The sequence below is a fragment of the Hemiscyllium ocellatum genome, chromosome 20 (genome assembly GCF_020745735.1).
Source record: "Hemiscyllium ocellatum isolate sHemOce1 chromosome 20, sHemOce1.pat.X.cur, whole genome shotgun sequence".
NCBI lineage: Eukaryota > Metazoa > Chordata > Chondrichthyes > Orectolobiformes > Hemiscylliidae > Hemiscyllium > Hemiscyllium ocellatum.
The window spans coordinates 43,132,988-43,205,076 of NC_083420.1; positions in this window are offsets into that span (position 1 = coordinate 43,132,988).

Genomic DNA, 72,089 nt, shown 5'->3' on the forward strand with positions numbered 1-72,089 from the left:
GCTCTGCTCTTCAGTGGCAGTTACTCTGACCAATTTTCAAAATGCCCTGGTTTTCTAGCCTCCGACATTGTACCCTTCCATTGGTCTGATGTCATCAATACAAGAAGTTCAAACTCAATTGGGTTTTAGTGGCTTGGGCATCATTTAAATTTGAATAGTTGTCAAAACAGCAACCAAAGCTCAGGTATCCATTTAATGGCTGTTTGCTACCTGTATCAATTTTGGAACAGCCAGTCTCTTAGCTGTTGTGTTCTGCAGCTGTGGCTGTATTTTAAGTTTATTTTAAAAATTCAGAAAACACTTTCTATCTTAAAGTGAGCATACATTCTTTTGACTTTGTTAGCACAAACTATTCAGTTCAAGGGTAATTTGGGACCTCATTAATGGATAACAAGTGCTGGCTTTGCCATCCCACCAAAGAACAAAGAAAAAGAAATTGCCATATTAAATTAGCTGAACTTAAAGCAAGTTCCTGTAAAGGAAGCTTCTGTAGTTCCTGAAACACCTGGCAGGCAATGAAATGTTTTGAAGAGTTGAAACTGTGGGAATGTCAAAAATGAGGCAACTAATTTGCACATGGTAAGCTCTCTCAGACCACAGTGCAATATTTGTTAGATCTTAGTGATGTTGACTCAGGGATAATTATTGACCAGATTTTAATTTTAGGAGGTTTGTGATCACAGTTACCTAATATAGGCAGTTGACAATTTGGTAGCAATTTCCTGATAGATAATTGAGAATCTGCAATTAAATATCGTGCGTTAATTAATGAGACAAAGAAAGGAAATGTATGATCCATGATTAAAGAGACCTCATTGATGCTGAATCTGTTCTGTAAAACGGAGTCGAGGCAGCCCTCATGGTTCCAGGTATCTTGAAGACTTTCATGATAGTTTTGGGTGGAAGTTGTCTTTGTTCTTCACGTGGGCTGGTGTAAGGGAACTCCTGGTCCTTTTTCAAGAAGACAGTGAATCCTCTCTCCCCATATATCTCTACTGATGTGTGTTATTTTAGAGGCTGGCCATCTCTTACCCAATGGCCATGGGTAGTTACTTTTGATGACTGGATGATAACTGTCTCTTTTCCTATCTTGATTTGAAGGTTAGATTTCATTCCTTCTAAGAACAAAACATTCTTATTTCAGAAAACATCGTACTCATGATAGGGCACTGTGCCATGCCAGAATCTTTTGTTTACATGGGGCTGGTTTCTAATGTGACACAGTTAAGTGCAGTTGCATGCTACAAAGGAAATGCCAGATATGAAATGTTGAGTGAACAGAGGTTTAAGGAGGATCCCAATTTCCAACTCCAAGTAGAGAACTCCTCCGCTTTTCTCTGAAATTGTAAAATCATGGAATCCCTCGTGTACAGAAAGAGGCCAGTTAGTTCATCAACTGCATGGACCCTCAGGAGAGCATCCCAACCAGACCCAGCCCCCTACCCTATTCCCATAACTGTTCATTTACAATGGCTAGCCTGCACAGCCCTAGGGACTATGAAGAATTTAACATGGCCAATCCACCTAAGCTGCACATCTTTGCACTGTGGGAGGAAACTGGAAGCCCTCGCAGACATGGGGAGAACATGCATACTCCACATAGACCGCCACCCAAGGCCGGAATCGATCCCAGGTAACTAGCACTGTGAACCACCGTGCGAACTTACTGTGCCTAAGAGTGTTTTATATGCTCCAGGGAGAGTGCATGGTTTAAAGTCTCATCTGAAAGGCGATACCTTCAATGGTAAATCACTCCATCAGGACCGTACTGGCAGGATCAGTCTAGACTGTGTACCTTTGCTTTTGGAGCAGGAGTTGAAGATGTTACAGGGTGATTCAGTACTCCACTGAGTCATGGCTGACACCATTAGCTGATATCGAATGACTATAAAAAGCATGAGAAATGGGAAGATTTTATGATTGGATTATGTAATTCCCTCTCGAGGGGACAGTGTTTTCCCACTGGACCATCTTGACCTGGACCATGAGCAGTGATGTCTGGTTTGTGGAGATGAATTCTATTCGATAAATGAAGATGGCTGGCCGATTTGTAGGAAAGAGTCATCTCTCATGATCACAATATTTATGCATCCTTTCAACTGTCGATCAATGAAGCTTTGGGTGTTTGGGGGAATAGATGAAGATAAATGAAGGTGTAGCATGTGGAATTCAGATTAAGCTGTGAAAGGTTTGGAACATCTCTGTCATATTTATTGTTTGAGCTGTAAAACAGTAATCAATCTTCAGACACATGGCCTTCTTAATGTCTATAGCTGTGCTGGAGGAGATAATAATACCACAGAGACTGCATTTTTTAAAAAACCCTTAAATGCAGTTTATCTTTACAACACTGTAGTCACAAGTTAATAAAATAACCGTTGCTTAAAATAAGGACTTGGAGTTTGTTCAGGAATCTAAAACTCAGTTCCAAATGAAATATTTTACGAGTATGCTAGATTGCTCAGTGGAACTAGCTCTGTTCTGAAAAAAACTACAATTGGAAAATGGATCACAGTTTCTGAAAATGGTGGATCCAGATCTCTAGATTTTCTTCCATCTCCCTGCCATCCTCTCTGAGCACAACTTGTCCAAATTGATTTGAATTGATTTGAATTTATTGTCACGTGTACCAAGGTACAGTGAAAAGCTTTGTCTTGCGAGCAATCCAGGCAGATCACATCGTTGAGTAGCCTAGATAAGTGAATAATAGGTAAACAGCGGCATAAGCAAAAACACAGGTACAGGTGAATGTTAAGCATTTGTGAGTCCATTCGGTATTATAACAACAGTAGGGGAGAAACTGTTACGAAACCGGCTGGTGCGTGTGTTCAGGCTTTGTACCTTCTCCGAGGTGGTAGACATTGTAGAAAGACTTTGCCAGGGTGGGATGGATCTTTGAGAATGCTGGCGGCCTTTCCTTGACAGAGGACCTGGTAGATGGATTCTATAGATGGGAGGTTGGCCTTTGTGATTGTCTGGGCCGAGTTCATCACTCTCTGTAACCGTCTCCTGCCCAAGCTTTGGAACTGTCTTCTTCTGCCACTTTACCTGTCCACTTCCCACTCATCATTAAAGATGCCCCATAAAACATGGTTATTCCATTCAGCTTTTAGCGACTCTTCCTAATGTCTTTGGTGTCAGTTTATACCTCATTACATTTCTGCAGGATGTTTAACCTCTGCTGAAATTGCTGTCAATGCTGTGAGATAGAGGAAGTATGGAGAGAAGAATTTATTCACATACAGAAATACTTCATGCAGGCCTTTGGGAAATGCCCATGCTCCCAGTGGGATAAATCTGGGAAGGTGCAGGAATGCTGCTGTGAGGTCTGTGCTGCCCTGTGAGAATGTAAGTAAAGGTTAGATCATGACAGAGTTGCTAGCTGAATGAACAGCAGGATGCTGGTCAATGGCTCTGTGCTGAATAGCTTCAGAAATCTCTTTTCATATCCACCATACGCTCTCCTTCTTTAGGACATTCATTAAAAATCTACGTCTAGAGCCATCTGACTTAATATCGCTTCATGTGATTCACTGGATATTGTGTGCAAATCTGGTCTCCCTGCTATAGGTAGGGTGTTGTGAAACTTGAAAGGGTTCAGAAAATAGTTACAAGGATGTTGTCAGGATTGGAGGGTTTGAGTTATAGGGAGTGGCTGAATAGGCTAGGGCTGTTTTCTCTGGAGTGTTAGAAGCTGAGGGGTGACCTTATATGGATAGGATAAATAGACAAGATATTTTCCTTGGGGAAGAGGAAGTCCAGAACTAGAGGGCATAGGTTTAGGGTGAGAGAGGAAGAATTTAAAAGGGACCCAATGGGCAACTTTTTCACGCAGAGTGTGGTGCGTATATGGAATGAGCTGCCAGAGGACGTGATGGAGGCTAGTACAATAACAACATTTATAAGGTATCTGGATGGGTATATGAATAGGAAGGGTTTAGAGGGATTTGGGCCAGGTGTTGGCAAATGGGACTAGATCAGGTTGGGATATCTGGTCGGCATGGGCGAGTTGAACCGAAGGGTCTGTGATGGTGCTGTACATCTCTATGACTCCATGACTTCTGCTAACCACCTAGTGACACTCACTGAAATTAGAGGCTCTCTATGAATGCAAGCTATTGTTGATGTAAATTTTATGTAACGGAGAGTTTTTAAGCTGGAATTAATTGAAATGTGAGTGTGGCTCAATGGGTAACAATCTTGTCTCTGTGCTACATGATCCAGGATTTAAATCCCAATACAGAGTTTAATTGTTTATAAACTAAGGCCAGCATTTCAATGCAGTACTCAGGGAACACTGCACGTTTGGAGGTGCTTTTTTTTTTGGAGAGAAGAAACCATCTTCCTGTTCAAGAGGATGTAAATGAACCCACGACAGTATCTAGAAGAAGAGCAGAGGAATTTATCTCTGGCAGCCAGGCCAATTTCTATTCATCAATCAGCTTCACAAATGACCACTTTGCTAACAAATACATAATTTTAAGAAACTGTTGGCAGAGATTTTAGTCTGGGTCTGAAACAGATGGATTCTGCTGCTTCCATTTCCCATAATATTCTGCATTTAAAGTAAGTTATTTAACCAACAGAATTCAATTTAGTTCAAAGACCAAACATTAAAAATCAAACAGATATTTTCAAAAAAATGCCAAGTACTTTGGCCGCCATGGACTCTGCTTCAGATTTTACAACCCTTGCAGGATTATTCTGTCGTAGAGAGGGACATGCTGTTTAAAATGAATCACTATTTCTTTCTCATTATAAATTGGCTGCCCACAGCTACTGTGAAATTAAATGAATATACCTGGTTCCAAGCTGATATCATGTGACCTTCAAAGAAAAAGCTAGCTTGCAAACAGTGCTCACATCATTGTCAAGATTAGTTTCTGCTAATTCAGGCCCAGGCTTCCTGGTAATCAATGAACCATTTCAATAATCCGTGAGGGCTTCTTCCCTCTTCATTTCATTCATTATTTTCTTCTTATTTCCCTTGTGAACTTACCAAAATTGTGTTAAGGATGGCTTGTGAAGGGATGAAGTACTCTGAAGCACTGATTTCCAAATACATAAGCACATGGATATATTTATATATTGTGTACAGTATTTATATATGTATTTTTAATGTAGTTTTCAGTTAGATGTATTATTTATCAAAGATTTTCTGATAGAGGGACGGTGTGACAGCTCTAGGCAGATTTAGTGGCCTCTTGGTGTGCTCCCTTGCATAGATAATGTTTTATTGATACTCTCAGTCATAAGCTCTGTGCAGTTTGAAATATAAATATTGGCACCTCAAACAGACATAGTCTGTCTTTAGAAAGGGTTCTCCATTGTTTGTTGAGAATGGTACACTGTTACATTTATCTAATTGGGAGATTGCCACATAGCTTTTCTCCCGGGATGAAAGACAAAAGCTGGAATTAACCAGGTGTGGGCACTGGAGATGGTGCAGAACTGATTTACACTGACGATGCCAGACTGAGGGGCTGCAACTATCAGAGTAAGCTGGGGCTGGTGGGCTAACCCAACTGACCATTTGATGTGGTAAGTGGTTCAGTAAGGTCTCTCTCCACAGATGATGCCAGGCATGGCGAGTTTCTTCAGCATTCACTGTGTTCATTTTAATTGGCTTATAGTGGAAAAGACGTTTCCATCTGTGTGGGGAGGCCAAAACTAGAGGCCATAAAATACATAACAGTCTTGAATAAATCAATACGCAACTTCACGAGAAATGTTTTACACAGGAGTGGTTACAATGTGAAACTCACTACCAAAGGGATAGTTGAGTTGAATGACAAAAATTTATTAAAAGAAAATCTCAATAAAAGCATCAAGAAGAACTTAATAGGTGGATTAGATGTGGTAATGTGAAGCAGGAATGTAGAATAGACCAGTTGGGCTAAATGGCCTTGTTTCTTCTCAATTATCTCTTTTCAGTTGATTCAATAAATTTTAGAGAAGCCTGCCTATAAAATATAAATGGGCAGCAAAAATTAGAAAGTCAAAATAAATCCTTTATTCTCCAGTTAATTCTGGAGATACCTAGTCATTAAGGTTTCCAATTAGTCCTCATTAACAGCAGAACTCAAACTATCATCTCAATCCCTTGCCTGGTTTTAAATCTTGACAAACATTTGCAACCCTAAGCTCATGTCCAGGGATGTGTCTGGGTGATGCTGAGCCTCGCACTGTTTGGTAACTGTTTCAGGGAGATCTTGAATCCAGTATACTGGGAAAGTCTGGACCATCCTGGCAGGTAGGGAGTATTCCACAATCTCAGAGCTCTGGAATTCACCTCCCTCTACCTCTCCGCCTCTGTCCCCTCTTTAGACCTTTCTTATAATGGCTGCGTGGACAAAGTTGTTAGTCATCGGTCCTAATAAGTCGTCCAGTAGCGTTTCAGTCCTTACTTAAATACTCTCTTGCAAAATGGTCATATATACATTGCATGTGCGACATGCTCTATGGATATTTCAGTTACAGACATCTACCACCATTCAGGTACAGTGAAGCACTCAAAAGCAATCGAAAGCTGCTTTTTGTCTGATCATTCACCAAGTAACACACTGACAGACTAAAGATAATAGGCAGATGTTGTTTGAATATGACTATTTAGATCACATGGTATTGATTCCTCAATTTAAATTTTCTAATTAGAAATCTAATTAACCAAATCTGGATTCCCAATTATCCACATTGGCTAAAACATCGTTTAGATTATGGACTCCTACTCACACAACTAATAACTTTCCATTTGATTAATTCACTTTCAGCCTTCATTCAGGAACAGTCACCATCATCTGCAGTTACTGGTTAATAAGCTGTTTTACATTTAAGATAGAGATGAGGAGGTTTTTTTTTCCCTCCCCTCAGACGGTGGTGAATCTATGGAATTCCTTACAGTAGAGGGCTGTCAAGGCTGGGTTGTTACAGTATTCAAGGCTGAGCTGGATAGCTTTTTAATCAATGAAGGAATCATGGCTTATAGGGAAAAGGCAGGAAAAAGGAGTTGAGGAGTTTCAGATGAACCATGATCTCATTGCACAGTGGAGCAGACTCAGTGGGCTGAATAGCCTACTCCTGTTCCCACATTTAATGGTCCGGTGGTCTTATTAGAAACAGCAGAATCATATTTCATAATTTTTAATGACCTGGCATATTCTTCACTCTACCATTACCATCAAGCTATTGGGCCACTCTAATTCAAGGAAGGATGTGGACTAACATGCCAGGAACAATGCCAGAAATAGCTAAATATATAGTGCTGACTTAGTGAAGCAACAAATTATAATTGTATGAATGCGGAACAGCAGAAGTAGCAGCAATAGATAGAGCTAAGTACTCCCGCAGCCAGCAGATCAGATCCCTCTGTGGTCCTGCCACATCAGTAGGTGGTGGTGGACTCTCAAACATCTAAAAGGAGGAGGAGGCAGTCCCATGTACATCCCCATCCTTAATAAAGGGGAACCTTCCTCATCACTGCTAACGACAAGCCTGAGGCATTGCAATTATCTGCAGCCAAAAGTGCTGAATGCATTATTCATCTCAGTCTCATGCTGAGCTCCTCAGCATTACAGAGATGGCATTTTCAGCGAATTAATGTCAATGTACTCAAGATGGAAAAAACAGCTGGACTCATTGGATGCAGTGATGTCGATACACCTCAACAACATTCAGGCTTTAGTTCTGAAGACCTCTGCTCCCAAACTAGCCACGTCCCTGGCCAATATGTTCCAGCACAGCTGGCTTCCACCATGGTCAAAACAAGTGGAAAACATCTGAATTCTGTAGATAAGGTGAAAATGACTGCTCTTGAGATGGAGGCACATTTGACAGAATGAGGTGACAAGGTACCCTAATAAAACTAAAGTCAATGGGAATCAATGTACCAACTCTCTACAAGCTGAGTTATACCCCATACAAAGGATAATGATCATGGTTGTTGGAGGCCAACCTTCTCCAGAAATTCCTCAGGGCAATGCCTCAACCTAACCGTTTCAGCCCCTTCAATCCTTTATCATAAGGTCAGAAGTGGAATTTTACCTGGTGGTTGCATAGCATCCCACTCATTTTACAATGCCCTCTGCAATGGAGCCACTGTTACCTGCATGCAGCAAGTGACAAGTAACATCTGTGGCACAGAATTATTAGACAATAACCGTCTCCTCTTGATATTCAACAGGCTGACCCTTTGCATCATTAATATCCTGAGGGGGTCACCATTGTCCAGAAACACAACCGCACATGCCAAAAATCATGGAGAAAGTGAGGACTGCAGATGCCGGAGATCAGAGTTGAGAGTGTGGTGCTGGAAAAGCACAGCAAGTCAGGCAGCATCCAAGGAACAGAAGAATCGACGTTTCAGGCATAATCCCTTCATCAGGTGGGCTTTTGCCTGAAATGTCAATTCTCCTGTTCCTTGGATGCTGCCTGACCTGCTGTGCTTTTCCAACTCCACACCCTCGATGCCTGAAAGCACTATGACTACAAGACTGAGTTGGAGGCTGATAATTCTGTGGCGATTACTTTACCTCCCTGATTGGTCAGAGTTTTCCTGTGATCTGTAAGGCACAAACAGAAAATAGATGGAATACTCACCACTTGCTTCAATGAGTGCAACTCCAACAACATTCAAGAAACTTAAGACTATCCTGGATGAAACAACCCATTTTATTGGCAACTCAGACACCACAGTAAGTATTCACTCCCACCAATACAGACACCATAGCATTGCAGCAACTCAGCAAGTCTCCTGTAGCAGCGCTTCCCAAATTAGTAGTCTCTATTATTGAGATAATCAAGGTCAGGAAACACATAAGAACACTCTTCACTATATATTCCTTTTCATCATTGTTAATACATTGTTTTATAGGTGTGCCATCAAAAGCATTTTATCTGGATGTATCACTACCTGGTATGGCAACTGTACCATTCAGGATTGGAGATGGTTACAGAGAGTGGTGAACTCGGCCCAGACAATCACAAAGGCCAATCTCCCATCTATAGAATCCACCTACCAGGCCCACTGTCAAGGAAAGGCCGCCAGCATTCTCAAAGAACCATCCCACCCAGGCAATGTTTTTCTACAATCTCTCCATCAGGGAGAAGGTACAGAAGCCTGAACACACACACCAGTCGGTTTTGAAACAGTTTCTACCCTACTGTTGTTACAATATTGAATGGACTCACAAACTCTTAACATTTGCCTGTACCTGCGTTTTTGTCTTTGTCCGTGTTTACCTATTATTCACTCATCTATGCTACTTAACTCTGTGTTCTGCCTGTAATGTTCACAAAACAAAGCTTTTCACTGTGCCTTGGTACATGTGACAATAAATTTAATTCAATTCAGCATTCTGTCATTGTGACTGGATGAACATCCTGGAACTTCTTTGCTTGTATTAAAGCTATACCACAGGCCCTGACTTAGATGCTTCATCACTATATCCTCAAGACCATTTACGAAGGGGAAGTGAGTGTTTGGCTTCTGATAATGTTCACAACCAATTAAGGAATTTTTAATAATAGTCAACAATGAAATGAACAAAAATTCTGGGGGCACCTGATCAGATTTTTCACTTTTGACTTGTTACCATGAAGGAAACTATTGCGGGTTTGGAAAGAGGTTGCAAGTTTAGGATGATCCAAGCCAATGACAGGAATTACAAATTTGGGTCAAGATCTTGAGTTGAAACACATGGAGGAAACTGGGTTTGTGGGGGCAGGTGTGCTGAATAGGAGGGGTCAGCAATGTATTATGCAAATTTCAAATCTGTATAAAACTTTGGTGTTTATTACAGTTTTTAACACATCAGTTATCAGATAAGTGATGGGGGAAACATTCTGACTATCCCACAACATAGCTTGTTCTTTCTTTTACTCTTTTTCCAGGAGGGAGTGGGTACTCATTATGTTACCTTACATTACTTTTAAAATATATCGCATGGGTTTCTGAAGGCACGTTCACAATATTTTGTTTCCCTTTTAAAGTATCAGCAAAACATGAACAGTGTTCATCCAATTCTCATCCATGTTAGGGCTGATTATAAATCCTCCAGATTCCAGGTTGTATTATTTCCCCACCCTTCTCTCCATCCTGGTTTTGGCTTTTTACCCTGTACACTGAGCATTTCTAAGATTTGTAGATTGAAATAAAAGATCTAAGAGTTCTAACCAATCCCCACTGAAGGGTCTCTTCCAACAGACCCGTGGTAGCTCAAGCGAGTGAATGACGCCCACAGTTAATGTAACATTTATGTTACTTGTGCATAAATCCTTCTCATTAGTCTTCACGATCTGAAGGAGATGTTTTCTCTTTTGGATGCAAATCCAGGACAATAGATACAGAGGAGTGATTACAAAGAGTCATTTGCCCATGGGGTTCTGAGTATAAGAGGTCTTAAATTATTTTATAACTATGATTCCTGAGTTTAAATTATCACGTTGTTATCAATCCAGGGTGCTTGCTATACAGTAAAACTTTGTAGAGCCATTTTATACCACTTTTGGCCTTTTTTTGTTAAAACTTTGATTTCTTTGTACATTCATGCCTTCTGGCATCTGCATATAATGGATATACAGTCATTATTGTATCAATTTATGTGACTTTGTACATATTATTGCATGTATATGTATGTGCATAGACTTGTTTCAGTATATCATGTTAGTTATATGTACACAATAGTCTGCAGATGCTAGGTTCCTTGTCAAATTTATTTTGAAAACCTGTGTATTTCACTTCCGTTAAACTTCTCCCATCCATCGTACCTGTTACTTCCACCTACCAGGTTTTGCAAATATGCTCTTCCCTCCTGAAATCGATATTGGTCTCTTGTCATCATCTAGATCTCTATGTAAATAGAGTTAATTTTGATTTGGATAGTTTCTTAATATAAACTTTAAACTAATTGCCCTATAATAACACCATGCTTAAGGTGGATCACAAATTGATTTCCAATTGTTTCTATTCATTCATATCATTTGGACATTCTGGGCAAGACCAGCATTTATTGCCTGTCCTTAATTGCCCCTGCGAAAGTGGTGGAATGCCACCTTGTTGCATTTTGGCATTCTGTGTGCTGAAGCTGCTCTCACCATGCTGTTAGGAACAAGCTTGCACGATTTTGACCCAGTGACAATGAAGAAATGGTGACATGATTCAAAGTCAGGCTGGGATGTGACTTAAAGGAGAATATTCAGCTGATGTTCCCTGTACCTGTTGCTTTTATTCTTACGGGTGTTAGAGGTGGTGGGATTGGGAGGTGCTGCTGAAGCAGCTTTGATGAGTTGTTTAAGGTGTCTTGTTGGTAATCTAAATCTTCTTTACCGCTATAATTGCTCCTGTATTAATGGTCATGCCTTCAATTGCATAGATTGCAAGTTCTGGAGTACACTCCTTATGTTACTCTGACTCACTGTCTCAGTCTTGTTCTTTAAGACACTCTTTAAGACCTATCTTTTTAATAAAGCTTTTAGGCACGTGACTAAAAACCTGTGGCTCGATTTCATACTTTGTTTGTTTTATAATACTTCTGTGAAGCACATTGGGAGACATAATGACATTAAAGATGCTAGATGAAAATACATCGTTATTGAATCAACATTTTCAAATACTGCTTCATTTTGTAGATCTTCAGTAGGGAAATGTTGAATTCAAGAAATTTTAAGCCCTCAGTTGCTATTTCATTTATTTGGCAAATGATTTGCATGGACTAGATATCACGAGGTAGGCACTTATGGAGGAAGGAGAGGCATGGGCTTACGTTTCTCCCCTCACTAACACTTGTACTTTATTCAACTCAATGTATTAAAGCATTGGTTCATTTTCTGTCTGCATGTTTCCAGACGCTGGTGCGGCCACATTTGGAATATTGTGTACAGAAAGGATGTGGAAGCATTGGAAAAGGTGCAGAGGAGATTTACCAGGATGTTGCCTGGTCTGGAGGGAAGGTCTTATGAGGAAAGGCTGAGAGACTTGGGTCTGTTCTCATTGGAAAGAAGAAGGCTAAGAGGGGATTTAATAGAGACATACAAGATGATCAGAGAATTAGATAGGGTAGACTGAGAAAGACTTTTTCATAGGATGATGACGTCAGCGTGTATGAGAGGGCATAAATACAAATTAAGGGGTGATAGATTTAGGACAGATGTTAGAAGCACGTTCTTTATGCAGAGAGTGGTAAGGGCGTGGAATGCCCTACCTGCTAATGTAGTCAACTCAGCCGTATTAGGGAGATTTAAACAATCCTTAGATAAGCACATTGATGATTTTTGGGATAGTGTAGGGGGAACGAGCTGAGAATAGTTCACAGGTTGGTGCAACATCGAGGGCTGTATTGTTCTATGTTCTATGTTTTCCTTAGACCCTGCTACTGTCCAGCCATGGGAGAAGGGCCAAATAAGCTGAGAACACTACTCAGTCATAAGCAGCTTTGGCTTGTCTCCTTGGGAGGATCATGTGCCTCTGAACTTTACTCCTCAAACTTCAATGAAGCACCTGCCAGTCTGGGGAAATATCACTCTCGGATCATCTCAGACCAATCTCAATCACTGGTCAGCTGCTTGAGTCTTGGATTTTCCAGAAGTCGTCACATATTAGCCTTCAAAGTGCTTTTGTTGTTTGTGGAAGATCACCTGTGGAAAGTGTGTGTTGAGTGTGAATTGGTTCTTGGCAAGAATTTCAACTAGCACTTCCATCTCAAACAATGCCAATGAGCTGTGTTGGCCATCTGGAGGACCATTGTATTGTTGCCCATTCATAGACCTTCCACACGATTGGTAAAACATATACAGAGTCACCAAGGTAGCAACAACCTTTGGCCCATCAAATCTGCACCATTCAAAAACAAGCACCTAACTATTCCATTGGAAGAGTGAATTGGGAGTGTGCTGCTGGAAAAGCACAGCAGGTAAGGTAGCATCTGAGGAGCTGCTCAACTCTGATCGCCAGCATCTGCAGTCCTCACTTTCTCCCATTAGAAGAGTGAGTCATAATCCAAGCATTTTTCAAAAAACTGAAGTAGAACAAAAATATTACTCAGTTGAGATTATGAGGTAAAATGTTGCGAAATCTGTTGCTGCTATTTCTCCTTATTGTTGGATATCTCGGGACAGAAGTAACTCATTAAGCCTCTTGAGCCTTGTTCTGCCATTTAGTTTGATTGTGGATGATCTTGCAGGATAACTGTGATGCGCCCTCACAAATTGAATAAAGAAACAATTGTTAATATATATTTACATGTATGTTTAGTGAGCATTTTGAATACACAATAAGCAATTCAACCAAGATAGCTGGTCAAATCACATGACTAGATTTAGCAGCAATTTTCAGGAAACTTCTCTAAAGTCAATGCCAGCCAGCCAATTAATGAGGCTGGAATGCTAAACCAATATAGTCTTAGCTGCTAGTGAAACAGTTATCTACGCAAAGTAAAATGCAAGCTATCCCTATTTGATAAGAAGGTGCATTAATATATTTCCCATTAACATGGAATGAGCCGTAGTTGGTTATCTGCAAAGCAAGTTTTTGTTGTGGTGGTATCTGCTCTTCTGAAAATTTTCTTGAGGAAGTTTTCTAAGAGAATTTGAAAGATCAGAGCCTGCCTACAACTCCATGACTGCTAGCCAGTTAGTCAACCCACCATCACAAAAGATATACAGACTATTAACTGAAACTTGAAACATGTTTAAAGGGAGGAATTAAATCACAATAGACAGGTGGTGAGAATGGGGGGAGAGATTTATTTTAAAACTCACAGTCTGTCTATGAACTGGCCCATATAGGGTAACCAGAGTGTGAGCCAACTGCTATTGAATAAAAATCTTATTATGTAATAATAATGGGAAGGTGCTGATTCCTATTGGTCAATCCCAATAGTGTGCCAGATTCTATTGGATAATGAAAGTGAATGAGCCAGATCCTATTGAGCAATCCAAATTAGTCAGCCAACTCTCATTGGGTTGTTGCAGAGTATGAACTGGTTCCTGTTGGATGATGAGGTGGTGGGTTGCTCCAATTAGATAACCAGCCTGTGAGCTAGTTCCTATTGGATAATCACTGTTTCTAAAATGGTTCTTGTTGGATAATCCTATTGTTGAGCTAATTCCTGTCCCTAAATGGCTCCATGGAAATGAAACAGGACAGAAGAGGGGCATTTGGCCCATCTTGTCCATGCTAACCCAAAGACACTCAGATGCCATTCTATTACCATCTTCATGCCTATGGCACACAGCCCTGAGGTTTACAGCACTTAAGGTGCAGATCCAGGCAGTTTTAAAAAGAGTTTAGGGTCTCTGCTTCTACCACCAACCCAGGCAATAAATTCCAAATGTCCACCACCCACTGCAGAAAAGGATTTTTCCTCACATTACCTCTAATACTTTTGCCGCTTAGCTTGAATCCTGTTGGATTATTGCTGATGAATTCTTCATTCTGCATAAGCAACGGCATCTGCGGTATATGATTCCACTGATCCACCATTTCCCCAACTCCTACATTTATCAGCATGTTCCAATTGAACCTCCCAGATGGCTCCTTCACATTCCTGACACAGAAACACTTTTAGTGATTGTTACAGCAGTGAGTCATGAGCATCACGATAGCTTTGCTACAGATAAACTTATGTCCACCAATACACTAAAACAGCAGTTAATGAACTTGAAAGACCATATACAGACAGCAAGCAAAACTAATGCCACTTACAAAATACCGTGCAAGAACTGTAACAAATGCTACATTAGACAAAGAGGCAGGAAACTAGCCACCAGGATACGTGAACATGAACTAGCGACAAAACGACATGACCCTCTCTCACTAGTATCCTTACACACAGATAAGGAAGGACACCATCTTGACTGGGACAACACATCCATCCTAGGACAAGCCTAACAGAGACATGCATGAGAATTCCTAGAAGCATGGCATTCCACCTGGAATCTATAATGAACACATCAAGTTAGACCCCATCTACCACACCCTGAGAAAAAGAACAGGAAATTACATCACCACAGGAAATGACATCACCAATCCAAAGAAACCCAAACATATAAATAGAAAGCAGGAATTATTAGCAGTGCTTCACCTGGAGGCTCACTGAAGATGTTACCTAGTAGGATGACGAAAAGTCTGGAAATGAATCTTCCAGCTCAGTGAGCAAACCTCCAACCAGAATCTCAACCTGAGCTACAAATCTTCTCAAAACTCATTAATCCCTTTGCCTTTTGTTCTAGCAATCATCGTGATGGAGATTTGATTAAGGAAGTAGAGCTGCGTAAAATTGATGAAACAGTAGAGATCAGGTGAGAAATAGATACTGTGTGGACTGGGTGTAGGCAGCTTGACATGAATCAGAAACTCCCCCTCCCATGTTTGCAGCCAATGGGAAAGCAGCTGTAGGCCTTAGGCAGTGACAGGCTCCAGTTTACTCCACCATCTTTAGTGGGGCAGTGACCTGTTGGTAACTGGTGCACTGCAGCCATCTTTGTAGGGGGCAAGGTGCAGCAAAGCGCATGCTCAGCCTTCCTTTGGCAGGAGTTACAAGGTGAGGATTTACACAGAACAAAATCAAACCAAGAGCAATGTTTGTCTCTTCTCATCTCTATCTTGGACTGAAAGTAGGAGATTTTCATTTTATGAACTCCTTTTACAGGCTATTCAATTGAGAAGGTTTTCAAATGGTATTTCAATCGATTCCTGGGGATCTGAGTATCTTTGGCCATGGGAAGATTCTACCTTGTCTATTCTGGCTCTGGGAACTAATGGAAATAAAGACAGCAAAACAATGGACAGCAGATTTCAAAGTCATGTTTCTAAGTGCTAACCCCTGTAAATTACCAGATTCATTCAGCTCAATTTCAACAGCACCTTTGTGTTTTTGTTTGTGGGTATCTCATTTTCTGGCTCCAGAGGACTTTTGGAATCCTGCATTCAGTTCTGGTCTCCCTGCTATAGGAACGATGTTGTGAAACTTGAAAGGGTTCAGAAATGATCTGCAAGGATGTGGCCAGGTTTGGAGGGGTTGAGCTATAGGGAGACGATGAATAGGCTGGGGACTGTTTTCCCTGGAGACTGAGGGTTATCTTACAGTTGTTTATGAAATCATGAGAGGGCAAATAACCAAGGTCTTTTTCCCTAGGGTAAGGGAGTCAAAGACTAGAGGGCATAGGTTTAAGCTGAGGGGGGAAAGACTTTTTCACACCGAGGATGGTGTGTGTATGGAACGAGCTGCCAGAGGAAGTGGTGGAGGCTAGTACAATTACAAATTTAAAAGGTATCTGGATGGGTATATGAATAGGAAGGGTTTGGAGGGATTTGGGCCAAATGCTGGTAAATGTAACTCCATCAGTTTAGGATATCTGTTCAGCATGTATGAATTGAACTGAAGGTCTGTTTCTGTGATTTATGATTCTATCTGTTCCTCTAGCTTCCCCCACCCCCTTTAATCTTGAGGATAAGAAATATCATTTTTTTAGGCCCCTTCAGTTCTGTAGAAGAGTTGCGTTGGACTTGAAATGTGGCTTCTCTTTCTCTCTTGACAGATGCTGTCAGACCTGCTGGGTTTCTCGAGCACTTTCTGTTTTAATTTCAGATCTTCAACATCGACAGTACTTTGCCTTTGTGGAAGGAATGGCAGGGTGTGTTCATGGGTTCAGGTGAAGAATGTTGCGAAGATGTTCGTATGAAGTGCAAACACTGCTGTCGACCTATTGGGCCACAAGATCTGTTTCTGTGCTGCAATTCTATTTATTCTGGCAAGTTGCTAACTGTGGAAACATTTGAGTGTCAAGCCAGGCACTTTAGGGATAAAGACATCATGTTTTAGTGTGGGAACAGCAAGAGCAATTTCACAGCCAGTTTACAGAATCAATAAAGCTGCAAGACAAATTCTCATTGAACAGATGACGGTTTAATGGATTTCTGTACTGTTTTGTTTTTCACCCAAAGCTGTACAGCAGGGATAGGATTAAATGCCCTCACCTTGCCACATTAATGTTGTAGCTTCCAGCTGCTAATAGAGGTTATCCTATGGGAACCAGAGGCACAATAACTTACATTGATTCTAATAAAGCTTTGTGCATCTCTAAGCTAGCCAGACACAGGGTAGTAGTTTAGAAAACGGAAATCTTTCAGACTACAGGTCTAACAAGCTCTGAATAAAAAGCATGCTTCCCTACTCTTTCCCTTCTGTTTTCTCAAAATCCAACATGTTAATATTTCAACTGCTCCTCCTAGTCTCAAACAAAAAGGAAAAAAAAACCCAGTGGCATTGCAACAGAGCTTATAACATAATACAGGCAAAGATGTGACATTGCAACAAAATCCTTTCGCAGCCGATGTTGTGAAATAACTGACAAAATGTTGGGTTATCACTTTATCAGTTGTCCTTTTTCTTAACCTAATGCACATGCCCAATTTTAACTCACATTTCCCTTTCATATGCGTTCCTTTCTTCAGTTACCATTAGCAGTTACCTTTCCCTGTATTCTGAGTAGATTAGATGATTAGTTTCCCTACAGTGTGGAAACAGGCCCTTTGGCCCAACCAGCCCACACCGACCCTCCAAAGAGTAACCCACCCAGATCCATCTCCCTCATGCACCTAGCACTCTGGGCAATTTAGCATGGCCAATATACCTAACCTGCACATCTTCGGACTGTGGGAGGAAACCGGAGCACCTGGAGGTAATCCACGCAAACACGGGGAGGACGTGCAAACTTCACACAGACGGTTGCCTGAGGCCACCCCCGCTCCCCCAAACCCTCAAAACCCTTTGCTGAAATAGTGAGGGGAATGGGACTAATTGGCCAGACCTTGCAAACAGTTAACGATTACGCAATGGACTGAAGCCCTACATCTGTATGACATGACTCTAAGCACGAACAGAAAGAAACATGATCCCTTCGAATGAAGTCAAAGGCAAAAGATGATCTGTGTCAGCCGTGGGTCAGTACAAAGGAAGAGGCTTTACGTGATCATGTGGTTGTTATTTATTGAACAGTTCATTTCTCAAGATGATGGTAAAGACGAACCGGTAAGTCATTCAGTTGTGGTATCTGATGCTGGACGGGAGTAATCTTCTCAGTGTAATAGTTGAGACTGTGGTGCTGGAAAAGCACAGCAGATCAGCAGCATCCCAGGAGCAGGAGAATCGATGGTTCGGGCAAAAGCCCTTCATCTCTTTGCCTGAAACGTTGATTTTCCTGCTCCTCAGACGCTGCCTGACCTGCTGTTCTTTTCCAGCACCACACACTCGACTCTAATCTCCAGCATCTGCAGTCCTCACTTCTGCCTTCTCAGTATAATATGCTTAGTCCAACTTCTAATGATTATTGTAATCCAGACAATCCGAGATTATGTTTTGCATGTGCTAAAGTAGAAAACAAAGACTTGCATTTGCAATATGTTTTTCACTACCTTGGGATGTCTCAAAGTTCTTGAACAGCCAGTGAAGTATTTTTATTGTAATTTAGCCATTGTTGTAATTTAGGAAACACTGCAGTCTGTTAGTGCACACAAAGTTGTCATCAAGAGCAATGTGATAATAAGAAGAAAATCTATGCTTTAGTGATGTTGGCATTGAACAATAGCACAGATTCCAGAGTAGATAGATTATACCTTTAGGACATGGCATCATAATGTATGATGTTCTGGTATAAAGGGACCTGTTTCTCTTTCAGTCACTCTTTCTTAGCAATGGGGCGTGTGCAGTGTCTTCTGTTGGTCAGTTATGTGTATGTAATGTAAGGTAACACCCATAACCACTGAACCACAGATTTCAATTGCGTAAATAGCGTTGTTAATAAATCTCAAGACAACTGTCCCTGTGGAATCTGTTATGTGGACTAACTTAGAAAACTATAAAACACACCATGGTAGCAGTAAGTGAGCTTTAAAGCCTAATCATGACACCTGGTAAGTGCACACTAAATTTTGAAAAGATGACAGCAGCACAGTAGTGTGAAACAGTCTTTTTCTTAACAGGTCATTCATAAATCTGTCTGATTTTAAAACTATAGTTACAACTACAACCAAGATAAAAAAGAATTGTCAACCTGTATTGTAGCACAGTGAATACTTTACCTCTTTTTTTAAATAAAAGAAAGTTTACATATAGCTCTAAATTAAGAAGTCCGATTGTAAGGTCCTGAGGATAGCTCTAGGAAAATATAAAGCACTTCTGAAACAAAAAAAGGAACAGAATCACTGAACTAAGTGCTTTTCTACAACAAAAGTCTTACCTGTTCACAATCGTTGGTTAGTTCCACAATTACCCCTGAGAAAAGGAATGATGACAAAGATAAATGTGTATGCAAAATCATAATTCATTCTTTTTAAGTGTACCCATTGTTGTCAGCCTGCATTGTTTAAAGGTAGAGGAACAGTTAAAGCTGCAATAACAGAAAAGAAGAGAGAAGCCAATAAAAGAGAACAGGAAAACTCCACTGTACTGCGGAATCTTCCACGGACGTGTTAGAAAGCTTAATGCTCCACAAGAAAGATGGTGAAGAGAAAACATGTAAACATAGATTAGCAATCCATTGATATTCTGTCAACACTTCCATTGTTTAAAGGAAAAATTCATCTTCAAGGATTAACAAATAGCTGACAAAGAATGAGAGGCAGTCAAACTCCTCACTTCTGAGGAACAATAAAACCCTCAGAATTTCTGGCAATTACCACAAAGATCCTGAAATTCACTAAGGTTCCTGAGATGTCACCTTCCAAGGTCATGACCACTTCCATTTGGAAGATCTAGATCAGCAGATACATGAGAATCCCATCACCTGCAAATTGCCCACCAAGCCACATACCATCCTAACTTGGAAGTGTATCACTGTTCCTTCAGTGTTGTTCGGCCAAGCAGATGTAAAACTTCAAGAAAGCAGCTCACCACCACCTTTTTTGAGCAAAGAGGGATGTGTAAAAAAATTCTAAACCAGTCAGCAACACCCACCATCTATAAGTAAATAAAATAATTCAGAAGACCACCTTTACATTTGGGTCAATTTTAGGATACCCAGGTTTGAGTTCATATCATACATCTAATAGTCAGTTGAAATAATCAACCAGTTCAGAGAAACACACAGAATCTGATTCCACCAAAGCCAATTTAGCTGAAAGGCTCATAGGCTGGTTATTACCTCTATATCCACCAAATCCTAAAAAACATTTCTGGACAATGCATTTACAATTGATGCTTCACTGGAAGAAGGACATAGGTTTGAAGCAATTTTTGTTGGTCAGCAAAATCTGCAATGGCTAGATCCTGGATCAACCATTGCAGCCATCAACAGTTTCAGTCAAATATCCAAATCTTGTCCAAATGGTGGTCACCTGCCATGTGACATGAACCCAAGGTCTCGGTTGAGGCCCTCCCTATGGGTACCGAACTTAGCTATCAGCCTCTGCTCTGACCACCATCGCACTATACACACACACAGGCACTCCTATACACAGACATGCATACAGACAATCATACACACTCCTACAGACACATACTCCCACACTCACACATGCACTCTCTGACAGACTTAGACACTTTTCACTCACACACATATATACACTCTCTCTCTCACAGACACTCACAACTCCCCACCCCAGACACACAGACACTCCTACAGACACACACACTCACACACGCATCCTCTCGCTTTACACAAACACACACTCTCTTTCACGCACACTCACAAACCCCCACTCCAAACACACACACACAAAAACCCACATGCACACACACACATACACGTTTGTGGGGTGAATTTGTACTTGCAGAGTTACATGGTACTTTGCTCAAAAACTGCATGAATCCATGTAAGACTCTGTTAACTCACTTTTTACATTAGAATCAGTCTAAACATTATGGCACAGACAGGGAACACAGAGGGCTAACACCTTTAACATCTCAACATCTTATCTGCACTGACACCAATTGTTACAGTTAACCTGAGAATGTAACTTTTAAAAAAGGTTTTGTGATTTACACATGAAAGAAGTGAAACTAACATGGTCAATCTAACAGTTGAGAGACTTAACAAACAATCGAGGTATTTTTCAATGTATAATTTCAGTTACATCACATTGTAAACTTTTGCTATAAATTCTGTGCCTTACAATTGTGCACTCCACAACCACCTGATGGAGTGGCGCTCCGAAAGCTAGTGCTTCCAATGAAACCTATTGGACTATAACCTGGTATTGTGTGATTTTTAACTTTGCATCTAAGGAACAGTGTCAAAGAATCTCCAATGGTTGCTTCCAAGTCACACGAGCACAAGAATGTCAACAAAATCTAAGAGGTAACAGAAATGTTACAGCTTACGGACACCAGTTGGACGGTATATGGGGTCAACTTGACTACATTAGAAAAGCTGAAGCCATTACTTCCATCCAAGAGCTATATCTCTAAGGATTAGACAACATGTACTTTATGCTAAAATCGACATGGCTGCCAGTGTAAATATTATCCCTTTACACATTATCCCGTTACACGAGATATATTCAGAAGGCTTACTTCATAGGAAATGGATGCATCTCAGAAAGGTCGCAGAGCATATTTACAATAGGATAACAACCCTATTCCTCAATACCTTCAAATCATTTCTCAAACTATAAAATGATCATCAAACGTAAAGCAAGTTGCCAAGATTTTTGGATAGCTGTGCTAAATCTGTGTGTCACTCCGCTAGGCAATGTCTTGTCCTCACCAGCAGTTCTCTCCTTTGGAAAGTAGAACCACACAGTTCTTCACCTCCCACACTGTCACCATCCAAACACATCTGCATGATGCATTGCTGCGGAGAAGGGTGAAAATGACACAAGAGCATGACCAATATGCATGCAGATACTTGTACCAACCTGAATCAGGATGAAACATATGAGTTTGACAGTTTCATGTGAACACGTGTTAAAGGAAAAATACTTCATTGTTGCATCCAGTCTAGGTCATATGTCATTGTACTAAACAATGGTTAACTCTTGTCCAAAAATAATCAACTTATTTGAACTGTATCTCATCAACTGTCTTTATACAAGATGAAAACTCTGATTCTGAAGATATGAACACGCATCTATGAAAACATGATACACATTTACCTGCATTGAGCACACTGCAACAACACAGCCAAATTGTGAAAGTTGTATAAGGACAATATTTGGCTATGTTGTTTGTTGACCACAGCATGACCTGATTATATAGAGATAATATATCTACAGGTGTATGCATCCTTGTATTCGTTTATCAGAAGAGGATTCCCATTTTTAAGGGAAAAAGGAGGGATGTTGTATTATAGCATAGATTCCAGATCTAACAGGCTTGTACCTTTAAGACAGTTGTACCACATCATGACATCTGATACTCCAAGATAAAGGCACCCATATTGATGTTAGTCATTTCCCCATGTGATGGAGTCATTAATTAGTTAATATTTTGTATATAATATACAGTAATATCAGACAGCACAAAACCCAGAATATGTAAGTCTGTGACGTTGTGGCAGAATAAATACTTGGTGCAGTTAATAAACTTCAAGACATCTGTTTCAACATAAACCTGAGTCTCTGTGACATATGTTATGTAGATTAACATATAGAAAGCCACAAATTGCCTCAGTTGGTGGAGGGATAAATACAGACCAGGAAACCAGATTGTGAGGGGTGTGGAATCTCCCTCCGATGCCACTTTCAAATAGAAAGATTGCTTTAGTTTAATGCATCATCTAAAAGATAGCACTTCTGACACTGCAACACTTTCTCAATACTGACATTGTAATGCCATCTGAATTTTAAGTTTGACCAATAGTATCCAATTCTTACTGAAATATTTCTGCACCACTACATGCAGGCCGGACTGAGAGGGTTGAATAGTGTCGTGTCTCAATGGAAACCAAGCTCCACTATCCTGGAGTCTTCAGAAAAGTTAAAGATTTAGACTTCCTCAATTTACCTGGTACCTGATTTTTAGACCCAGGTTGACAGAAAACATAGATCATGTTTCTGTACTTGAGAAGAATTATTATTACAAATAAATAGATTCTATCAAAAGATAAATAATTAAAAACTGTTGTCATATAACTCTACTAGTTACAACTCTTACCTACTTGTGAATCTCCCCTTCACACACACATCCAGAACATTGCTTCTTGATCTTCCTTCTCAAGGTACATTAACTTGCTTGTAGGAGGCACAGGGTGGCTGCTTCACATTTAGAAAGATTCAAATAAGTAATTAGAAGTCACAGGTTACATCAAATGCTGTGAGGAAATAAACTGACTGGCTTCAGCCTTGAGATGCTTCAGTACTGCAGAGCAGAAACAGTTTCATCCCTCCTAGAAGTCTCAAGGCTTCTGCCTTGAACAGTAATGCCTCCAAGCTGATCAGTTAGCTGGGAGCCAATCTCATAGTTGCTGGAAGGCAGGAGGCCCTTGTCATTGATAACTGGTCACCAGTTCACAGCCAATCAGATGTATTGCTGGCCACATCTCCATTTGAAGATAGCCCTGGCTCCAGCTCATTTATAACTCAGCCTTCCCAACTGCTTGATCCAACAGCTGTATGAACAGCATTTACCATGAGTGTCAGGCAACTTCGTCCTAAAATGTTTAGAAATCTTTCAACAATTCTTGGCTTTTAAAACAGTTCTCTTCCCATTTCAGTCTACAGCCAAAAAATACAGAAAATAAAAGATTTGCAAGGATGTTGCCAAGGCTGGAGGGTTTGAGCTACAGAGACACGCTGGGTAGGCTGGGGCTGTTTTCCCTGGAGCGTTGGATGCTGAGGGGTGACTTTATAGAGGTTTATAAAATCACAAGGGGCATGAATAGGATAAATAGACAATGTCTTTTCCCTGGGGTGAGGGAGTCCAGAACTAGAGGGCATAGGTTTGGGGTGAGATGGAAAAATTTAAAAGGGACCAAAGGGCAACTTTTTCATGCAGAGGGTGGTACGTGTATGGAATGAACTGCCAGAGGATGTGGTGGAGGCTGGTACAATGACAACATTTAAAAGGCATCTGGATGGGTATATGAATAGGAAGGGTTTAGATGGGTATGCGCCAAGTGCTGGCAAATGGAACTAGATTAATTTAGGATATCTGGTTGGCTTGGACAAGTTGGACCACAGAGTCTGTTTTCATGCTGTGCATTTCTATTACTCTACGATTATAAAAGCCTGTCAGCTTTAAATTTCTTGCAGGTTTTTCAATGCTTTGAGAGTTGAGCTTGGACATTCTCAATTGAGTTCCAAGTGGGTTTCAATTCTTGCTGCAGGATACTCACATTGCCATTAATGGGCTATAAGGTTGGTTGATGTAGTAAGTGGAGGCATCACTCGGGTCCAGAACAACTGGTCTTATAAATTATGTTGGCTTTCAACTGTGGGTGAGTATTAGTGTGAAAATGTTAAGTATGAAATTCCTTTTTCAAGATTTTATTGGACAATGTTAGACAGTTAACAGAAATCACTAACTTTCACCAAAAAGGTAATAAATAAATACTTGTTATGGATGCATAAGTCTACTTCACGTTAATATTCATACAACCCAAGATCAATTCCGTTGACAAGCAGAATTAGACTTGCTTCATGTGCACTCTGCAATATCATATATTTATTATGGGATTTGTCAATGTTTAATTATACCTGGTAAAATGTGGGGGTGGACCACTGAAACTTCCCACTTTAAGTCGTCAGAAAACTACAATTTGAGTTGAGGACTTGGAGTTCTCAAGTTTTAAGCAATAAGTTTAAAGACATTAAAAAACTTTTATCAGCCTTGGACACATTAAGCTGCGAGTCTCCATGCCATTGAGATTCACTTTAAGATTGAGTTTGCCAGTCAATCGAATATAGTCAGTGTGAACCATATCTGAGATTGACCTATTTTCCAGCTGAAATGATTGTATACTCAGTAAATAACTGGCAACTTTTGAAATTTTCTTCTCCATTGGTATTTATCAAAGGTCAAAGTTCCCTTGACATACTGTGGAGCATTAACTATTAGTGCTGTGTGGACTCACCAGTATGAGAAGGATGCACTTTGACAAGAAGGATCAAAGATAGAGCTCTCTTCACTGGAAAGGAATTGAGTCAAAGTACGATGAAAAATTATGAGTGACTTCAAAGTGGCAAATAATAAAAGATCAAGAAGATGATTTCAAATGCAACAAGCATTTATCCAGATTTTATATTTAGGGACATTCTATACAAAATTATGGAGGGAAAAAGACTTTTAAATTGGGCCCCAAAGCTATGAGCTGTATTGCTCATCCTATGCTCATTTTTAAAAAAAACATCATAAGATTTGGCTGTCACTGACCAGACCAGCCATTTATTGCCCATCTTTAATTGCTCAGAGGGCAGTTAAGAGGCCACCACACAACTGTGGGTCTGAAGTCACATGTAGGCCAGGATGGCAGATTTCCTTCTGTAAAGGACATCAGAGAACGAGATGGTTTATTCCAGAAATAGTTTGGTGGTCATCATTAGATCCTTAATTCCAGATTTTTATGCAATTCAAATTCCATTGCCTATGTGATTCAATCTTTGGGTCCCCAGAACATTATATGGGTTGCTGGATGAATAGCCCATCAATAGTACCATTAGGCCATTGACTCCAGCTTATGATTGTCATTTTTTTCATCATTGTAATTTCAAAGTCCACTTAACAGGCGAATGTTTAGTAAATCATAGAGTCATAGAATGTTCAGTGTGAACTGAGATCATTGGACCATGGGACAAATCATGTGAGTGAAAACTCTTTGGAAGAATTAGATAGTTAGTCCCATTCCATAGATCTTTCATCATAGTGCAGGAAACAAATTCCCTTCAACCAGTTACCAATTTCCTTTGGAACATTATTTTTCTTTCTACTTCCACCACCTTTTTTAAGACAGTTAATTTGATCAATTTATAACAAGCTCCTGTGTATATATTTCTCCTCGTGCTGTCTGTGTTTCCATTGCCTCTATAGTAAAATGGAATGTGTTGTGATAACAAATAATATTGTGCTATCATGAACAAATTTGTGAACAATAAGAATGGTTCTGGTTGCAATATTTATTCACAAAGGAAACTAGCTACTGACAACTTCCAATGTGCTATTTCTAGTGAAGCCTTTAACCTATACTAATTTCAAATTAATTCATTATCCACAAATTAGATGTTAGAAATGTGTACCAACTTACATGTGATACTGTAAGAATGCCAATTTATTGGTAGGGTTGTTCATTTTAAATTGATTACATGCTGAATCATAAAAGATCCTAAACTGCTCCAAGATAGCCCTAGTATTGATCATGTCCTGTATCTCCAGCTGGGCTAAATGGTTTGGTAATTTAGCAACTTGCACAATGTCAGCTGATGACTTTAACATAGATTCAGTACAGTTAGGGCAAATGTGTCATTTCTTAAAATGTCTGTGGAATCTATAATTGATTTTAAGGATGTTTGAAAAGGAGTTGATGAATTTGCAATGATTTTAAAGGGAACAATTGTATTTTGTTGAATAATAACAAAAATGTTGACTTTGAACTGGTGACTCTTGGCCTGGAAGCATGAGTAAGTGAAGGAAAGTTAAGAGTATATGTGGCTGGACACAAAGGAGAGTTACATGCTCAAAGGATAGCGACAAACAAAGGAACTGGAGGGTGAAAGCACAGATGTGAACACAAAAACACACTGATATAAAGAGGATACATGGAATTCCTCACTGCTGGAAAGAGGTGAATTCCATAAGACAGGAGCTCTTCAAGGTACTGTATAAGCTAACCAAGGAGGTCTAAAACCTGGAAAACTTAGTAGGTAGTTTGGAGAAACTAAAAAATTAGGTGCTTTACGAGAAATGGCTGATTCATGAACTCAGTTGTTATTGGTTGATTGGTTAAAAAGGAATTCCAAAAAGCTACATAATCACGACATGTGATCCGAGCTAGAGAGAGTTCATAGAGGTGTGCATTGTCGATTGTAATTATACCTGTGAAACCTAGAAGTGAAAGCTATGTTACCCTGCATAAGTAAAGAATAGCATTTTGTGAAATTGTGTAGCTATATAATGCTATATATACTGAAGGGGAAAACTGTGGGTTCTGGAAGACATCTTAGGTAATCGACTATTTAAGTTTAAATGTACCTTTTTATTTGATGAATCATTTGCCTGTTCATTCAGCTTTATTTTATGTTGGTTATGATTTCTGTTAAAATAAAAATCACAAAATGTGGAAGCTTATTGGCAATTTCTTCATTTGGGGGTCATTCAATAAATCTGGTTATGTTCATTTACAGTATCCCCATGGAATTGTAACACTCTGATACACCTATCCCGATCCTCAGATTGTTCTCACACTGTTTCACAGCATTGACCCTTTTTTCCTGTAGCTCTCAATGCCATATATTCAGAATTGGCATTGGATGCTCAACCTTTCTGGTTCTCCTTGTGATGATCTCCCATCACATGGCTGTGTAGCCTTTCTTGAGTGGCAGCCACACTTTAGTGTTTGTCACTATGACCTTTGAGTCAGAGTGGGTGTGGGTTAATGTCTCGAGGAATTAAGGGCTACGGGGAGAATGCGGGTAAGTGGAGTTGAAATGCCCATCAGCCATGATTGGATGGTGGAGTGGACTCGATGAGCAGAATGGCCTTACTTCCACTCCTATGTCTTATGGTCTTAATGCCACATTCCAGAAATATTCATAAAAATTCATGATGGATACTCCAGTGAAATATAAAGGGATTGCTACACTGTTCGAGGATTTGTTTTTTGAATGAGATATTTATCTAAAGTATTATCTTCCCTGGTGGATTTTAAAGATCCAATATCACTAGTTAAGTAATGCAGGGGAGTACTCCCCAGTATCCATCTGAATATTTATTCTTTATTCAGCAGGTTATCTATTTTTTTGTATGATTGCTGTTTGTGAGAGCTTGCTGTGTCCAAACTGGCTGTTTCATTTCCTTCCATCATGCCAGTGACTGCATTCCAAAAGCACTTCATCACTAATGGAGTGCTCTGGAGTGCTTCCTTTTATTTTCAATGCATTTACTGTGTAACACTGGGATCCTGGTTTATTCCTTCATTGACGGTTATTCTATTCCACTTGACCTTTCTCGTCAAGTTTCAATCCATTCAGAACACCGCAGCCTGTGCTGTCTGTCACAAAGCTGAAATGATAATTCTCAACTCCACTTTCCTGCCTTTTTTCCTATAACCCTTGATATCCCCTCCTGATTAAAAGTCTGTCTACCTCAGCCTTTAATTCACTTAATGATCCAACCTTGATAGCCCTCTGTCCTAAAGAATTCCATATATTCACTGCCCTGTTCTCTCTAAAGTTCTTGTTCCCCAACATTAGGGTTTGTCTTTGAATATGAATTAGCCCCATCCAAACTTGGGTCATAACTGTCCTTATATCTCTGGGCACACCTTCCTTCTACCCCACGATTGTTAATAGCTGCTCATTTCATGCACTGAGCACCTGATCATCCAGTCTTTCTACGGTTTGCCATCCTTTCACAAACTTCCACAAATGTTTTCCCTTTCATCATTCCTTTTCTGAGCTCGATCCAAACCCTAATTCATTTCTTCTTTCTCCCTTCTGCTTTGCAGCTGCTGTTCCTTTTTTTAACTTGAGTGAAAAATCCTGTGAGACAGTTCCTACCCAGAAGGACAACTGTAGGAATAAAAGCTCAGCACTTACGCAATTCAGTGGTGATCTTTCAAAATACAGGAGTCTATCAAATCAGCGGGAAGTGACTTCATTGGTTACAAATGCCTTACCAAAATGCCTAAGAATAGTTTCTGAAAGGTACTTAGAAAGCAAATGTCCTCTGTTTAAAGGACATCAAAGCTTTGGGAGTACACGCTGGGATGTATGATTACACCAGCAGAGCTATCCTGCAGTTTATCGCCAAGTCCCTGTACATCTGTATCCTTATCATGTGAATAGTTTTATTTAACTCAATTTTCATACCTCCTGGACTGAAAGCTCCTTCATGGCTTTCCCTGCAGCTACATCCAGACAATGCGCACCAGTGAATTGGCCTCATTGTAACCAGAGTAAAGGTCAAACAGCTTGACTGCATTCACTATCTTAGATGCTCTTTGGAAGACTGGGTAGATAGACATAAGACCGTAAGACTTAGAAACACAAGTAGACCATTCAGCTCATTAAGTCTACTCTGTCAATGAGCTCATGACTGAGATGATAATCCACAATTCCACTTCCCTCAAACCCTAGATTTCCCCTTCTCATCAAAAATTTTTCTAGCTCAGCCTTAAATGCACTTATTGATCCAACCTTGACAGTCCTCTGTGGTAAAGAATTCCATCGATTCGCTATCCTCTGAGAGAAGTAATTCCCCTCATTGTCATAAATGTGTGACCCCTTCTGAGATGATGCACTCTGGTCCTGGACTCTCCTACAAGGGTAAATGGCCTTTCCACATCTACCCTGTCAAATCACCTAAGGACCTTGTACATTTCAAAAAAGGTTGCCTCTCATTCTTCTAATTCCCAATAGTATAGGTCCAAGCTATGCAACCTCACCTTATAGGACAGTTCCTCCCTATCTGGTATTTGCCTAATGAACCTTCTCTGAACTGCTTCCAATGCCAGAATATTTTACCTTGTACAAGGGGCCCACTTGTGCTACTGAGACTTTATAAAGCTCTGGTTAGGCCCCATTTGGAGTACTGTGTCCAGTTTTGGTCCCCACACCTCAGGAAGGACATACTGGCACTGGAACATGTCCAACGGAGATTCACATGGATGATCCCTGGAATGGTTGGTCTAACATGAGGAACGGCTGAAGATCCTGGGATTGTATTCATTGGAGTTTAGAAGATTAAGGGGAGACTTAATAGAGACGTACAAGATAATACATGGCTTGGAAAGGGTGGATGCTAGGAAGTTGTTTCCATTAGGCGAGGAGACTAGGACCCGTGGACACAGCCTTAAAATTAGAGGGGGTAAATTCAGAACAGAAATGCGGAGACATTTCTTCAGCCAGAGAGTGGTGGCACTGTGGAATTCATTGCCGCAGAGTGCAGTGGAGGCCGGGACGCTAAATGTCTTCAAGGCAGAGATCGATAGATTCTTGTTGTCTCGAGGAATTAAGGGCAACGGGGAGAATGCGGGTAAGTGGAGTTGAAATGCCCATCAGTCATGATTGAATGGCGGAGTGGACTCGATGGGCCGAATGGCCTTACTTCCACTCCTATGTCTTATGGTCTTATGGTCTTAAAACTGTATTGCATTGTGGACTGACTGAAGCCTGTATAGTTTTAGCAAAACCTCCCTACTTTTAGATTAGATTTCCATTTGGCCGTACAAGTCCACACCGACCCTCCGAAGAGTAGTCTGTCCACACCCATTTCCATACATTTACCTCTGATCAATGCACTTAACACTATGGGCAGTTTAGCATAGACAATTCACTTGACCTGCACATCTTATGGGCTGTGGGAGGAAACTGGAGGAAACCCGCAAAGACACGGGGAGAATGTATGAACTCCACACAGACAATCGCCTGATGCGGGAATCAAACCCTGGTCCTTGGTGCTGTGAGGCAGCAGCACTAACCACAGAGCCAATGTGCTACCCCTTCTTCTGCGATGATGATACTGTTATACTTCATTCTCTTTGAAATAAACATTCCATTTGCCTTCCCTAATACCAGCTAACTTAGATACGAGTTTTTATGATTCATGGATTAGCGCTCCCAAATCCCTCTGTTCTATGGCTTTTTGCACTCTTTCTCCATTTCAATAATATTGTGCTCCTCCATTCTTCCTGCCAAAGTGAATAACCTCACATTTTCCCACATTATATTATATCTAACAAGTTTTTGCCCACTTAATCCTGTCTACAACTCTCTGCAAGAAATTCTTTGTGTCATTATCACCGCTTGCTTTGCCACTATTTTGTGTCATCCACAAACTTGGCTATAGTACATTCACTTTCCTCATCCAAGCCATTAATATATATTTTAAATAATTGTGACCCCAGCTCTAATCCCTGTGGCAATCGCTAATCACAGCTTGCCGTTCTGAATATCCCACCCTCCCACCTTACCTAAAATCTTTGTCTTTCATAAGTTTCCCACTCCCCTATCCATGTTAATATTCTACCTCCAACATCATGGGCACTTATGAAGCAATCTAATGTGTGGTACTTCATCAAAGTATTGTGAAAATTCAAATATATTACTGTTTCCCACAGTTTCCCTATTATCTATCCTGCTTATTACTCCCTCAAATAATTCTCGTCAATTTGCCAGGTGTGACCTCTCCTTCATGAAGCCCTGCCAACCCTGTTTGATCATATCATGCATTTCTAAATGCTCTGTGATTATATTCTTTATAATAGATTCTAACATTTTCTAATAACACTAAGCTAACTTGCCTATGGTTACCTGTTTTTCCCTCACTCCTTTTTTTATTAATGCACGATAAAGGAAGGCCACCCTGTTTCCCTGATTTACACCCCATGAGGGATTACAACCTGAATAAAGGAAAGACAACAATTGTACAGAAAAACACCCCAGAACAGAACACTAAGTTGTAGGGGATAGAGATTGGGTCCAGAAGATTCAGGCATGAGAATATACATTGACCATCCCATCCCTTAATTTTATGTGCTAAAAATTGAAGAACAACACTCAAAGTATAACAACTTGACAGCCAAATTGGATAGAATGATAAATCTGTTAGCAGCTTTATTTATTTGATCAAGAACAAAGTGGAGCTCTGGTTGCAATAGATATGCATCAGGGAATTACAGAGTAGTGACTGCTCTTTAGTACATCAACCACACTGTGTAGTAATTCATTGCATTGTATGAAAAGGTACCAACTCCAGTCCTGTGCCAAATTGATTTTTTCAACATGGTAGCAAGGAAAAGCAAAGAGCACTGGATAGCTCTGGGCTTTTAGAATCCTCCTGCTCCTAATTTGTATGTTTATATTAATATGTTATGACCCCACCAGCAATTAAACTAGTGTCAGACTGCTGCTCTACCCATCACTGAGGTATGCACTAGCTTTACTGAGTCAGCCTTCCAGCTGTGCCTTCCTTCCTTCCTTCTTGCTGTTTGGGCATCCCCATGCCAATCATTGTCCTGCAGCTCCATACTGGCACTGGAGAGTTCATCCTTCTGATCAATAGTGTCTGCTTTCCTGGAGAGCAAGGCTGTCAGTTCTTTGATGATGCTGGCAGCTAGGCAAGTTAGACCAATTGAATAATGGGCCTGGCAACAGCCTCTGAACAGGCCGTTATATTGTAAAACCTTCCCTTCAATGACACCAGTCACATTCACAGGCTCAGGACCCACATTTGCTGCCAACAGTGAAAGCCACTTTGTTCTTGTAAAATGTCAGCCAAAGTTGAGGGCAGACAGGCGATGGGAAACTAAGGTTTGGCAAGGGGCAGGGTTGAAGATTTTGACTTTGGGAGGTTAAAGCCAGCAGTTTGTGTATCAGGGAGACAGAGTCAGGAAATTGGAACTCAAGACTAGAAGACGTGGATTCCAAGATTAACCATGCCCTAGCTGTTCAATTACAATTGCAACACTGACATCTATCCAGCCGTGCAAAACATTGCCCGAGTGTGTCCCATCTACAAAAAAAACTGGATAAATCATCGATGCCAATTATCCCTCTCTCTGATCATCAGCAAAGTGGTGGAAGGGGTCAGCATCTGTGCCATCAAACTGTTTGAATAAGGCATAAAACTGGAGTCAATGGAGATTGGTGAGAACATTTTCCATGTCATACCTAGCACAACAGAAGAAGGTGGTTGTTGAAAGTCGATAATCTCAGTCCTGGGTCATTGCTGTAGGAGTTCCTCGGGGTAGTGTCCAGGACCAATCATCTTCAATTGCTTCAACAATCAGAAGGTCAGAATTATGAATATTTGCAGGTAATTTCACATTGGTCAGCATAATTTGTCACTCCTCACATAGTGAAGTAGGCTATGTCCAACAATCCAGGCTTGGGCTGGTAAGTGAGAAGCGACACTCATGCTACAAAAGTGCCAAATAATGACCATATTCAACAAGACAGAATCTAGACATTGCTCCTTGATGTTCAATGACATGACCGTCACTGAATCCCCATGAATAACATCTTGGGGTCACATTTGAGCAGGACCAAAACTGGACGAACCATGTTAGCACCATGGCTCCAAGAGCAGACATTTCATCATGTGTTCGTACATTTCCTATATACAATGATTGCATTTTTTGAATACAGTGAAATTCCCCCAGTAAAACTCTGTTCTGTCAATCGAGTGTAGACCCTTACTTCAATACACAAAGTAAATCTCATACTTTCAACTGGAAATCATCAGTATCAAAAGTCTAGGCTTTCTCATTGTTCTTTCCTCCTAAGGTGACAATACCATCTCATGACCAAACTTCAATTTTTTTTTATTGTAGTACAGTAAACAGGATTTTGCAGTTGTTTCCATTGATTACGTTTGCAGATAACAGGCAGAGATCCAAGCAATAATAATGAGCCGTCTCAGATCAACTGTGATCAGCCAAACGCTAGTCTTTTTTATATTGTCTATACTTATTATCATGGTATTTCTTTACGCCTGAAAACAATTAAACAGTTAGCTGTTGCAGAAAGAGTAATAAGGCTTGTGCAAACTGCAGTAAAGTTTATTACTGTAGTTGGCTATGTACTCATCTGATTGTAAGGTTTGGTTTATTGGGAGTAATCACATCTCCTAATCCCAATATAACCTGCATCTATGTCTATGTTATAGGTTGCTTATGCAAAATAGTACAACAACAGGAACATTTTTTAGGAGGTGTTAACTTGTCACGTGGTCATGTTGCCCCACCCAGAGGATCAGAGAGGTATTATGGTCCTATTTGAAGAGGAGCTGAAACTCTTGGTGTTCTGGCTGACCAGAGAAAGAGATTGATTTTCCCTGTACAGTTTTTGGCAGTTTTTTTGAGAACTGGGAACCTCTGCTTTATCCTCTCCACAGTCCTATCCTGTGGTAAATTGCAGTTGAATAACTTTCCTCCAGTCACTTGTTATGCCGGGGGAATGGAACCATTTTGTTCTGTGTCAGGTATAACATAAATCAGATGAAGGACAGTCCTCCCTTTCATCTTAATCTGATCAGATGCATGTCTTGTGGAAGTTCAACATTGTCTGAAAAGGAAACATTTGCTACGTGTAGAGTAAAAAAGGAGAGACAAATGAGTCTTGGCATTTATGTCACCATTGCAGCTTTGACTGCTCTCAAACATCAGCATCTCTGCTGTTGTTGTATATACCTTATCCACTTCATAGGTTTGACATGCAGGATGTGACATTGAGTCTGATAACAATAGACATGAGCAATCTGTGTGCTTTTCTGGGATCTAATCCTGTCAGTGACTGAGCCTGAATGCTTCAAGTAATTAATTCCCAACACCCCTGTGGCAACTCACCATTGGAAACCTTTTCTGATGGACCCATCATTATAATTAGTAAAGAGAAGTTCATACCCTTGTAAAGCCCCAACGAAGAGCAATTGTCCCATGCTGAGACATTGAGTATGCTCGGCTGATATTCCAGACTTGAGGAGAATGAGAACAAAGAATGAAACATAAAGAGTTCTTATGGAGTCTGAGAATGTTGATGTTGGGAGAGTCTAGATTAATAGGTGACCATCTCTGAGTAAGAAGTTAGCCATTTAAGTGTAACATGAGGAAATATTTATCATTCAAAGGTTTGGGACTCATTGCAATTCCCTACCCCAGAGAGATGTGGATGCTTAGTCATTGAGTATATCCCAGGCTGTGAATGATACTTTTTGGATACCAACATAATCTGTAATAGACCCGAGCTCGAAGGGGTGAGTAGTCTACTCTTGATCTTATATCTTTTGTACTTTGAAAAAAATGCAGGGTCTTAGTAATTACTGGTTTGTTCTTATGGTTGTTAATTTTATGTTTAGTGGCGTAATATTCCAGAACTTGTGTATGTAAACAAACACCTCTAATTCATGCATTTGGATGAAACCTGTTGTACTATCCTGTGAATTAAACTGTCGCATTATAATAGTGAGGAAGATTCTCACATTTCCATTTGTCTGACTTACCCTTTATATAAAGGAAAGTTCCATTGAGACCAACCTCCTCCTTGCTCACACACAGAATCCAACTACCTCTTACATAAGTTAATTAGATTTCAGGGATTAACGTTCACAGTTTCTGGATATCAGTGACTACCAAATTAATGGGTTGGGTTGTCAGATTTGTACTGCTCAAATTCTACCTGCTTATTTGAGTTGGAACCATTGGTAGATCACCTCGCCCATTGCTACTGATTGTGTACATCAAGAAATTGCGAATGCACTGTCCTGACCTCCCATCTATTAAGATCAATCAAATTGTGCAAGCTGTATCAGAAAGTTTCATGTGACAAAACTGCTCCCAGCCGTAAGGTATATTTGTCAAATTATTTCCTTGAATCTCTCTTTGTACTCGGGTGGGTGATGATGATAAGGCAGCATTCGGTGGTAGTAGTGTGAGCCTGCTGCATCCTGGAGACACTCCACCACAAACAATTCCAATTTACCTGAGGGCCTTTAATCCAAAAGAAATGGCCTTTTGTGCTTCATACAGGAACAAGAACCATTAAGGAAATCTAAGAGACTGACTTGGGGTCATACAGTCATAGAGTCAGAAAGATGTACAGCAAGGATGGTCCAACTCATCCATGTCCACCAGATATCCTAACCTAATCTAGCCCTTTTTGCCAGCACTTGGCCCATATCCATATAAGCCCTTCCTATTCATATACACATCCAGATGCCTTTTAAATGCTGTAATTGTATCAGCCTCTACTACTGCCTCTGGCAGCTCATTCCATACACGCACCACTCTCTGTGTGAAAAAATTGCCCCTTAAGTCCCTTTTATATTTTTCCCCCTCACCCTAAACCTATGCCCTCTAGTTCTGGATTCCCCCACCGCAGGGAAAAGACTTTGTCAATTTATCGTATCCATTCCCCTCAAGATTTTATAAACCTCTATAAGGTCACCCCTCAGCCTCTGATGCTCCAGGGAAAACAGCCCAGCCTATTCAGCCTCTCCCTTTAGCTCAAATCCTCCAACCCTAGCAACATCCTTGTAAATCTTTCAAGCTTTGTGACATCTTTCCGACAGGAAGGAGATCAGAATTGCATGCAATATTCCAACAGTGGCCTAACCAATGTCCTGTACAGCTGCAAAATGACCTCCCAACTCCTGTACTCAATACTCTGACCAATAAAGGAAAGCATACCAAACGCCTTCTTCACTATCCTATCTACCTGCGACTCCACTTTCAAGGAGCTATAAACCTGCACTCCAAGGTCTCTTTGTTCAGCAACACTCCTGAGCATCTTACCATTAAGTGTATACTTCCTGCCCTGATTTGCTTTTCCAGAATGCAGCACCTCGCATTTATCTGAATTAAACTCCATCTGCCACTCCTCAGCCCATTGGCCCATTTGATCATGATTCTGTTGTAATCTTCGCTGTCCACTATGCCTCCAATTTTGATGTCATCTGCAAATTTACTAACTATGCCTCCTATGTTCACATCCAAATCATTTATATAAATGACGAAAATCAGTGGACCCAGCACTGATCCTTGTGGCACTCCACCGTCACAGGCCTCCAGTCTGAAAAGCAACCCTCCACCACCACCCTCTGCCATCTATCTTGGCGCCTGAAGATGTCTCATGAGAACGTTACTCACTGTCTTCTTGAGGTTGAGGGTACAGTGCTCAGAGGTGCATTATATTGCAGCTACTTGTCACTGGGTAAAAATCCTCCAACTTCCATTTCATTGTGTTTGGACCTATACCTCTTGGACTGTCGTGATTCAAGAAGATGGCTCATCACTGCCTTCTCAAGAACAGTTGGGTCAATGGGCTAAGGAGTGGCAGATGGAGTTTAGTTTGGATAAATGTGAGGTATTGCATTTTGATACAACAAACAAGTGAAGGACATATGCACTTCAAAGTAGGGCCCTGGGTAGTGATGGAGAACAGAGAGGCCAGGGGTTCAGGTACATAATTCTTTAAAGTTTGCATCACATGTAGACAGGGTGGATAAAGAATGGAACCTGAAAAAGCACAGCGGCATCAGAGGAGAAGGGGAGTTGATGTTTTTTAGGTCAGAACCTTTCATTGGTTGGGGGGGGAGAGGAATGGGCTATGAAGAAATTAGTGGGTGAGAGTGGGGCTGGGTGAAAGGAAGGCAGGATGGCAAAAGGAGGATGCAGGTGGCCGATTATTGGTCAATGGGAAGGATGATGACAGGTAGGGTCAAATTAAGAGGGTGGGGTGAAGAGGGAGGGCTGGGCCTGGGATGAGGTTGGGGGGTTGGTGTTGAGGAGAAGCTGGTGAATTCTATGTTAAGGCTGTTAAGTTGTAAGCTCCTGAGGTGGAAAATGAAGTGTTCTTCCTCCAGTTTGCTTGTGACCTCGTATAGACAGGGTGGTTAAAGAAGGCGTTTAGCACTCTTGCCTTCATTGCTCAGAGCACTGAGTATAGGAGTAGGCAAGCCATGTTGAAGTTGTACAGGGCATTGTGAGGCCTCTTCTGGAGTACTGTATCTAGTTCTGGTCACCCCTGTTATAGGAAGGATATTATCAAACTGGGGACTGTTCAGAAAAGATTTACCAGGATGCTGCAAGGTTTGAATTATAGGGATAGACTGGGCCTTCTTTCACTGGAATGCAAGGAGTTGAGGGGCGACCTTGTCGAGGTTTTTAGAACCATGAGGAGTATAAGGTAAGGTGAATAGCAAGGGTCTTTTCCCTCAGATGGGGGATTTCAAGACTAGGGGGGCGCATTTTATTGTGAGAGAGGAAAGATTTCAAAAGTACATGACAGGCAACTTTTTTACACAGAGTGGTTCATGTATGGAATGAACTGCTAGAGACAGTGGTGGATGCAGGTAAAGTTACAATGTTTAAAAGACACTTGGACAAGTACCTGAATAAGAAAGGAAGGATTTGGGCCAGGCGCAGGCAGGTGGGATTAGTTCAGTTTGGGATAATGGTTGGTATGGACTGATTGGATCAAAGGGTCTGTTTCCATGCTGTATGACACTCTGACTCTATAACCATGAGTGATGGGGTAATATATACTGCCTTAACCAGCAATGCTCAAACCTCTTGAGATAAAGAATAAATAAACAATATAAAATAGTCTTTTGATTTCTATTATGAAATTATGGGAAAATGAACTAAATACATTGATACATTAATTATTTAACTCCAGATTTCATTTTACCATCTGTGAAGAAATTATAAACAGTAACAATTTCTAACTGTGCTTACACTGGTAGAAGACAATCAAATATTATTGTTAAATAATCAAATTGAATTGTCTGGAAGGAACATATGAATTGAGAAGAATGTAAGTGAAGTTGACTTTGTGGAACTGTACTGATGAGATTCTAAATTAGAAAATTATGTTCATGGAATGGAACCACTTTGTAAACTGTCTCCACTAAGTCACTGGGTTAACAAAGTTAGCCCAGACATTTTGGACCTCAAATAAAAATGATACACAGAATGACAAGTACAAATCATAGATGAATAAGATAGTTCCCTGGTAATGCTCCAAGTCAGTCTTCAAATTAAATAGATGAGTATATTCTTTTCTACATCTCCATTGGGAAAAGCTAACAATAACAATGCAGGAATCACCTAAAGCAATTACTGATCTCTTTTTCTGTTAAGAGGATCATATGTAAGAAATGATACTGAGCTCTACACTTGAATAGAACAGTTCACCTATTCCTTCTCAGTTCAATTGCACGCAGGGGACTTGCTTCATTTCTGCTCAGTACCTTTCTCTCAAGCTGGCTACCTCCAACAGCCCCATTTAGGGTGGCACGGTGGCTCAGTGGTTAGCACTGCTGCCTCACAGTGCCAAGGACCCGGGTTTGATTCCAGCCTCGGGAGACTGTGTGGAGTTTGTACATACTCCCTATGTCAGTGTGGGTGCTCTGATTTCCTCCCAAAATTAGAAGATGTCAGGTTAGATGAATTGGCCTTGTTAAATTGCCCCATAGTGTTCAGGGATGTGTAGGTTAGGTGCATTAGTCAGGGGTAAATGTAGAGTAATAGGGTAGGGGTATGGGTGGGTTACTCTTCGTGGGGTCGGCATGGACTTGTTGGGCTGAAGGGCCTGTTTCCACACTCTGTGGAATCCTTGTGAAAGCATAGTGAGAGAGAGAGAAATCAAAACATAGCAACACTGCCCAGATTGTTTTGAGTTAATATTGGGTTCCCACTTGGCCAAAATGATTTATCTGGTATTAGTACTCCTCTCCTCATCCTACCAGCCAACTATGTTATGACACAGGGGCAGCAAGCCTCACCAAATCAGCCTCCCTATTGCTAGATATTCAACACAGTAAAATTAAATCATTCAATTAAACCACAAAATTGCTCAACTGTTATTAACCAGGCTTTAAAAATAACAGATATCAGAAACCACATTTATAACCTAAACAGAAATTAACAATTTATTATTAATAATGTAACTTTAGCAGCACATGGATAAACAATAAGGCAATCTACTTAGTTTTTATAATTAGGAACCAATATTCTTTAAGCAGAACCCCCTTACCTACCAACAGATGGACACAGTTAAGGGACAAAATAAAACAAAGAATCATAATTTGCCAATTCAACACTTTCATGATGGGTACAAGACCTTCAGAAATTCTTAGTTAATATAGTTATTCACAGGCAAGTGAGCTGTAGGTCTTCTTGAATTGCAAAATTACTGACTCATGCAAAAGAGGTCCATACCCTTTCAGGATTATTCACCCACATCTTAAGGAGAGGTTTTCTCTACGAGAACAACCAATAAGTTGACAACAGCAGTAAAAGCATAGTGAGAGAGAAAGAGAGAGAGAAAAATCAAAACATAGCAACACTGCCCAGATGCTTTTTAAAAACACAGTCATGGCTTCACAGGCCCAACGAGATGGCTCACCCTTCTCCTCCTCTCTTTTGCAAGCGTTCTCTGTGATCGGCTGGCTGATCCACACTTGATTAACCATTTCACTTATGTAGTAGTTGTCCAGTCCTGGGCCTAGAACATCTTCAGGCTGAAGTGTCAGGAGTGTCCCTAGGACAACAGTAAAACCTGCAGTTATTTTTCCAGACCAGTTTGCATAAGCAAATTATTATTTGCTCTTTCTTTTTTGAAATAAGCTGCTGCTCAAAGTTCGATTCTCAAGTTCAGCTCAGAGTTCCAAACCAAAGATGACAAAATTAAAAAGAACAATCAGCGATGGCCTCAATAACTATCAATACCACAATCACCATAATGAGGGCAATTGATTGAGTATATAAAAAGTAACGTTTCCACTGAGAGAGTGGTAACTAACCAAAGAACGCAACTTTGAGACGATTGGCTAAAGGACAGCAGGTAAGAAGAGGTTGCTTTACCTTTTGTAGTAAGTTACTATGATCTGGAATTCACTGCCTTAAAGCTCGGTCAAACAGGATTTAATTGCAAATTTGAAGATGGAATTGAATAGTTACTGTTAGAATGAAGAACTAGAATCCTAAAATATTTATAGGCATTTTTTTAACTCTTTGATTCCAAAATGTCTTGCTTTTAGAAACAGAACTGTTGCAGAAAAACTGTGTATTTAAATTCGGAGATGGTCCAATGGAGTCTTGTGTATAGCCAATGGAATATTGCACCTGTAAAGTTTCTGGAAAACTTCAAACAAGCAGAAACTTAAAAAAAAGGTAATAAGGGAAGCTGACCATCGGTTGGCAGCAAGCCTCCTGTTTCAGCCATGTCTCCAGAATACACAAAGAACAGGGAGTAAAAAGTCAGCTTCGACTCTCCTGGATCCATGGGGCTGAGAGCTCTCATTATGGGTTAAGGCATTAGTGTGCTGTGCAGATCACAGTTGAAAAACTAACCCCTAGATCTCCCGGTGTTGCAGGTCAACAATGACTGTTTCTCACTCTGTTGCAAATCAGTTCAAAAATAGAAGCAGCACAAAGGAACTTCAATCAGCTGAGAAAACTAGGAATTTCAGTGTCAGTGCAGCCAACAACCTCCACTGCAATGGTCACAAAGTTCAATGATCTGCTGTTCATGAGCAATTGAAAGCCTGAATCATATATTTAATTTTTATAATTTTGGACTCCCCTCTTATTTCTCATCTGTGTGGATGTGTGTTGCTTTCCTATTTCTTCTCGGGCGTACAAACGAATAAATTCACTCTTTCTGCTACCTTAAGAAAGCCTGGTTCAATTGACTTTTTTTTTGAAGAACAAAACTTCATTTGGTTTCGGTGAAAGGCGTCCAGAAAGGAATGGATCTTTGTAAAATTAACCCTGTAGCAACCAAGAGAGAGTGCGATTGAATAATGAAGGAGAGCCATTTCTGCCCTCCTCATTTTGGAGCTGAACGGTTTGGATATCCGTCTGGAACCATAATCAAACAGAGAAATTGTATTAGGTCTGGTCATGATAGTACATAAAAAGGGAAAATTTACACTCGACAGGTAAGGAGCAGCAGAGTAGATCTAATGTTTATTTCATATCTGCATATATACTTTTTTTTTGCTTTGGGAATGGCAGGAAAATATAAGAATATTCATCAGTGTGTTGAACGCAACAAGAACAATCCTTCAGTTAAAAATCACAAAACACCAGGTTATAGTCCAACAGGTTTAATTCGAAGCACACTAGCTTTCTGAGCGACGCTCCTTTATCTGTGTTTGACAAACACCTGATGAAGGAGCAGCGCTCCGAAAGCTAGTGTGCTTCCAATTAAACTTGTTGGACTATAACCTGATGTTGTGTGATTTTTAAAAAAAACTTTGTACACCCCAGTCCAACATCAGCATCTCTAAATCAATCCTTCAGTTGCCACCAAGTGTTGAAGTGGGACTTGAAGCAAAGATTTTCTCCTCAGAGGTTATTATCTGTCAAGTTACCAGACCTCCTGCAGGACTGATTGAATAACTCTTTTGAAGAGGTCAGCACAGGTGTGATGGACCAAATGGCTTCTTTCTACACTGTAACCCATTATAATTCCCAGAATCCTTACAGTGTGTAAACAAGCCCTTTGGCCCAACATGTCCACACCGACCCTCCGAAGAATAACCCACCCAAACCCATTCCCCTACCCTATATTTACCCCTGACTAATGCACCTAACCTACACATCCCTGAACACTATGGGCAATATAGCGCAGCCAATTCACCTAAACTGCACTAATTCTTTAAGGTACTGTTCATTTATTATCTTTTATTGATTTCATTTGCCTGTGGTACTCCCAGTTTTTAATCTATTGGATTCCTTGTTCCAAATTTGATTGTCACAGTTAGGAAGATTAATGCCTCACTAATGCAAAGAAAAGCTTGCTTCAACCACATTTACTGACACATTCATTTCAGGAACGATTTTGGCTCTAAACAACTCTTTTTTAATTAAGCTGATAATTCTCCGATAACTAAGTGCCAACCATAATTCATTTTTTATATTAATTCATCTTATCATCAGAAAAATTAAATAATTCCCATTTATTCATTAATGGCAACTTTGGAGAAATTCAAACAGTGCTAAATCTGACAGTTGTCCCAATTCACTTCAGAGAAAATGATCATTGATTCAGTTGCAGAATTGTTTATGAATAGGCAGGCGTGGCAGTCAATTGATACCAAGAACTTTCTAGAAAGACATTGGAATAAATAGCTAATTAATCTCAAGGATACATATTGGACAAGGCATTAGGAGAAATAAAGTTCCTGCACAAAATTCTTGATGGCATCAAGTAAAAATAATTCTTTAAGCATAGGTGTCAGGAAAAGGAAATTAAAGAAACTGCAGGAAATCATTGTTGTGATTTGAAATATCAAAGCACTAACCGTGAAGTTACTCTGATTTATTATTTTGACCATTGAACAACAAATGCAAGTATTACTCAACATTCTCACCATGTCTGTGTGGGTTTCCTCTGGATGCTTCACTTTCCTCCTACAGTCCAAAGGTGTGCAGGTTAGGTAGATTGACCATGCTAAATTGCCTGCAGTGCCCAGGGATGTGCAGGTTAGATGAATTAGCCATGGGAAATGTAGGGTTACACGAATAGGGTGGAAGGGTTGGTCTGATTGGGATGTTCTTCGGAAAATTAGTGTGGACTTGATGGGCCAAATGGCGTGCTCTCCCACTGTAGGGATTCTATGATACAAATAAGTATTATCAACTTTAGTAATTAAAATATGAAAACTCAGATCAAAAAGAGTGTGAATCTGATCACATGATGTTGAGTTTATTCTGAAATGCCTCAGATGCAGAAAAAATGGACTATTGACATCAGAGCAGCCATCTTTGCTACTCAAAACAATTTTTAATCCTTTTGCGTGAAGCCATTTTTAGAAGGTCATACTTACAAATCAATTGGAGATCCTTCAGCCATCTTGGAAAGGGAATATGTTCATTCATTGCGATGGAGGTGCCCTATTTGGTAAAAATAATCTGAACTCAATATCGAAAACAGCATTTCAAATAGCAGACATTTAATAGTGTTCTGTTTTAGAACCATAAAAATAGTCTTTACAATAACAAAAACTCAAAAGAGATATTTAATCAATTAACGTCATACAATACAATAAAATGAATGCACTACATGGAGAACAAGATCCTAACAATATTCTCCCAGATGAAGAAAATAGTAAAAGTTTCAAGTGCTTATCAACAATCAAACAATGCAACAAAATAGTCAATCTTACTAGCAGAAAAATTTAAGCCTTCGGATTCATTCGATGGATTAATGAATTTGGCAAACACAATTCCTAAGATCTTGAACAAAACATTGATGTAGCATTTTATTTTCTTCTAGGAGAGTGAACAATGGTATCCAGTGCGAATCATAAAATGCCAAACCACCTCATGTTTCCCATGCAGGTACATTATCACCAACTCCTTCAGCCAGATCTATGAAAATTTTGATCCAATGGAAGCCCCCAGAGAACGTGTAAGATCACCACCCTTACCTCAAGCTTCTTGATCTGGACATAGAATTTCCTGATTCACCAACTGGAACAGGCGAATCCAGTCAAAGATTGAGGATAGCAGAGATGAGACAAATATATACCGTGAATCTTGTAATGAAAATAATCTAGGTAACTCATTTGAGAATAAATAGGAATATTAATTAATGCCTGTGACAGCGGCAAAATGCTTGTGGATAAGAGAGAGCTGTGTGAGAGGTTCAGGTTTATGGAACACGCATTGCAGTAATGGTTTATTGTGTCGTTGAAACCTAGAGATAGTCCTTGACTTTGCCTTTCTCCTCAAACAGTCTGTAAAGAGCCCAAACTGATAAAAGATTGACGTAGGATGCGAGCAAGTATTGTGAGCTCAAGGCCTAGAGTTAGGCACAGCCCCACAAGAAAGTTTAGAAGCAGGAATGAGAATCAACTGAGTTATACAAACACATTGCCAACAGGCGTTTGACCTCAGGGCATCAGCTCTTACTTCAAAAACACTTGAAAGAAGTTTTGAATGCCTTTGAATGCACTCAAATGAATGTCAGGGAGCATTATAACAGCAAGTGGTTTAACCTCATTCATTTTACACTGTTTCCCAAAGTCAGAATTACCCCTAGTGAGTTAACACATCATCCACTTATCTGTGAGGAATTACAATGAGATATCACAGTGCCCTGTCTAGGATAACTTAGTGAGTTAGTGTCTACAAAACTTGTATTTTAATTTTAGCATTTTATGCCAAATGTCAAGTAAAGTACATTTTCCGAATGTTAATCCATTTCCCTTGTGGGTGGTAAGCCTTCGATAATAGAGCACTAATTGGTATTAATATAGTCATCAAGGATTGTGTTGGAGTTGGAAATGTTTTTTTGTTACAGCAGAGGGCGGTATTCTGATGGGGCAGGTAGACTGCCGGAACAGTGAAGATGCAGTAAAGTGAGGTACACCTGACGTTCTTGATATTGACCCCGTATGCACAAATTGTCAAAATATTGTAATTCCCAGCACAGAGAAATTAAAATGAGCTGCGAAAACAATAATTAAATCTGTGCCACGAGTCGAAAAGTCAAATAGTTTCTGTATATTAATACAATTCATTTTGTTTCTTGTTGCTTTATAAACATCTCCAAGTTATCAGAGGAGGCTGGTATACTTACACACAATTTTTAGTGATTCTAGTCAGAGTTTTGAATTAGGATGTACAGTTACAACATTTAAGAGACACTTGGACAGGTACATGAATAGAACAGGGAATGGACCAAATGCAGGCAAATGGGACAAGTTTAGTTTGGGAAATTTGGTTGGCATGGACGAATTGGACTGAAGGGCCTGTTTCTGAGCCGTGTGACTCTGTGCAGTGTTGGATAACCAAATGAATTAATAAAAGGCCAGAAGATGTAGGAGCAGTAGAAGACCATTCAGCCCAAAATGTCTGCAGCACCATTCAATAAGATCATGGCTGTTCTGTTAATCCTGCCTTTCCCCTATTACTTTTGTTTCCCTTACAAATTAAGAATCTCTGTGTCTTAGTTTTGAATATTCTTAATGAACTAGCCTTGACATATTAGTGAGTTTTGAGAATATTTGTAGCTAAGGTTGAGGTTTTAGATACAAGTTTGCTCACTGAGCTCCAAGGTTCATTTCCAGACGTTTCGACTGGGACAATAATCTATCCTAGGAAAAGCCAAACAAAGACACACATGAGAATTCCTAGAAGCATGGCATTCCAAACGGAACTCTATCAACAAACACCTTGAGTTAGACCCCATCTATCATCTCCTGAGAAAAGGGACAGGGAGTGACTTCCCCACAGGAAATAATAGCGCCACAGGAAATGACATCACCAATCCAATGAAACGCAAACATATAAATTGAAAGCAGAAATTTTCAGCATTGCTTCACCTGAGACCCACTGAAGATGTTACCTAGTAGGGTATCGAAACGTCTGGAAATGAATCTTCCAGCTCAGCGAGCAAACCTACACCTTCTCACATATGCTTGTGAGAAGCTGCGTGCTGGTCTAGAAACTAAGTCAATGGTCACTCTAACGTGATAAATCCAACACAATTCTCAAATAATATGTGAAATTGAACCTTAACAACTGGTAACATGATTAAATGTCATTATTATTGAATCACAGAGCACGAGGCTGAGAAACAGTTTTTTGTAATAGCTTCCTCAAGAAATTATGGGCGGACTTTAATTTCTGCCTCCCCCACCCTGAAGCAGACTGTGGTGGATGAGGAAGGAAGGGGAGAGGGGGGATGCGTGAATCTAGGAGAGAAAATGCTTTATTGATTCACTGTGATAAAGCTGGGGCAGGAAGGGCCAGCACAGCTTGTCCACCTGGAGGACAGCTCAGACTGATGTAATCTAAAGCCATTGAACTATTAATCCAAAATCCCAGCCTAATGTTCGAGAGACATGGGTGTGAATCTCACCGTGGCAAAACAGTGACATTTGAATTCAGTAAAGGATCTGGAATAGAGAGATGGCCTGCTTGTTGTAAAATTCCATCTAGTTGCGTAATACCTTTTTGGGAAGGCAATCTACCTGGTCTGCCCTACATGTGATTCCAACCCAAAACAATATGGATGACTCTGAACTGCCCTCTGGACAACTAGGGATAGGCAATAAATGTTACCATAGACAGCAATGCCTTTATCACAAGGCCTCTAAGGTCACTGAAGGGCTTCATCTCTCTCTCTCTCTCTCTCTCTCTCACTGGTGGAATAATAGCAGTGGGGTCAGGGGACGGAAGGCTGTGGGGGTAGAGGGGGATATGCAAACTGTGGGGCGATGCTGCCCAGTAAAACCTGGACAATTCCTTGAAGACTTGGGATGGGCATGTCATGGGAAAGAGGGCTCTCCTGATGCAGTAGATGTTGGTCCATGGCAAACCCCTAACTAGCATCCACATATATTCACAATGAGCTGCCTTCCATCCTGAATGAGGCATGTGTAACTGCCACCAGCACACCCATCTGATCACCAGCATTGCAGGGCCTTTGGTAAGCACACTGCTCCGGGGCCTGTTACAGTCCCAGTACGCACACTGCTCCAGGGCCTATTACAGTCCGAGTACACACACTGCTCCAGGGCCTATTACAGTCCCAGTATGCACACTGCTCCAGGGCCTATTACAGTCCGAGTACGCACACTGCTCCAGGGCCTATTACAGTCCCAGTATGCACACTGCTCCAGGGCCTATTACAGTCCCAGTACGCACACTGCTCCAGGGCCTGTTACAGTCCCAGTACACACACTGCTCCAGGGCCTGTTATAGTGCCAGTACGCACACTGCTCCAGGGCCTATACAGTCCCAGTACACATACTGCTCCAGGGCCTAATATAGTCCCAGTACACACACAGCTCCAGGGCCTGTTACAGTGCCAGTACGCACGCTGCTCCAGGGCCTGTTACAGTCCCAGTACACACACTGCTCCAGGGCCTCATACAGTCCCAGTACGCACACTGCTCCAGGGCATGATACAGTCCCAGTACACACACTGCTCCAGGGCCTGTTACAGTCCCAGTACACACACTGCTCCAGGGCCTCATACAGTCCCAGTACACACACTGCTCCAGGGCATGATACAGTCCCAGTACACACACTGCTCCAGGGCCTTATACAGTCCCAGTACACACACTGCTCCGGGGCCTGTTACAGTCCCAGTACACACACTGCTCCAGGGCCTATATAGTCCCAGCACGCACACTGCTCCAGGGCATGATACAGTCCCAGTACACACACTGCTCCAGGGCCTGTTACAGTCCCAGTACACACACTGCTCCGGGCCTGTTACAGTCCCAGTACACACACTGCTCCAGGGCCTATATAGTCCCAGCACGCACACTGCTCCAGGGCCTGTTACAGTGCCAGTACACACACTGCTCCGGGGCCTGTTACAGTCCCAGTACACACACTGCTCCAGGGCCTATATAGTCCCAGTACACACACAGCTCCAGGGCCTGATACAGTCCCAGTACACACACTGCTCCAGGGCCTAATATAGTCCCAGCACGCACACTGCTCCAGGGCCTGTTACAGTGCCAGTACACACACTGCTCCAGGGCATGATACAGTCCCAGTACACAAGCTGCTCTAGGGCCTGATACAGTCCCAGTACACACACTGCTCCAGGGCCTGATACAGTCCCAGTACACACACTGCTCCAGGGCCTGATACAGTCCCAGTACACACACTACTCCAGGGCATGAGAAGAGAAATGGAGGAATTTGATTTTATAGAGCTTCTCATACCCTCTAGACTTTCTAAAATGCTTTTGAAATAGTTACATATTTTTGGATTGTCGTTGCTGTTATGATGTCAGAAATATAGCATTGTGCACACCAAGCTCCCACAAGCAGCAATATGATAATGTCCGGATAACTTACTGGTTAAGGTTTAAATATGATCCAAGACTCTGGAGATAATTCCCTTCTGCTTCTTCAAACTATTGTTCTATTTACCAAACAGGGCATATGTGGCCAAAACTTTAACATCACATCCGAAAGACAGCACCTTAAGCAATACATAGAATCATAGAAACAGAAACAGATCTTTCGGTCCATGATGGCCATGTTCCCAAACTGAACTCGTCCCATCTGCCTGCGCTTGGCCCATATCCTTCCAAATCTTCCCTATTCGTGAACTTATCCAAATGTCTTTTAAATGCTGTAATTGTATCTGCATCCACCACTTCCTCTATCAGTTCATATCACACAGGAACCACTCTGTGTAAAAAATGTTGTCCCTCCTGTTCTTTTTAAAGCTTTATTCTCTCACCTTTTAAATATGCACCCTAGTTTTGGACTCCCCCACCCTAGGGAAAAGACCCTAACATTTACCTTATCCATCCCCTCATTATTTTTTAAACCTCTGTAAGGTCACCCCTCAACTTCCTACACGCCAATGAAACAGCTCCTGGTCTATTTTTATATCTCATGATTTGTGCTCAACCTTCTGCTTTATTTGAACCCACCACATGCAGACTCAAAAGCATTGATCTGAAACACTTACCTCTTCATGAGCGGCTAAGAGAAGATTTCTCTCAGAGGGGTTGAAATAAATTGTTGAAATAAAATTGTTGGTCAAGCTGCAGCTTACTCAGCTTTTCCTGGGATTCCACAGGGACCTGTCTGTACCAAAATGAGTGAATTCCTGCTGAAGTTCATCAGTTTCCTCTGCCAACGTTACTTCAGCTCCCTCATCCAGAGAGACTCAGTAACTGCTCCTGAACAGGAATATTCCTTCATGCACCTGAGCTGATGTGCTATCTGCATTAAAATGGTCGCACTGATTGGAAGGTATTAAGGTTGAGATTCTTTGCCTTTCAGAACTAAGCCATATATCTTGTGGCCTGTCATAAATCAAGGTGTTGCTTAGATATACCTCTATTAATCACTCCTAGTCTCCGAATTATCATCAGATGAGTCTTAGGTCTTACCATTAAAAGTCAACAAGGCATGGGCAGCAAAATAAATATTGATATTTATAATAATCCTTCATAATGGTTTCAATATAAAGCTGGTAGTGATATGCTTTGGAAGGTTCAGAGTGCTGAACTGTACAAGCATGTAGTAAATCATTTCAATTGGAACTGAGCAGACAGCTATTTCTGTAAGAGCTTGGTCCTAGTTAAGGGCTAACTCTCAGCAGCTTCAGGGAATGTATGATAAAGAACCCTTTTGCAAGTCAGAATCATCCATTCTGTATGTTCAAGGCTAAAAAAAATGTATTACCACTTTGTGGTGTGTCAGATCAGAGGTCACAGTGATGTTATGAGGAGGAAGCTTTATACTGTTCCAGGTGTATCCTGTTTATACTGTTCCAAGTCTATCCCTACATAAAGCTATATGGGGATAGCTTTATACTGCTCTAGGTGTATAATCTGCTCAAAGTGCTTGCAGGACACTGACTTAAAATTCTGGTGTGATCCATTTGAACATTGACAGATCAGAGCAGTTCCCTGTTATGGGTCGAGCTACCTTGTAATTTCACAGCACGTACACCGGCCATTCTATCCCGCCCAAACATATGTGATCTCCTCGGATTGGTGAAAAAAAAAAATCAAAACTGGACCAATCTGGGGATGGGAAAGGGTAGTCAGGGCCAAAATCTGGGAAGTTCATTTCAAAAATCCCAAAAAAGTGCGGAAGCTGGCAATCTGAAGCAAAAAGAATCCCAGAAATTGCTGGACAACTTCAGCGGGTCTGGCAGCATCTGTAAAGAGAAAGCAGAGTTAAAGTTTTGGGTCCAGTGACCCAAATTCTATGATTCTATGACCTTTTCTCAAAACAGTTCTGAAGAAGGGTCACTGGATACAAAACATTCATTCTGCCATCTTACCACAGATGTTGCCTGACCTGCCAGTTCATTTCAAATTTACCTTCCCTCAGCTCCTACAAATAATCTAGAGTGTTGTGACAATTTACAAAAGCATAGAATTGTAATAGTGCAAAAGGAGGACATTCGGCCCATTTTGTCTGCTCTGACTCTCTGAATGAGATTCATGCCATTCTCCTGCTTTTTCCTTGTAACCTTGAATATTCTTTCTATTTAAATTTTCATCTAACGCCTTCTTGAATTCAGGGCATTTTTGTACAAACAGGAATAGATTCTTCAATAATTTATATTAAGAAGCAAAATATCACAATCAAAGAGAATTAGATGTTCTAAAATGAAATGATCCGTTCACATCAATTAAACAAATTTGAATTATGAAGAGTAATGATGTTCATTGCTTATCAAGCAGTGTTAAGTATTTGCAGGGGAAACATCATATTCAGTGTTTTGTTTATAGTTGATGTTTCATGTTCACCAATGTGATTTATAATCTGGAAACATTTTTTGCCAGTTGTTTCTCAAACAGCATGTAGCAGTCGCAAGAATATTGAGAGGTGCAGCATCGATTGGATGATGGTCAAAGCACAATATTTGCCTCAATTCTTAGTTCAGAAGGAGCCCTTATCATTTCAACTGTTCTCTTGTGTGATACACAAAGTGCCATATCTACAGTCAGTATTGTTGGGCCAGGTAGCAGTTGACTCGATAATGGCTACAATATTTGGACAGAGGGCATTTTGTGTTGCACAGTCTACATAATGAGACTACAGATCTTTGATGATTTCTGTGCAAACTCATTATGAACTGAGCATGAAGAAAACCCTTGGTGAAACAAAAGAGCATAAAGACCCTTCCTCTTGATACCAATCACTTTGGTTTGTGGGTTAAGAAAGTATACTGCACATTCTTACAGGCAGGTGCAGTCTGTTGTAGAACAAGGTAGGTTTTATAAACAACTCAATCTATCAGAGCAACAGGAGTAGGCCATTCAGTACATTGAGTCTGATCTGCCATTCAATTAAATCATGGCTGATCATCTACATCACTGCCATCTTCCAGTACTATCTCCAATAATTTTAATAATGTTTACAGACTACAGGGATTGGGGTTATAGGTAAATTGTAGAACTTGATGACTTTGTTACAATCTCCTCTGCCTTTTTCACTTAGACTGTGGCTTTTTATAGTGTATCCTTTCAAATCCAAGAAGTTATCATAGAGTCATAGAGAAGCGAGGTGCTGCATTTTGGGAAAGCAAATCTTAGTAGGACTTATACACTTAATGGTAATGTCCTAGGGAGTGTTGCTAAACAAAGAGACCTTGGAGGGCAGGTTCATAGCTCCTTGAAAGTGGAATCACAGGTAGATAGGATAGTGAAGGTGGCATTTGGTATGCTTTCCTTTATTGGTCGGAGTATTGAGTACAGGAGTTGGGAGGTCATGTTACGGCTGTACAGGGCATTGGTTCGGCCTCTGTTGGAATATTGCGTGCAATTCTAGACTCTTGAAAGGATGCAGAAAAAATTTACAAGGATGTTGCCAGGGTTGGAGGATTTGAGCTACAGGGAGAGGCTGAATAGGGTGGTGCCATTTTCTTTGGAGCAGTGGAGGTTGTTTTTAGTGGTAATGGAGTATTGTTGGGGCAGTTCATTCCTTGATTACTATCACAGTACATTTGTTTTGAACTGACACTGGAATGACAGAGGTCACTTTTTGTCAAATGGCTACACTTATCAAGAGTGATCCCTGGCTTTGCCCAGATAACCAGGCTCTGAATGGAAAGTGAGCTCATTTACATACTTCTAATGCACAGTCCATAGCATGTTGTAGCTAGAAAGCCAGAATGTCATTTGACAGGGCACAAAACGCTTCTGAATGCCCATAAAAATGTCAGTATTATTTTTTGATGTCAACTGCGTGGGTTAGAGGAATGTCACCAAGAAAAGACACATGTGTGGCAAAGAAGAAAAGATGGTCAGTTTGGAAAGGAAAGGTTTCATTGTGGCTTCTGGGCTCACAAATCCTACATGTGGTCCATCAGCAAAGCAGTCGTTTTTGATAACTGCATTAAATCTGTATCGTATGTGCCACAGCATGCAATGACAGTCAAAAATCTCAAAATGCTGGAGCTTTTGTAAGAAACATGAAGAAGGGGTATCAGGAATGGTAGGCATTATGGGATTGAGTTTCTGGTCATAGCTTAATTAGCACATTTAAAGGAAGCTTCATGCTTATAAGTATTTCCAGGGACCAGTTCTGTCGGTATCCTCTCTTACATTGTCTTCCAAATGATAATCTTTGCTATTTCAGCTGTGTAGAGTTAGCATTAATATATTAATGTTTGGCTGTAACTGCAGATGTTGGGCCTTGATCGCCAACTTTTCAATAAATACTCGAAACATTTTTTCTCTGTTTGAAAGATTTTCATTAATTATGTTTAATGTTCTAACTTTAAATGATCCGGCCAAACCATGCATGGGCATTAATCCAGAGTGCTATCGGGTAAAATGATCCAGCAGTGGTTTTAAAGGCTCCAGCCTAACTTTATTTGCCTTCCAATTAGCAAAAAGTGTTTCTGTCTCAAAAGGAAAATTGAAAATTTATAACAATGGTAATAGATAAAATTAAATATAAAAAAACACAACGCCCTGTATCTGAACAGAAATCTTAATGGATCTGGCAGACTTGGGAAATTGGTGCCCTGCTTTTTACATAAGGGCCAGGTGGATGCAGTGGTATAGAGGAGGAATGCTGCCTTCCCCCATGACTGGCATAGGAAGGCACGATACCAGACCTTGCCATCCTTGACTGAGGTTACCACCCAGGTCAGTGCAGTCTGCATGGTAGAGAGAAACACTGACTATTATAGGAGGAAGGTCAGCACCCTTCTCCATTACAGCAGGGTAAACATCACAATGTTATCTCTGCTAGCTCACCCGCACTCAGTCTTTGCTTCTGTATCCCTACTCACCAAGGCTCATGTGCTATCACTCCCAATATTGCCAGTAAAACCTTCTGTCAGTCACTTTGACGATCACATCATCCACTCCAACCAAACTCTCAGACCCCTAACCCCTTCCAGGCCTCTTTGTTGCCTACTCTATAACTCAGTACCTTTCCCCACCTAACCACACATTCAGGCCACCTCAGTACCTTTCCCCCACTTACCCACACACTGGGGACACCTCAGTACCTTTCCCCCACCTACCCACACACATGGGACACCTCAGTACCTTTCGCCCACCTACCTACACACTCGGGACACTTCAGTACCTTTCCCCCACCTACCCACACACTCGGGACACTTCAGTACCTTTCCCCCACCTACCAACACCCTCAGGACACCTCAGTAACTTTCCCCCACTTCCCCACACACTCGGGACACCTCAGAACCTTTCTCCCACCTACCCACACACTCGGGCCACCTCAGTACCTCTCCCCCACCTACCCACACACTCGGGACACCTCAGTACTTCTCCCCCACCTACCCACACACTCGGGCCACCTCAGTACTTCTCCCCCACCTACCCACACACTCGGGACACCTCAGTACCTTTCCCCCACCTACCCACACACTCGGGACACATCCGTACCTTTCCCTCACTCATTCCAGCACTAAATACAATGCCACCCCGTTTCACTTCCCTCAACTCCTTCCTTTCTCTCACTTCAGAGCAAGCACGCCATTGTAAGAGCCTGGCCGGGTGGTGGGATGGGCGTGATTTTGGCACTGTCTGTCCTGTGTGGAGATGCCGGGACCTTCATGTCCCAGCCACCATTTGAGAAGCACTGTGGTGCTCCTCTCCCATTGCTGCTGCAGTGAATGGACTATTTTCGTGTCACAATCTTGACACCTTCTCTCTTTTGGAAGGTGGAAGTGACTTGTCCCAGTCTTCATGTACAACAGGGTGGCCTCACAAGACATCTCATCCTCTGAGGAAGGGATCATTGATGCCTAGAGGAAGCATCAGCTGGAAAGCATGGACTGTGCAAACAAGTCTTGGACATCAAGACATGATTATTGCTAATGACCGGTGACTGAACCTATTCTCATGGATTATTGATTATTGCCAATGGTTAATGCCTCAGGTTTACAAAGCATGTAGTGCTCACAGAAGTGTTTCAGCTTCAGAGTATGAGTGTCAGTGTAATGCCAGGCCCCTCTAAATGGCCTGAGATCCTTTGAAGTCAAAGCCCCTACCCTCTCAGAAGGAAACGTTTCCTCTCCCCCACCCCCTCAAGCCCCCCAATCCCCACCATTGACTCCTGGGGAGGTGGCAGCCATTTTCACCTCCATTGTGCTTGTTATTTACTTCACCATGTAAAGCAACAGCAGCCGCTCTGCAAATAGCGAGTCTCGGTCTCAGATTCTCAGTATTGGGAATTCCTTAAATGGATACACTTCCTTCTTGCTAGCCTTTTCCTGTTAACTCCATAGACTTTGATTATCCCAAAGTCTCCACCCAGCCTGTCTATCTGCATCTTCATCTGCCCACTTTACCAACTCCATCCCAACTCCAGGACTATCAAGTCATCATTGTACAATGCGAGTGAGCACAAAGAAAGTAAGGTGTGGACCCCTGGGCTATAACCTGGTTCAGCCCATGACCTGGGTGCCAGACCTTGTCCTTGTGTATAAAATGTCTGTGCAGCAAGATTACAATGAGAGGTGCTCCAAACTGCAGCATTAAAGTGCCGAGGTGTACCATGATTAGATCAGAGATCTGCCATGATGCTGCAGTGAGGCTGGTTTGTGTCAGATGCCATCCTCTATGGACATGAGGTACATATGACCATTGCCCGTGGAGAGTACCCTGAAATGTTGGTGCTAAGCTGGAGGTCTGAAGATACCACTCAAACTTGGGAATTCTCAGTGTGTAGCTTGAACCTAATGGGTGGGAGAGAGGGAGGTTAGGTGGTAGTGATGGTGATCATGAGTATTGGTCTATGAGAATAGGCCTCTCCTTGCTCATTAGCGAGCATCGTACTTTGTTGTCCAAGACCTGTGTGAACAATGCGATTGCTTTGGTCTCGATGTCAAGCAAGACCTCACTTGATACCTCGCTCGATCTTTTGAAACATCTTGCTGTAGTCTATGTTGTTCAAAACCCAGGAAGATACCAAGCAATGTAATTCAATCCTGAACCTTCAGCAACTTCAGAGTGATCAACTTCAAATTGTCCTGGATGGACGTTCAGTCATCCTCAAGGAGACTGCATCAGTCGGCATTATTTCAGAGTGAGAGGAATGCAGCTTCCCTTTATTGCTCACAACCTGACAGGCACTAAGTTAGGACTCGCACAAAGTGATGAGTACAGCAGAATAGCCTCAGGCTGTTCAGTTGGAGTTATTTACAATGTCAGTTTATTTATTAAAATGGTAGATTCATGGGGTGGAGAGAGTTGTGAAATGAGCTAAGACCTCATTAGTGGGGAAAAAAGACAGATTTTTTTAAGGTGAAATCCTCTGTGGCTTCTCACTTCAAGTCTTATCCACTTTTCTCATGGAGAATCCTGTTTGCCTGTGCCTCACAGTACAGGGACAGATAATTGAAGAGAGAAAGAAACCCGTTGTGGTGTCAGAGCAGCACTTACAAGTTTTTGCATCTTTTGGTGCATATGGCAACAGCTTGTAGGCTGCAGCAGAGGACAGAACTGGAGGCACACCCAGTACTAGCCTACCCCTCCCCTGCTGCTGTGCTATCTCAACATCCAGGCTCCTCCTTGTTTCTAGCATCTGGCAAAACAGACTGAGAGAGTGGGACAGCAGAAAGAACCTCACTCCACTGTAACCAAACTCCTTAGTGTTGGTTTGGTTGTAAAGTGTGATCAAGTTTGATGGATTTCATTGTTCAATTCTGCAATTTGATTTCTTAAGAGCAATAATCACTAAAACCACCCCTACTGATTCTACATGAAGCTTGCACAGATCATAATGACGTTGACCTGTGCCTGTGTATCTACCGTAATCAGGGGAAATCTACTATTAGCACGCTACTGCTGACAGATATCAGTCAAAGTCAAAACAAAATCAAACTGATGCTGAAAAGATGAAATAAAAGTCAAGATTGTGGGGTCATATTCAGCATCAGGCAGCATCAGTGGCGGGACAAACAGAGTTGTCATTCTGGGTTGAAGGCTACGGACCTTTCCACAACTGCCCACTAGATTGTGAACGCTTCCAATATTTTCCATCTTTCTTTCTATCAAAGGTCCACTTGAAGGGGGAAGAGGGTGGTGTTAGGGTAATCAGCTACTTCAGACCATCTTTGTCCTGTTCCACAGGTTTGTGTGAGATGATCAAAGGTATCTGGACATGTTATTCCAACCTGCAAATCAGATCACTCTGGATCAACAGAGTTAGAATTTGGACTTTGTTTCCAGAGAAGATCAAGAATCATTGTATAATAAATAATTTACTTAAATGACACTTGAACTTCACTATAAAGTTCACCCTGGACTACCTGTTGCCAATTATAGCCCGTATTAAGACAGTGATATTTCTGTACGAATTGCGTTTCTAACTTCTGAGATGGGACCCAGCAGTGTACATGATTTCCAATGCTGTTTGAAGTTGATGTACACAGCACAAGACAAGACTTTCAGGAAGAGCAATTCACTTATGAATTGGAGAGTAAGAATATCCCAGACTGTTGATTATTCAAATTTGCCCCAAACTGGCTCCCATTTTGTGTCAATAAGAAGACAGAGAGTTGATTCATTTGGAAGATCTGTCAGTTGTAATATCGGTCCTATCTAAATTATAAATAAAGGAGTGCAAATGTTTAGATTTTAAAGGACAGATGCACTTAAATCATGCACTGAATAATTGAAGTATAATGTGTGTAGATATTTATTCCCTTGCCAAAATGAGGATAGTATGGATCACTGAAGGACACGATACAAGAATATAGCTATTAATCCTCCAATCTAATTATGAATTGTCTGAGACAAATATGGAAAATGCATTATTAATGATTATTCCATGCTCAATGATTCTTTTTTATTCTTTGGCTCCCAGTCTAAAAAAGAGGTTCTATTTTCCTCTGATAATTGAAAGCTAAGTTATAATAGGTGGCCTTAATATATTCTGATTAATGAGCAAAGCTTCTGCAATAGCACATTCAAACCAACTTGAATTTAGTTTGAATCTGGCTCAACTTATTGGTGCATTATTTTATAACATTAGGCCCAGTTTTCTGCTACAAGGAGTCACACCAGTGTGTTCTCTAAATATTAATATGTACTTATATTTCACTCTTTTATGGTGTGTGAAAAAAAGTAGCAGACTGGCCTGTGCTAATGTGGCAAGTGTACGCAATTAGTCAAATTGTAATAGCAACATTACTCCAGCTCCCTTTTTCTTTAGAAACCTTCATTCAAATTGCCAAGCAAAGGCAAATCAAATTAAAATTCCTCTCAAAATTAATTTCCATGAACTACTGTATCAGGGAAAGGAAAAGGTTTATGTCAAATTTCAAATCAATTTTCCTACAAACCTGTAGTAGCTATTGTCTGTAAGAAATGGAGAAGTGTGGTGTTGTTGCAGATATAGAAAAGCAAGAGTGTGTATGTGCAGGAGAGGGGTACAAGAAAAATATCAGCTAAGCAAGCATTATCTTTATCTTTAATGAATAATTATGGATAATTAAATACTAAGTATAGTGCAGAATTATTAAAGCAAATAATTCTTTCATCATAATGTTTTACATAATAGTCTCAGCAAAATAGCTGAGACAGCTGAAACGCATAAACCAAGCATGAAAAGATACATTGTTAAAACATATGTTCAAGAATGGAATGTACCTGTGAACAATGGAAGATGTTACAAGCAAAGTAATAGAACATTAAGATACAAGTTTAGCCTTATGTCAGCACTTACAGAGGGAAAGGCGGCCATCTTGGAGAAAACAGGGGAATAAGGGCGGAGCGCAGCTGGGTAGTGGTAGAATACAATAAGAAAGATTGGGTAATGTAAGAGTCGGGAGAGATGACCTCACACAGCTCAAAAGTATAACTGTACTAGTTTGAATGTTCATTGCTGATTTGCTTCTGCATTGGATGCTCTTTCTTGCAAGATCGTAGAATAAATAGTCTTGTTTCCAATTTTGGTGGTCTCGTCTAATTTTATTAAAACTTGTTTCTAACAGATTTGGGGACTCATTCCGGGATCCCAAGCTCCGGTCACTCGGCATTTTTGGGAAAACTGAGAAGGCACACCTCGCTGATATCGGCAGTCTCTTGTTTCCCTCCTTGCCGCGGCGGCTTGGGCGAGTGTGATCCGTACTGGGAGACCCTGGAAACAAGATGGGCAAACACGGCAGGTTCGGTCGGGTGACTCTTGTGTGCACAAGACCCGGGTAAGAAAGGTCTTAAAACATTTGTCTAGGCGACCGTGGTATGCAGTGGTATTTGCTGCCAGTCGGATATATCCGGGGATCCAGGGGACCGAGGTAGGCAGCCATAGTTACTGCTAGCAGTTGGATATGTCCGGGGAATTGCTGCAGGACAGGGTGCGCTGACACGCAGCGGGAGGTTTGGTCGGGTAAGCGACCGGGATAGGTAACGGTAGTGGTTGCCAGGTATTGCCGTGAGACAGGGCATGCTGATTCGACCAGGTAACTCTTGTGCACAGGCCAAGGTAAGAAAATTGACTTTTAAGTATTGCCTTGGTGGTTGGGGATGTATGAGAAGTACAGGGAATTGGCAACATACGCTTCAGGGAACACCTCTGAGATGCCCGGACCAACCAACCCAACCACCCCGTGGCTCAACACTTTAACTCTCCCTCCCACTCCACTAAGGACATGCAGATCCTTGGACTCCTCCATCGCCGGAACATAACAACACGACGGTTGGAGGAAGAGCGCCTCATCTTCTGCCTGGGAACCCTCCAACCACAAGGGATGAACTCAGATTTCTCCAGTTTCCTCATTTCCCCTCCCCCCACCTTGTCTCAGTCGATTCCCTCCAACTCAGCACCGCCCTCCTAACCTGCAATTTTCTTCCTGACCTCTCCGCCCCCACCCCACTCCGGCCTATCACCCTCACCTTGACCTCCTTCCACCTATCACATCTCCATCGTCCCTCCCCCAAGTCCCTCCTCCCTACCTTTTATCTTACCCTGCTGGACACACTTTCCTCATTCCTGATGAAGGGCTTGTGCCCGAAACGTCGAATTTCCTGTTCCTTGGATGCTGCCTGACCTGCTGCGCTTTAACCAGCAACACATTTTCAGCTCTGATCTCCAGCATCTGCAGACCTCACTTTTTACTTAAAGTATTTAACTGGCTAGATTAATCTGACGAGTAAGGTGTCTACCTGATTCAATCACCCAGCCTTAGACCGGTTGTTAAGAGGAGAAATCCCCCACGTGAAGATCAGGACCCTGAAGTGGGTGTGGAAGAAGGTGACACCAGACCTTAGTAAGGTTAATTAAATTACATAAAGAAACAGCCGAGTATTTAAATGGGGACTAAAAATAATGATTTAAGTTTAGAAGGAGACATTAGAGGGACGTCCGAGGACCACATCCCAACGGACAGTCCTTTAGGAAAAATGTTAAGAAAATGGAAGTACAATCCTCGGACGCGAGGAAAGGATAAAAAACAAATGATAAAATGTCAATGGAAAAACAGCCTTACAGTCAGGAGGAATCAGATTATGCTTTGTGTCAGAAGGGCTAATAGCTTAAGGGCTACTGAGGGTGCACTTTGTAACTAACTTATGGCCAGACGTCCAGGAAAATATTCAAAAGCTAGAGGAGTCATTGCGGGAAACTCAAAGTGTCTGTGAGACTGTGTGTGTGTGTGTGTGTGTGTGTGTGCGTGTGTGTGTGTGTGTGTGTGTGTGTGTGTGTGTGTGTGTGTGTGTGTGTGTGTGTGTGTGTGTGTGTGTAGAGCGAGAAAGACAGAAAAGCTGTACAGCTAACTGAAAGTTTAACCCGTTGTGATTCGGTTTGAATGCACATTTGTTTGTTGGTGATTGAATGTTTGTGCGTTGTTCCCTGGAGCTTGAGATCCGGGACTGTTTTGAATCTGATTTCTATTATGGAAATTTTAAAATGATTTCTTTGAAGGTTAAGGATTTTACAGATTATGAAATAAAATGTTAACTCCTGCTCTTTTTACAGGTCATGACTGCTTTACTATCAGTTTCTAACTAATCTCTTTTATCCTTACATAAAAGCGATTTATGGAGGACAGTTGAAGTTTTAACTTGAATAGACAAATCCTTTTTAAGGCAGTTCTGGTTATTTCATGACCTATAGCATTGTAATTGAGCAATGACTGGTCAGGACTACTTGGGAGGACTAGTTTTGGATTTGAATCAGGGGACTGGAACCGAATAATTGTGGTGGATTTCAGAGTTGGGAACTGTGTGCATTTTGCATTTTGAATATTAAACACTGAATAAAATGAATTTATAATATATAAATATATATTTACAAGTAAGATTCCAAAATGTATAGTTAGGAACAGGCTTTAAAGTTAGACAAGCATAAATTGATAAATTGTATTTGAGATTACAGAGAGCAAGAAATATTGCAATATTTCTTAAAAAAAAATCAAGATCTAAACAAAACATTGGGTGATGAGGAATGGCCATGAGATGGCTCTAAAGCTGTTCAGTTGGTTAAACCGGCTCTGGCAACGTAACATGAGAAGCAGAAACAGAAGGCAAAAATAATGATAGCCACGGTTGATGAGGTAATAAAGAAAAGGACAAAACGAAAAGGAGAAGGAGACCGGAATGGTGGCAGGCAGCATGTTGAAAATAAAGTGTGGAGAAGGGATCAGGGGGGGAGATGTCATGGGGTCTGGTAAACAGGAACAAGGATCAAAGTGGAAATCCCCACAGGCGGAATGTTATTACTGTGGAAAGACAGGTCACTTTAAGAGAGAGTGTCCAGATCCGAAATAGGAAGTAAAGGCAGTGCCGTTTCTGAACGTTGATGAAAAATAGGGGTGTCAGGAGTTCCTGCCCTCGGGGACCCACCAGGAACCCTTGATAAATTTAAAGGTGGGACTTTACAGAGAGGACATAGTTTTTCTAGTCGATACTGGGGCAGCAAGGTGATCCTTAAATTTTAAGCCCAAGGGAGTGGGAACGAAAAAGTTAATTGGATCATGGCAACAGTTTTGTGATGAGAGGCACGAAGAATCAGTTTTGCGCTCATGGCGAGATGTTGCCACCAAATTGGGGATTGAATTAACTGCAAATGGTGCTATGAAATCTGTTGAGGTTCTTAAAAATGAATGTGCTCGAGCAAACAATTACAGAAACAGAATGAGAAGTCACAAGTGACTGGTAAACAAACAGAACTACGTAATTACAGTTTTCTAAAATGTTTTAGTCACTTGTTGCATTTCCACCCTAAATTATATAATATATATAATTAATAATTAATATTTATAATAAATCAATTGTGTTAGCCTGAATCAATATCAATTGACAGGATTCCTTCATACATTCTCAGTGAGCTGTCATATTGATTCATGGTTAATTTAAAACATGACTGCATTAATTCATTGCTAATTAAAGAATGGAAAGCATCATTACTGGCCAGAGTGTGTGCAGGCAGTGGCAGCAACAGTTTTATTGGTAGAGGAGAGTCGGAAACTTACTTTTGGGGGAGCCTTAATAGTCAGCACCCCACATCAGGTACGGACCATATTAAATCAGAAAGCAGGACGATGGCTCACAGACTCTCAGATCTTGAAATATGAGACAATCTTAATAGAACAGGATGACCTTGTGTTAGTCACAGAGAGTTGCTTGAATCCAGCTGCATATCTGTGGCGGGGAGAGGGGATGGCCCCTGGCAATCCAGAACATGACTGCCTTGATATTACTGAACATCAGACTAAAGTGCAAATGGACTTAAGAGACGTACCGTTGCATGCGGGAGCTTGGTTGTTTATCGACGGGTCCTCCCGGATGATTGAGGGTAAAAGGCATTTTGGATATGATGTAGTAGACAGAATAGAGGGAAGCATTATTGAGGCTGAAAGACTGCCTAACGGCTGGTCAGCCCAAACCTGTGAACTCTATGCCCTAGAAAGAGCCCTCAGAACCTTAGAAAACAAAAAAAGGAAAGGTATGTACAGACTCTGAATGTGCGTTTGGAGTGGTACATACCTTCGGAAAAATTTGGCAAGAAAGATGACTGATAAATAGCAGAGGAAAAGATCTAGCTCATGAGGAATTGATAAAACAAGTGCTGGAATCCCTGTTACTCCCGAGAGAAATAGCAATAGTTCATATAAATGGACATCAGAAGAGGAATGAACCGGAAACAAAGGGAAACAGACTAGCAGACGAGACAACCAAAGAGGCAGCTATGAACCATACAGTAACAAAGGTGCAGGTTCTTACACCCTTAGTTGAGTCTTCTTCTGTGAACCCTGTGTACACAGAAGAAGAGGAAAAAGAATTCCAGGAAATAGGAGCCACTAAGACAACTGAAGGAAGGTGGACCCTCCCGGATGGGAGGGAATTGTTGAGTAAACCGATGCTGAGAAACATTTTAGCCACTTTACACCAGGGTAGTCATTGGGGCTCCCAAGCTACGTGTGACATGGTATTAAGGAAATATGGATGTAAGGGAATATATACATTGGCAACACAGATATGTACAGGGTGTATAACTTGCCAGAAGATCAATAAGAAAGTAATAAGGGAAGGGCCCAAAAGAGGGAGAAACCCAGGGGTGAGACCCTTTCAAAGTATACAGGTAGACTACACAGAATTACCCCCAGTAGGGAATCAAAAGTACTTATTAGTCCTAATGGATCACCTAACTGGGTGGATGGAGGCATTTCCAATTTCCTCAGCTACCTCGAATGGAGTAGTGAAAACTCTTTAGAACATATAATTCCTCGATATGGAGTGGTGGAAAGTATAGATTCAGACCAAGGTAGCCATTTTACCTCTAAGATCCTACAAGAAGCAATGGCGGGATTAGAAATCTCTTGGGAATTCCACACTCCTTGACACCCGCCTTCCTCTAGACGGGTGGAATGAATGAATCAAACCTTAAAGAAGCAATTGACTAAGCTCGTCCTAGAGACTCGATTACCATGGACAAAATGTTACCTATTGTGTTGCTACGCATTGGGACTGCGCCTAGACGTGATATAGGCCTCTCTCCTTATGAGATGATGTTTGGATTACCTTTCTTGGGTGGAAGAGGGGGATTATCAACTGTAGAGTTCAATGATAAGTTTTTAAAGAACTATATTGTGCCGCTTGGCTCTTCTTTGTCTGTCCTTAGGAAGAAGGGTCTGTTGACCCAGACACCTCCACTTGGGTTCGACAACAGGGTGATTGGGTCCTGATCAAGACCTGGAAAGATACCAAACTCCACCCGAGCTGGGAGGGACCATTCCTAACCCTCCTGACTACTGAGACAGTTAGCCGAACTGCTGAGAAAGGGTGGAGTCATCACAATCGCGTTAAAAGTCCTGTGAACGCCGCATTGACGGGGTGGCATGCTCATCCTACAGACAACCCTCTGAAAATTAAGCTAAGAAAGAAAGAACGAACTGAGACAAAAGACTCTTTTAATGTTTGATGATATCTATTGTTATTAATTGTAAGGGCTGTGTGGACTCACCTCTCCCTGGCACATGAAAGATTAAGACAAATAGACAGGACAGTAGGCAGGGGTCAGAGATGGGCAGGTACTGGTATAGTATTGTAACGTTAGTAGTACTAACTGTTCAAGAGGTACTTGCCGACTGTTGGGTCTGTGCAGAGGTCCCACACCATGGCGAATCTGGGATCCCCACCTCGGTAATACCGCTCACCAAAAGAGAAGTGTACAATCTATAACAATTTGACTTGGGCTCAAATGATACAAAATGGAAATCTGACAGGGGTAAATATAACTTTGCAGGATGGTTCCCTAAACCAGCCCCGAAAACTCTGGGTGCTATCGATGGCCTTAGAGTTTCCTCACCGAAAGGAGCAGTAAATACCACCTGTTTCTGTAATCAGAATAACGCTGCACCCTTCCGATTAGGAAAATCATCTTGTGTCTACACCAGCCAAGCCACTGCCGCAATCATTCCCCGAATATTAAACGGAACATATTGAGTATGCGGCCTGAAGGCCTATCCATTTATTCCGGGAAAAATACATTTGCGTAACCGAATGCATGTATGTTATGATGTTGATGAAATGCTGCCTCAAAGCCAGAAAGGCTGGAGTGGCTGCTGTTGCCTTGCTTATATAGTTCCTCACCTCCGATTAAGAAAAACATGAGCATAACCTGAGAAAGGAGGGGGGAATTAGATGTAAGACCCGAGAGGTCTCTGAAGGAGACCATCTGTTGTTGATACTATTCCCAAACTATGGTGCTGCAAAGGCAGGGGTAGAAATACAGAAACTGGAGGCTGCCCTTGAGAAGCTAATTAATGGTACCGCCGATGCAATAGGAGAAACTCAGCAAAGTTACAAGCAAAGTAAAAGAACATCAAGATACAAGTTTAGCCTTATGTTAGCACTTACAGAGGGAAAGGCGGCCATCTTGGAGAAAAGGGGGCAATAAGGGTAGAGCACAGCTGGGGAGTGGTAGAATACAATAAGAAAGATTGGGTAATATAAGAGTCGGGAGAGATGACCTCACGCAGCTCTAAAGTATAACTGTGTACTAGTTTGAATGTTCATTGCTCATTTGCTTCTGCATTTGATGCCCTTTCTTGCAAGATTGTAGAATAAATAGTCTTGTTTCCAATTTTGGTGGTCTCGTCTAATTTTATTAAAACTTGTTTCTAACATTGTCAATGCCCATAATGAATGGGATTTTATGTATAGATTCCTCTCTTTCATTTGGCCTTTGAGTCTTTAGCATAATTGAGGAGGTTCCTTTGAAAGCTCTTTGTGGAAACTAACCACATCCAGACATTAAGTTGATTTATCTGAATGGCAAAATTGCTCATCAGTATGTGATCCTCCTTGAGACTTTTTGGACAGGGCACTTCATAATGCAAACTTGGATTTTCACCAACTGCTTGAGGAGCTTCCCAATATTGCAGTCTCATGCTGTGAGCAGCCATTGTTCTATATTGACTCTCAAGATGGATAATCTATCGCTCACATTGCTTAATGTGGCTTGCTGTTGCATTTCCAATTGTTGAATTCAGGTGAAGAGGCTGAGATAGCCCAGATTGGAGTGTGGTTGTTTAACTTAACCGCTTCCCCCCACAGTCCAATCTCTTCACTAACTCGCCAAGCTTCAAGACAATGAGCATTGTGACACAATAAAGGAGGAGGAGTTTCTATTGTGTGGAGGACATAGATTGAAGACAATTGTTTGGAGAATGAGAAGGAGGTTATGACCACATGGTAATGCATTGTCAGAAAGGGAAGCAGATTCAGGAGTAACTTTCAAAAAGAAATTAGATCATGGCAAAACTAAGGATTGTGAAACCTACTGTCCAACTACCAATGTCAACACCACTGGTAACCCCCACAGCAACAGCTGCAATATTCAATTAACTGCTGTTTGCAAACAATTCAGAGATTGCTCATTTGCATCTTTTAACACTTACATTTTTGGACTCATCTCTTATCTCTATGCATATGTGTGTTCAATTAGTAACTCTTCCTGTGTTTAGTAATAAATAATTTCACTCTTTGTTAACTCCAGAAAGTCTGCTTAAATTGGCTCCTGATAAAAACCTAAGTTTACTTGAGTTTGGGAGAAAAGCATCACAAGGAAAGAGGTCCACTTTTAAATTAACTTTGTTGTGACCAGCCTATGAGCCAAACAATTATGGATATCCTGCCTGGAATTAGGGAACATAACATTATGGGTGAAGGCGCTAATTGGACAAATGGTTCCAGCTAAAGGGTCAAAGTGTAAAGGTTACTATGCTGCCTTCCAGACATTAATGGTAAGCCACTCAAGCATTTTAAAACTATATAAGGTATAGTGTAAGTGTCAGGCATATTTACTCCATTCCTAGAAACACTGAGTGGCTCCAATTACTTTGTCTACAACTTTATTCAGCATATACCGATATTATGTTTCTGTGTGTGGGACCCTCCTGCATCATTGATGAGCTTGGGTTAAATATAGGCTCCCTCCTACAGCACAAACTGTGCCACGATTTCAACATCGTGTTTGGAAAACAAATCTAATGCTGCCTTTATACTGACAGCTATCTTGCCTCAGAGGCACGTCATGCCTCGAATGAGTTCACATGCCTTATTAGAAAATTTAGACAGGCTAGGCCTGTATCCTTTGGAGTTTAAAAGAGTCAGAGGTGGCTTAGTTGAAATATGCAAGATCCTGAGGGGACATGACCGGGTGGATGTTTAAAGGATGTTTCCTTTTGAGGGAGAATCTAGAACTAGGCTTCGCAGTTTAAAAATAAGTGGTCACCCATTTAAAGCAGAGATGAGGAAGTATTTAGCTCTCAGAGGGTATTGAGTGCAATACCCTTCCTCATAAACCAGTGGATACAGAATCTTGCAATAATTTTAAAGCCGAGGTAGATAGATTCTTGATTGCCAAGAGGATGAAAGATTATTGGGATACGCAGGAATGTAGATATTGAGGTTAAAATCAGATCAGCCATGATCTTATTTAATGGTGGAACAGGTTTAGATTAGATTCCATACAGTGTGAAAACAGGCCCTTTGGCCCAACCAGTCCACACCGACCCTCCGAAGAGCAATCCGCCCAGACCCATTACCCTCTGACTAATGCACCTAACACTATGGGCAATTTAGCATGGCCAATTCACCTGACCTGCACATCTTTGGATTGTGGGAGGAAACCGGAGCACCCGAAGGAAACACACGCAGACACAGGGAGAATGTGCAAACTCCACGCAAACTGTCGCCCAAGGCTGGAATCGAATCTGGGACTCTGGTGCTGTAAGGCAGCAATGCTAACCACTGAGTCACTGTACCGCCTGAAGGAGGACAAATAGAGAAAGTTTTTTTTCCTGGGGTAGGGGAGTCCAGAACTAGAGGGCATAGGTTTAGAGTGAGAAGGGAAAGTTATAAAAGAGACCTAAGGGGCAACCTTTTCATGCAGAGGGTGGCACGTGTATGGAATGAGCTGCCAGAGGAAGTAGTGGAGGCTGGTACAATTGTAATATTTAAAAGGCATTTGGATAAGTATATGAATGGGAAGCATTTGGAGGGATATGGGCCGGGTGCTGGGAGATGGGACTAGATTGGGTTGGGATGGACTGGTTGGACCGAAGGGTCTGTTTCTGTGCTGTACATCTCTATGACTCTATGGCTGAGTGGTTTATATGTTGGTATATAAGTTTATGAAGAATCATTCCAGAGACCTAAGTGGGAAAACTAGGCTGATTCAGCTCAATCCTTTTGTTCCATTTCAGGTGGACATGCAAAGTTGCATGCCATTATTTGAAAATTGCAGGTGAGTCCCAATGTATATTTACAAACTTTACCGAAATAGGAGATCAGCATATTGATCTCATTAGCTGTGGTGGGACCTTGCTGTATACCAATGGCTCTAATATTTTCCCGTTTTACAATAATAATACTTTGTTGGCTTTCAGACACTTTATGGGCCTCCTGGAAGGTGCTATAGAGGTACAAGCATTTTTATTTCCTTATATATAACATTTCCTTTCCATACAAGGTGGTGCCTGTTTGTAACAGCCAACTAATTTAGTTCAAATTCAGGCCAAATTGTAAACATGTTTTTACTCTGGAAATATGCCCACTAGGAGCTGGGTCAAGCTTATTCACAGTATTTTCACTTACAGCCTAGACAAAGAGATGAGACTTTTTTGTGCAATCATTCTGAACTGGATTGAAGTTTACTTCAACTGTTTAATGATAGACCTTTGAGAAGAAAGAAATTTGTATGACAGGCTTTCTTTTCTAAATTGATGTTGGGTTTATCATGTTATTAATTGGCAAGAGCTAAATGAATACATGAGCAGAATGAAATGGGAAAGTGTCCGTTACCCTTTGCATCTTGTTTCCAATCAACCAAGTGAAACTTGGCTCAGTTACTTCTGTTGATTTCTAGTCATGTCCCAGGCATGAGGTTGAGCCATGAGAATGTGAGTTGCCCCTAAGTTTATATTTAATGAAAACTCACAAATCTGACCTGAGTTGGTTTACATTTGTTGGATTTATTTTTTAGATTAGATTAGATTACTTAGATTACTTACAGTGTGGAAACAGGCCCTTCGGCCCAACAAGTCCACACCGACCCGCCGAAGCGCAACCCACCCATACCCCTGCATTTACCCCAACCTAACACTACGGGCAATTTAGCATGGCCAATTCACCTGACCCGCACATCTTTGGATTGTGGAAGGAAACCGGAGCACCTGGAGAAAACCCACGCAGACACGGGGAGGATGTGCAAACTCCACACAGTCAGTCACCTGAGTCGGGAATTGAACCCGGGTCTCAGGCGCTGTGAGGCAGCAGTGCTAACCACTGTGCCACCGTGGTGCCACCAGCACCGTGGTGCTGTGGGTCAATATTGTTGCCTCTGACTTTGCAAATCATGGATTCTCATGCCACTGAGTGCAAAGTCAATGCTGTTGTATTACTGGGATAATGGGCTGAATTTTCCCCTTCACAATTTGAAGATTGGTAACCAGTAAGTTTCCGATCATGGCCGTCCCCACTTCCTGTCTGATGATGAAGGAAAATCTTTGAGGAAGAAACTGAAGCTGATTAGACCTTGGACATTACCATGAGGAATTCCTGCTGTCATGTCCTGAGGGTGAGGTGATTGTCCTCCAACGTGTGGAGATATTTCCCATGCTTCCTATTGCCTTCAAATTTACCAGGATGCCTTGACGTCACATGTATTGAATGCTGCCTTGATGCCAAGGGCAATCACTTTTACCTCTCTCCCCATTTCGACCAAAGCTGCAATAAGTTTGGAGTTGAGTGGAACTGTTGGTATTCATTGGTGAGCAAGTATATTGATTTTATTCATCATGCTTTTTATTTTGAATATCAATGGCATTAAATGCCTGAAAACAGGTGCACTCTCCTATCTGGCAGTGACATTTCAATTTAATTTAGATAAGTTTCTCCATCAATTAGGCGTTTGATTTTTATTTTCATTATAATGCCCCATCAGGGCTGTCTATCTTGTTTAACATTTATTTTAAAAGAGTAGATGGAAAATTGTCCATTTCCAGGACTACTATTTCTCAACTCAGCTGAGAAAGAATTCCCTACTCTTCACTGCCCCTCCATGCTTCTGAAATCAATTCTAACAGTTTTATATAATGGCCTCGCACAGATTCTTCAGAATGTTATAAATAGCTGACATTTCAACTGAGTAATATGGTTTAAACAGTACTTCAGTTTACAATGACAGCCAATGGTTGCTCAACTGGAAACGATGCACCAAAACACAATTAAGGATTTGACTACAGTTGCTGTGAATTGAGGATGGGAGGGGAGTTGTGGGTATACTGTGTTTTATTACGTACTTGCTTTTGTTTAGTAATTTCACAGTGATCACCTTCAATGTAGCTCATTCTGTTAGTGGTTAACTAGAAATTTATTGATGTGTGAGAGATAATAATAATAAGAAGTGGCACTGGGACAGGTGGAAAGCAAATGTTAGCACGAGTCCCTATACTATGATATAGATGGTGATAAGTGAGTTGAATGTTAACTCATATGTGAGTTCTGAGTGGAAACAGATCATGTTACATAGCCAACTGCAATCATATTCCAGTTAAATATCTGGTATTTTATTTATAACCATGTTATCTTTTGACTATTGTTTTGGTTAATAGGAGCGGTATTCTGGTAAAAGAATGGGTGAGATTACAATATTATTACAGAGAGAGTTGTTGTGATCAAGGATGTACTGTTTAAAAGGAAGAAGATTCTGTCAAAGCTTTCAAAAGGGAAATGAGTACGGTTTTGGAAAGGGAAATGATTTGTAAGGAAGGGGAAAGAGTAAAGGAGTGGGACTAATGGGAGAGCTGTTTAAAAAGCTGATACAGGCATGATGGATCAATCGACTCATTCTGTGGAAAATGATCCAATGGATAGACAAATTCTCATGCATCCTTGGAGGTTATTTGTCTTTGAGGCAGGCTTTCCAATGGGCTTTTAACTAAATCACAGCATGAACATTCCACTGATGGCTTCCCAACCAATTGGAAGGCAGGCCATGTCTGTCAAAGGGAAGATTCTTGTTAACTGGTTGAATTATCTCTTGCTTTCAACAACAATAGCAATGGAAGGTGCTGGAGGTCCCTGCCTCTTAGCTGGAGGTTTTGTTGTGGGATCTGACTGACTGAGATCAGATGATGTTTCTGATGGACAGGAGGGAACATTAACCTCTCAAAGCTAGTAAGCGGCAGGAGTGTGCTCACTCCAGCCTGTACGCACTACCATAAAAAGTTCAAAAGTGTTCCAGAATCCATATTATAGGGGGGATGTAATCGCACTGGAGTGGGTATAAAGGAGATTTACCAGGCTGTTGCCAGGGCTGGGGAGTCTTAGTTCTGAAGAGAGATAGACTGTGGCTGTTTTACTTAGAGCAGAGGAGCCTGAGGGGACACATGTTTCAGAAATACAAAATTTTGAGGGGCGTAAGTAGGGTAAACAGGAAGGAATGTTCTCCTTAATGGAGCGATCAATGGCCATGGGCCATAGAGTTAAGGGAAAGGAGAGAAGGTTTAGAGGGGTTGTGAGGAAACATTTTTTCACCTGGAGGATGGTGGGAGTCTGAAATTCACTGCCTGTAAGTGTGGTAAAGGCAAAGTCCTCATAACATTTAAAAAGTATTTAGATGTGCACTTGCGATGCCAAGGCATGCAAGATGGTGGGCCAAGTGCTGGAAAATGGGATTAGAATAGTTGATTGTTTTTGACTGACACAGACTGAATGGGCCAAAGGAGTACCACAACCACCTGATGAAGGAGCGACGCTCCAAAAGCTAGTGCTTCCAATTAAACCTGTTGGACTATAACCTGGTGTTGTGTGAATTTTAGTAATGACAAGTGATATTCTACTTTGAGCTGCCAAGACACACTCTCAGCGTTGTCCTGCACAGCGTATCTCTGGCCACCACACTTTGTTGCTCCACCCCTTTCTGTATATTCAGACCCTCCTGCATCTGAGCACTCAACACTCTCACTCACTTTTACCAGTGTGCCGTCTCACAGTGATGTCTAAAAATCACTCTCCTTTCCATCCCTTAGTGGATTCTGTTCTTCTCCCTGAAAACTGCCTCCTTGCAGGACAAGAGAATACACAGTTTAGTGGGGAAGCAGTACCTCAATGGTGGCATAACTACTGTATTAGACAGTGAGGACTCTTGATGCAGGTGGTTGAGCAGTTTAGAAGAAGCAGAACTAAAACAGCTGAGTCAGCATTAGTGCCTATGATTGAACCTGATCCAAATGACCGCAATATCCAAAGGAATATGAGCAAGAAGGATCACATGAATCAACCTCACTGCAGCGTCAAACAGAGAAGATGAATTCTTTCAGCCATCCAACTCTGTCCTCTGACACTATTTGAGGAAGCGACAGGCTTTCCAAGGTAAACCAACATTCAGCAGTAACATTGATGCCAGAAAACATTGTCAGCAAAGTGCATCCGGGAAATTGAAGATTTGTCAAAATTCATGGGTGAAACCAAACTGTAACTTCCATCCTCCATCAGTAGACTTTCAATGCAGCGAGTCATCAGTCATTTATAAGTCAGAGACTTGTGGGTTTTAAAG